The sequence below is a fragment of the Musa acuminata genome, chromosome BXJ2-8 (assembly GCF_036884655.1).
Source record: "Musa acuminata AAA Group cultivar baxijiao chromosome BXJ2-8, Cavendish_Baxijiao_AAA, whole genome shotgun sequence".
NCBI lineage: Eukaryota > Viridiplantae > Streptophyta > Magnoliopsida > Zingiberales > Musaceae > Musa > Musa acuminata.
Genome location: NC_088345.1, coordinates 31,895,645 through 31,967,733, shown reverse-complemented (window position 1 = coordinate 31,967,733; position 72,089 = coordinate 31,895,645). Strand labels below are relative to the sequence as shown.

At 38.9% G+C, this 72,089-nt stretch overlaps 1 protein-coding gene across 2 annotated transcripts; it reads left to right on the top strand.

Annotated features, from left to right (window-relative positions):
- The first annotated feature begins 45,221 nt into the window (after positions 1 to 45,221).
- LOC135619372 (UBP1-associated protein 2B-like) lies at positions 45,222 to 50,049 on the top strand. 2 transcript variants are annotated; one of them, XM_065121313.1, is made up of 2 exons: positions 45,222 to 46,599; positions 49,671 to 50,049. In XM_065121313.1, exon 1 carries the CDS (start codon positions 45,293 to 45,295, stop codon positions 46,589 to 46,591), a length of 1,299 nt encoding a protein of 432 aa, XP_064977385.1. In that variant the 5' UTR covers positions 45,222 to 45,292; the 3' UTR covers positions 46,592 to 46,599; positions 49,671 to 50,049. The 2 variants fall into 2 exon arrangements, with proteins under 2 accessions (XP_064977385.1, XP_064977384.1); XM_065121312.1 differs by having other exon boundaries at positions 45,223 to 46,599; positions 49,763 to 50,049.
- Positions 50,050 to 72,089: the final 22,040 nt, after the last annotated feature.

Sequence of the window (72,089 nt, the reverse complement as noted above, 5' to 3'; positions counted from 1 at the left end):
ATTAGAGAATACCTTAAGTGAGATCCTTAAGAGAAGAAGAGATTGCTGATCTTTGGCTTTGAAATGAGGAGTATTTGGGATGCTAAGATGGGAGAAATGGAGGTGGAGAAGCTTTGGTGGTGTAAAGAGGGGAAGGGAGTGAGTTGGCGTCGATTCCACTGCCGGCCCTAGCTCAGTTTAAAAGGGGGTAAGATTACGGGTGGTTGCACCACTAGCTGGGGTGGTATTGGAAAGTCGTTTCATACAGATAATAACTTTGAAAGCTTATGGAAACGTATTTGAAGTAACGTAAGAAAGGCTATTTGCAGTTAAAATAGAAATCAGAATGTAAACGCAAACTGAAATATGATGTTCGTACGATAAAATTGATTTCCATCTTAATGCCGATTTGGAAAATACTTAACTATGAAACACATTTATAAATGAGCAGAAGGCAGTAAGCTATTGGGGAGGTTTGTAGTAAAGATAAGATGCTCAAAGTAAATGCAAACCGAGATTTAGAGTGGTTCAGTCAATCTTGACCTACATCCGCTTTTGGCTTCCTCCACCAACGAGGTCACCGACATCCACTAGAGGCCTTCCTTCAATAGGCGAAGGCCAACCACCCTTTTATAGTTTCACTCCTTTTGACGGGCTTAGGAGACAACCCTTACAAACTTTTCTCTCCTCTCTTGAAAGATCATAACTTGGAAAAAGAGGGAGGAGAACTTCTAACCATTACAACACTTTTGAGCTCTAAAACTCACAGAGTAAGATTGTATTTCAGTGCCCTTTCATGCAGGAATGGGTGGGGTATATATAGGCCCCAAACTGGTTTGAATTTAGAGCTCAAAAATTTCATCTCCCAGATTTCCGGGGTCCTGGCAGTACTACCGCCTGATTGGGGCGGTACAACCGCCTGGCAGCTCGGAGACTGAGCCTCTGGGCGGTGCCACCGCTTGACTGGGGCGGTTGCACCACCCAGTCTCGCTCGGAGACTGAGCCCTGGCGGTGCCACCGCTTGATTGGGGCGGTTCACCACCTGGTAGAGCTTGGAGATCGATCTCAAGCGGTTCCATCGCTTGTTAGGGGTGGTTGCACCGCCCAGTCTTGCTCCCATTCCTAACTTAATCTACATACTAACTATGACATTTCTTAACATATTTACTATAGCTTGCTCCGGTGCGTCAATCGCTTCTTCCGGCGAGCTTCCAGCGAACTTCCGTTGAACCTCCGGCGATGCTCTGACGGACTTCTGGACTTGCGACGATCCACTTGGCGAGTTCCGACGAGCTTCTTTTGAAAAGCTCTTGGACTTCTCGGATTTGTTCCTGCAAAACCTCCGACGACCGTCCGGACTTCCATCGAACTCTTGAACTCCCAACGTGATCATAGTCTTGACTCCGACGCAACTCCTGCTGCATGTCTTACTTTCATCATAGTTAATCCTGCACACTTATCTTAACATATGAATTAGATAACAAATGACAATTGACTTCATCATCAAAATCCGAGATTCAACTATCTCCCCCTTTTTGATGATGACAATCAATTGATAACGGAGTTAACCTTAACTCCCCCTATCTATATGCCATACTTGAGATAAGTCAATCTTGAATTCAAGGCCTTTGAATTCAATAGACTTATTGATAATTTAATAACTCTTAACCTTATCAATTACTCCCTTCATGATTCCTATCATGATGTATCTTACTAAAAATGATGTCAAGACTTGACATCCATTCTCAAGTTTTACATTTCAAATATGAATGATGGTAGCAGTTCAACATAAGATATCAACATGTAAATTTACAATTGAAGCTTTTGATATCTCAAACGTAAAGCAAACATTTCAAGTGTTTAACAATCGTAGCATTTCATCACATGGTAAGATATCAACACATAAAATTATGATGCAAGTTCTTGATATGCAAACATGGCATAATGCAAATATGGCAATCATAGTTATCATCAATTCATATATTTTCGATGATGCAAGCATGACATAATGCAAATATGGCAATCATAGTTATCATCAATTCAAATATTTTCGATGATTCAAGTATGGCATAATCATAGCATCAATTCATATATCTCTCCCCCTTTGTCATCAACAAAAAGGAGAACGATATAAGCAAATTTTAAGCATAAGTGTGGTATTTATTCATGCCATAACTAGGTTCATGTCATTTTCTAACAGTGAGTGATAGGATACCAATTATGCAAATATCTCAAGGAAAACATGACATGGAGATAGCTTTTAATACTGCTTCCTTTTCATTTGTTATTATCTTTTTGCATGAAGATGGAACGCTATTTGTGATACCAGCTATTTGTGAGTTTACTTTGAATGAAGTTAAAATCGATGAGAGATTAAATCATACTCCATTTTTACAAGGATCAAGATATGTATGTGAAACAAATCCTTGCAAGTAAAAACACTAACATCCATATTTCAAGAAGGAATTTACAAGCAGGAATCATTTTATCAAATCCATTTCTCAAAAAAAAAAATTTCACATGATAAGTATATGAGAGATGTTTTTGCTAGTTGATTCCCTATGTTAAAAATCAATGATGAGAATCAAACTTGATATAACATATACTTATTAAGTTTGAAAAAGGATAATGTATCGACAAAATCCGATTGTTAGGATACCACTAGTTAATAGAATCCGAAAATGAAATTAACACTTTCATGCATTCGGACAAGACTAAACTATAGATTTTCAAATACAATCATGAAGACAAAACATGCCCATCGTTATGGAAATTTTTATGTACATAATTTCTAACATGTAATTTTAGGCATGTAATGACAATCAAGTGATTTGATCATTCAATCAATAAAGTCCGAAAAATAAGTTTATGTATTCGGACATATTAGCATTCCTAATTCTCTTCTAATAAAATCAAATTGTTCTTCACTTAGAGGTTTTATAAAAATATCAGCTAGTTGATGTTTAGTATTATGGTAATATAATGACACATTAACATCATGGCAATACATCAACATCATGGCAATACATCAACATCATGGTAATATCATGACACATTAACATCATGGAAATGACACATCAATTTAATGGCTATATTACTTTCTCAAATCATATTTATCATGGAAACCCAGACACAAGGTTTTCAAAGTAGGCATTATAGAAATATTTAATTTCAACGTGAAATCCGACAATGAGTAACGAGATTAAGCAACGTAACCCTGCATATTGTCACCAATTAATACATCAAGTAACCATATCAAAGATTAGTAGTCATAAAGGCATTGTGATCAAGGTGAGTAACATAAAGAGTTTACAACAACGTAATTGTTACAACAAGAGATGATTGTGTCCATATATACAAGCTTATTCAGGAGGTGAAAAATTAAAATGCCTAAATAAAGAATCAAGTTGTCAATGAATTTGCTGTAGCTCAGATAGGATTTGATCTTGTCGATGTTCAAGCCGATCTTGTCTTTGTTCAAATCGGTCCATCCGAATCCCAATGTCTTCGATAGATGATGCAGGAGCTTGCTTAAATGGATGTGTTTCCTCAAAGATATAGATCGGAGGAGATTGAGTATCCCTAAAGACTGGTGTTTCGGGTTCTGGTTCAGGTTGAGGGGGATCGGTTCTTCTAGGCATTCTAACCCAATTATCGTTTCTATAAAAATATCTCAATCGGTGAAGTAGATTTTTTTTTATTATGCTAAATCTATCTACTTTCATCACTTCTTCGTCAGGTGGTATTGGAATATCGTAGGCTTTAAGTATTCTAGTGATTATACCACCATATGGAAGCATGATGTCTTTCTTAGATAGTTCTATCATGTTTTTTTGGATAAGGTAACCAAAGCAGATGTTATATTCTTTCATGATCCAATACATGGTTCCTAATTCCATTTGACTTGCTACATCATAATGGTATTGTTTAGAGAGAATGATGCTAGTTATGATATGATGAAGTACCTTAGTGTTTAGTGGTAGTAGATGTTCACAGCTTTTAGGAACTATCACTAAGTTGGGATTACTGAAAATTGTTCCTAAGGCTTCAATATATGTTGTCCCAACTGTTTCATTGTCCCTTAATCCTCTAAAATAAAGACCTCTATTTTTTATGGGAATGCCTATCATGTCACAAATGAATCTATCCGTAATGGAGATATGTTGTCCTAAGAGATAGGTAGACACTCTTTCTTCTTTATCTACTTGTAGATTATTGTAAAACAATCTAACAAGTCTTGGATAGATGGGTTCACTAATTTATAAAATTGGAAGTAGATCTAAGTTTGCAAACCATTGGATTGTCTCTAAGTCTCTTAGTTCATCTAGATCTACATGTTTTCCCTTATTGACACTTCTAAATTTGAAGGAAGAAAATTTTTCAGCATGATATTTTGAATCGAAAAGGGTAAGATCAAATTCTTCTTCTAATCTCCTCTTCCCTTTGTCCCTAGAGGATCTTCTGGAACCCATAACTATTGCTATTTAAGAAGATAGTAATGAGCAAGAATAAATGACTCAAAAATAGAATTTAAAGGCTTCTTAGAGAATACCTTAAGTGAGATCCTTAAGAGAAGGAGAGATTGCTGATCTTTGGCTTTGAAATGAGGAGTATTTGGGATGCTAAGATGGGAAAAATGGAGGTGGAGAAGCTTTGGTGGTGTAAAGAGGGGAAGGGAGTGAGTTGGGGCCGGTTCCATCGCTGGCTCTAGCTCGGTTTAAAAGGGGGCAAGATTGCGGGCAGTTGCACCGCTGGCTGGGGCAGTGCAACCGCTTGCAACCCGTGACAGCCAGCGGTGCTACCGCCAGCTGGTTGGTGCCATCGCCTACAGGTAGTGAGCACTTGTTTGGGGGCTGTATGGGCTAATTTGGATGTTTTCAACTTGAGGAGAGTTTTCATTTGTGGAGCAATCAACTTTACATTCGTAATTATGTAAGAGTTTCCATTTCAAGATGAGAAATTTCGTATGTTCAAGATAGATCTTGTGACGCGCATATTCTACTTTAAATGTCGTACGCAATTTTAGACATGTTCATGACTTATTATCTAAGTTGGTAAGCTTCACAAGTTTATGACAAACTTTGCTTGCAAGACGTAAGTTCATGATATAGTTGGATACAAAGATAAAGAAGAAATCAATTCAATGAGTTCAGAAATCCGGAGGGTATACGAAGGGAGAATTATGAGTTTCAAAATTTGAGGGATTAAATAGGATTGTATTAGTATCACTCTGTAATATTAATTTTTTAATCCTCTTTTTACTATTTAGGCTAGAGAGCATTACATGTTCTTTTGGATCTCGAGTCATGAATATCAAGTACCCAAAAAGCAAGATAATATCTCTTGCTCCTAGCTTTTGATGGTGTTTGTTTCTACAAGAAGGGGAGATTTTTAGGTACCCATTTACTTTTGGGTGCCTCAAAAACTGATTTACATTGTTTATCATGTTGCATAGAGTTTATCAAGGTTCCTTTAGGAATCCAAATTAATTTGTTCAGACTAATTTTCTTGAATGGACACTGATGCGTTTTGTGTCCATATTTGTAACAAATGTTGCATTTGTTTTGGTGTCGAACATGTAAGATAGGGCCTTTTATGAAGGTGGTTGGATTTTGGTGAGGATTTCTCACAAATCCGATTCCACATCTTTTGAGAACGTGACCCTTGTTTGCAAGGATCATGTTCAAAGACTTGCTACCAACCTCGAATTTCTTCAATGTGTCCTTAAGTAGCAAGTTTTTCTTTTGGAGAGTTTCTAGATCATAGCATTTTTCACATTGAGCTAAACTATCATGATATTCAGTTTTTAATTTATCAAAATTGCTAACAAGACTATCATGCTTATTTTTCAGCAATTTATATTTTCTACTAATTGTTTTATATTCATTAAATAAGTCATGGAAGGTATTTAATAATTCATCAAATGATAAATCTACATCAATTAAATTTGTTACCTCTTCTCCGATGGCCATTAAGGCATAATGAGCAACTTGCTCGGTGTTGGACTCCTCTTCTTCGGACGCACTCGAGTCATCCCACGTTGCTTTGAGTGCATTCTTCTTTGATGTTCTCTTCTTGGCTTGGGGACAATTACTTTTGTAGTATCCTGGCTTTTTGCATTCGTAACAAATAACTTGGTCCTTTTTGGGTTCAAGTTTATTTTTTGTGTCACTTTTATACTTGTTTCTCTTAATGAATTTTTTGAATTTCCTTGTTAGAAGTGACAAGTCATCATCACAGTCCTCATCACTTGAGTTTTCTCTCAAGTGGTCATCTAAAGTTCTAAGTGTCATATCCTTCCTGTTCTTTGGAAGGATGTCTTCTTGCTCTTCATGAGCCTTACAAGTCATTTCATAGGTCATTAATGACCCGATTAGTTCTTCAAGATGGAAGTTGTTTAAATCTTTAGCCTCTTGAATAGCAGTGACTTTAGAGTCCCAACTCTTAGGAAGGGGGATCTTAGAATCTTATTTACGAGCTCAAAATCCAAAAAACTTTTGTCGAGTCCTTTTAGACCATTAACGATATCCATAAAATGGGTGTATATGTCGCCAATAGTCTCGCTCGGTTTCATTTGGAAAAGTTCAAAAGAATGTATCAAAAGATTGATTTTTGGCTCTTTCACTCTACTTATGCCTTCGTGAGTCACTTCGAGTATATGCCAAATATCAAACGTGGTTTCACAAACCGAAACACGATTGAACTCATTTTTATCAAGCGCACAAAATAAGGCATTCATAGCCTTTGCATTAAGAGCGAAAGTCTACTTCTCCAATTCATTCCAATCGATCATTGGAAGAGAAGACTTCGAAAATCCATTTTCGACAAGATTCCAAAGTTCAAAATCCATTGAAATAAGGAAGATCCTCATTCGGGTCTTCCAATAGGTGTAATCAGTACCATTGAACATGGGTGGACGTGTAATAGAGTGGCCCTCTTGGTTTCCGGCGTATGCCATCTCTCTTAGATTTTAATCCATTTGAGAGTTAACCCCACTCTGATACCAATAGTTACGATCAAGAGCACTAGGGGGGGGGGGGGGGGGGGGGTGAATTAGTGCGGCGGAAAACTTTCGATGATTAAAACTGCATTCGTACGTTGAAAGTTGTTTCGTGTAGATAATAACTTTGAAAGCTTATGGAAATGTATTTGAAGTAAAGTAAGGAAGGCAGTTTGCAGTTAAGATAGAAATTAGAATGTAAGCTCAAACTGAAATATGATGTTTGTACGATAAAACCAATTTCCGTCTTAACGCCGATTCAGAAAATACTTAACTATGAAACACGTTCGTAAATGAGCAAAAGGCAGTTTGCTATTGAGGAGGTTTGCAGTGAAGATAAGATACTTAAAGTAAATGCCCGAGATTTAGAGTGGTTCGGTCAATCTTGACCTACATCTACTTTTGGCTTCCTCCACCAACGAGGTCACCGACGTCTACTAGAGGCCTTCCTTCAATAGGCGAAGGCCAACCACCCTTTTATAGCTTCACTCCTTTTGACGGGCTTAGGAGACAACCCTTAGAAACTTTTCTCTCCTCTCTTTAAAGATCAAAACTTAAAAAAAGAGGAAGGAGAACTTCTAGCCTTTATAACACTTTTGAGCTCTAAAAATCACAGAGTAAGATTGGATTTTCGATGCCCTTTCATGCAGGAAAGGGTGGGGTATATATAGGCCACAAACTGGTTTGAATTTGGAGCTCAAAAATGTCATCTCCCGGAGTTCCGGAGTCCTAGCGGTACCACCACCTGACTGGGGTGGTACAACCGCCTAGCAGCTCAGAGACTGAGCCTCTGGGCAGTGCCACCGCCTGACAGGGGTGGTTGCACCGCCTAGTCTCACTCGGAGACTGAGCCCTGACGGTGCCACCACCTGACTAAGGTGGTTGCACCGCCTGGCAGAGCTCAGAGACCAAGCTCAGGCGGTTCCACCGCTTGTTAGGGGCGGTTGTACCGCCTAGTCTCGCTCGGAGACTGAGCCCAAGCAGTGCCACCGCTTGCCTAGGGCGGTTGCACCGCCCAGCTTTCCTAGGACACCCTCTCTTGGGCGGTGCCACCTCCGACCCTAGCGGTGCCACCGCCTAGCAAGAATTCTGGTCCGAATGGGTTGATCCATTCTGCCCAATTTGGGTCTGTCAAGGGTCCAATTGCCTCCAGATTAAGTTAATGAGATCACCTCTCATTCCTAACTTAATCTACATGCTAACTACGATATTTCTTAAGACATTTACTACAGCTTGCTCCAGTGCGTCAATCGCTTCTTCCGGCAAACATCCGACGAACCTCCGGCGATGCTCCGACGGACTTCCGGCAAACTCTTGGACTTGTGACGATCCACTTGGCCAGTTCCGACGAGCTTCTTTTGGCAAGCTCCTAGACTTCTCGGATTTGTTCCCGTAGAACCTCCGATGACCGTCCAAACTTCCGTCGAACTCTTGAACTCCCAACGTGATCATAGTCTTGACTCCGACGCAACTCGTACTACATGTCTTACTTTCATCGTAGTTAATCCTGCACACTTATCTCAACATATGAATTAGATAACAAATGACAATTGACTTCATCATCAAAATCCGAGATTCAACAACCCCTGCAAGATGGTGCTCCAATCAAGGACACCAATCTTGGATCGATGTAATGCAAAAAGGTTTACGAGCGAGAGGCTTCGTGAGTAGGGCAAGAGCAAATCGCTGCTATTGCAGTGGCAGCTACAGTTGCTGCGGCTATGGCTACTATGAAAGCTGCAGCAGAGGAGAAAGCTGCAGCAATGCTACAATGATGCTACAGTAGAGGAGAAGTTACAGTATAGGAGGTAGCTGCAACAGAGGTGCAGTAGAGGAGGTAGCGTTAGGTCCAGCCTATATGTGGGCTTTGGACAAATTGGATCGTTTGAGCCCAAATCAAACAAATCAATAATTAAGAGAGAAAGGGCAAAATTAGAGAGGGCAGCGTGCGTGTGTGGAAGTGAACGTGTGCGGCGGTGTGCAGAGAAAAGAGGAGAGAGAAATAGAGAGAGAAAGTAAGGTTTTTTAGATTTCTATTTGACGATCGGTGGCCAAACATTGTCAGTTTTGGTCCAAATTTTATATAAAGAATCCTTGTAGTAAGCTCTACAATCTTAATGGTGTTGATCTATATTTTACCCTCTCTGAGGTACTTTCCTGCTATACTCACTTTGTGAGACCTAGAATTCTCTTTTGAGGAGATCCATCCTATATGATGATATGCTAGAGCCAAGATCTATGTTCTTGATATTATTATGATCCTCAAGTTATTCTAGAGAAGACCTATTAGAAACCTATTATCATTACTATTGATAGTGGAAGTTTGAGGCGAACTACGGTCCCGTGGTTTTTCCCACATTGGGTTTTCCACGTTAAAAGATTTGGTCTCATTATGTGATTGATTTTTTGCTCTATTGTTTATGCTGTACTGGTTGATATTTCATTTGGATATCAAGTTAGTATTTTGATGAGGAACCCATTTTGATACATAAAGAGGGAAAAGAATATTCCACTTTAACAGGTTTTTTCCCAACAGGTAGTTGCAGTAGAGGAGAAAGCATAAGAGAAAGCTGCAGCAAAGGAGGTAGCTGCAGTAGAGGAGGAAGCTGCAGCGATGCTACAACAAAGGAGGAAGCTGCAGTAATGCTACAGTAGAGGAGGAAGCTGTAGTAGAGGAGGAAGCTGCAGTAGAGCAGAAGCTACAGCAGAGGAGAAGGTACAACAAAGGAGGTAGTTGTAGCAGAGGAAAAGCTGCAGTAGAGGAGAAAGCTACAACAAAGGAGGAAGCTGCAGCAGCAAGAGGAAGCTATAGCAAAGGAGGAAGTTGTAACGATGCTACAGTAGAGGAGGAAGCTGCAGTAGAGGAGAAGGTACAACAAAGGAGGTAGTTGCAATAGAGGAGAAAGCTATAGTAGAGGAGGAAGCTGCAGTAGGAGGAATCTGTAGTGATTTGGTGGAGAAATTTGCAACGATTTGGTATAGAAATCTGTAGCGATTAGTAGAGAAATCTACAGCGATTAGCTCTTAGTAGGAGCTGAGGATCGACAGTTGATAGTGAGGCAGCGGGTTACGATTGATGTAGATTACAGCCTGATGAAGGCGATGCTACGATGACGGACAACCCGAACCTGGGGTCGGTACAACGGACTGTCACGACCTTAGCTGGAATTGCCTAAGGCGTGAGGCACCCTTGCGGCCAAAGACTCGAAGCTAGCGTGCGTTGCCAAAGTCGCGGGTCACCCGTGCGGCAAAGACGCGAACTTAGCTTGCGTTGCCTAAGTCGCGCTTCGCCCTTGCGATCTTGCTCCGCAAGGATCAGCCACTTTGTAACCTCTCGCAGGTCCCGAAGGACCTGTAAAAGAGAAAGAAAGTTAGATCGAAAGAACGAGCAACGGACAAGTCCCGAAGTCTCGCGAAAAGGGAAGCTTTACAAGCAAATCGTCGAACACCTTGTGTGCACAAGAGAAAAGAGGGAGAGGGAGGAAAACAAGGCTTTCAAGGATGAACGAACAGCTGCAAGCCCACAAACAGCCGCTCACCTGGTCCCAGGCGCAACACCAAGTTCCCGTAAAGGTCACGTGCGAACTTGCGAAAGAGTGTTCAACGCCCGGTATATAACCGAAGCCCCATCCAGCCATGTGCCACCCGGGGGGTTCCTGGGTGCTGAGATGGCTGACATTTTGGTGAGCGGAGGCAGCACTCCGCTCACCTCCCGCGGCACGCGAAAACGGAGCCGTTTTGGGCTGTTTTGGGGCTGTTTTGCTCGGTTCGGTGAGCGATCGCTTTTGCAACGCTGCAGCTAGTTCGAACTTACATATTTACAGCAAAATGACCCAAAACCATAAGAAAACATGCTGTCAAGCAGCTATACATGCGGGTGTGAGCGACGAACGGTTCGTTGAACGGAATTGTTGCGGGTGCGCGACGACCGTTCGTGACATTCTCCCCCACTTAAACTGTCGACGCCCTCGTCGACGCTTGTTGATAGTTGTTGATGACTTCTTCTTCATGTCGCAGGGCGTCTTCAGGCTCCCAACTGGCTTCAGTTCGGGGAAGCTTTCGCCACTTCACCAAGTACTCTGTCTGTTCCGCTCCGCTGGGTAACTTTATCTTACGATCCGCCAGAATGGTTTCCACTCGCTTCTCGTAGGAGGCTGTGATGGGAGGAAGCCGAGTTGGAACACTTCGAGAAGCGTCTTGCGGATCCGAATGGTAGGCCTTCAGGTTGGTGGCGTGAAGAACGTTGTGAATTTTGAACCACGCCGGCAGCTGCAACTTGTAAGAAACATTGCCTACTCTGCTGATAATTGGGAAGGGCCCTTCATACTTACGCACCAATCCTTTGTGAACTCTGTTCCTGAAGAATTGGAGTGATGCTGGTTGGAGCTTTACCAACACCAAATCGCCAACTTTGAACTCTTGTGGTCGCCTTCCCAAGTCTGCCCACTTCTTCATCCGTTTTGCCGCCTTCTCCAAGTAAGCTCGCGTAATATCGGCATTTCGATGCCACTCCTTTGCGAAATGATAGGCTGATGGACTACTCCCAGTATACCCAATTGCCATAGTGTGCGGAGTCGACGGTTGTTGTCCTGTGATAATTTCGAAGGGGCTCTTGTTGGATGCAGAGCTCCGCTGCAAGTTGTAGGAGAATTGGGCGATGTCCAACAGCTTCACCCAATCTCGTTGATTGGCACTCACGTAGTGCCGGAGATACTGCTCCAAGAGCGAATTTATTCTTTCAGTCTGACCATCCGTCTGGGGGTGGAGGCTTGTAGAGAAGTATAACTTTGACCCCAACAATTTGAATAGCTCGGTCCAGAATCGTCCCAAGAACCGAGCATCCCGATCACTAATGATATTGTGTGGGACTCCCCAATACTTCACTACACCCTTCATCATCAGTCTAGCCGCCTCTTCAGCTGAACAATGTAGGGGGGCAGCAATGAAAGTTGCATACTTTGAAAACTGATCGACCACCACGAGTATCGATCCAAGTCCCCCTACAGGTGGCACACTTGATATGAAGTCTAAGGAAATGCTCTCCCATGGCCTTTCTGGTACGGGCAACGGCTCCAAAAGTCCCACCGGCTTCCGCTGCTCCGCCTTGTCTTGTTGGCAAGTAAGGCATGTTCGAACATACTCCTCCACATCAATCCCCATCTTTGGCCAGTAGAAGGCCCTCTCCACGAGAGCCAACGTTCTGTGAATGCCGGGGTGTCCAGCCCAAAGGGAATCGTGACACTCTTTTAAGAGTTCACGCCTCAAATTGTCCACTCGGGGAACATAAACCCTATTCCCTTTTGTGTAAACAAGTCCCTCCTGGACCCAAAATCGTCGTGCCTTGCCTTCTTTGATGAGCTGCATCAGGATAACTGCTTGGGGATCACTATACAGTCCATCTCTGATTCGGGAAAGGAAGTTGGAGTGTAACTGACTTGCTTGGCCTCTGCCCTCCAGTTGTGCAGCATTCACGCATTCCACTTTCCGACTCAGCGCATCGGCCACGACATTCGCCTTCCCGGGCTTGTATTCCATTGCCATATCAAATTCAGCCAGGAAGTCCTGCCACCGTGCTTGCTTTGGGGAGAGCTTCTTCTGAGTTTGGAAATAACTCAGGGCGATGTTGTCTGTCCTCAGCACAAATCGAGACCCGAGAAGGTAGTGTCGCCAAACTCGTAGACAGTGAATCACTGCTGTCATCTCCTTCTCATGCACTGGATACCGCCTCTCGGTCTCGTTGAGTTTGCGGCTCTCGTAGGCCACCGGATGACCTTCCTGCATGAGTACTCCTCCAATAGCGAAGTCCGAAGCATCTGTGTGGACTTCAAAGGGCTCTCCATAGTTTGGCAATTTGAGCACTGGTTCTTCTAGGACAGCAGCTTTCAGGTCTTGGAATGCTATCTCACATTTGTCCGACCACTTCCAAGGCTGCTCCTTCTTCAGCAACTCCGTCAGTGGGGTTGCCCGCTTCGAATACCCGACAATGAAGCGTCGATAGTAGTTGACGAAACCAAGGAAGGATCTCAACTCTGGCACCTTCTTTGGAGTTCGCCATTCCGCAACTGCTTGCACCTTCGACTTGTCCATCCGAATGGAGCCATCACCGATTCGATGCCCCAAGAATAGGATCTCAGTTTGAGCAAAGTAGCATTTCTCCCTTTTTACGAACAACGTGTTCTCCCTGAGAACCTTGAAAATCGTCCGAAGGTGCTTGACATGCTCCTCGAGCGTTTGGCTGTAGACGACGATATCGTCCAAGTAGACGACCACGAACTTATCCAAATACTCCTTGAATAGCTGGTTCATGAGAGTACAGAATGTGGCCGGAGCGTTGGTTAAGCCAAAAGGCATCACCAAGAACTCAAACGCTCCGTATCTGGTCACACAAGTAGTCTTTGCTTCGTCGCCTTCAGCAATGCGCACCTGCTAATATCCCGACCGAAGGTCGAGTTTCGAGAAATACTTCGCCTTGCCCAATTGATCGAACAAGTCCGCAATGAGCGGGATGGGATACTTGTTCTTCACTGTTACTTTGTTGAGGGCTCTGTAGTCGACGCATAATCGGAGACTCCCATCTTGTTTCTTCTGGAAGAGAACTGGAGCTCCGAAAGGTGCTTTTGAGCTGCGGATGAGACCACCGCTTAGCAGTTCACCTAACTGCTTTCTGAGTTCTGCCAACTCTGGCGGGGGCATGCGGTAGGGTGGTCTCGCTGGAGGCTTCACTCCTGGCTCCAGCTCGATACTATGATCCACGCCTCTGCGTGGTGGAAGAGTCTTCGGCAACTCGGGTGGCATAACGTCTTTGAACTCCTTCAGGACGTTTGCCACCACAGCAGGTTCTTGAATGGCCTCTTCGTTGAGTGGCTCTAGCTTCATAGCAGCCACGAATGTCAGTTCGCCCTTTCGCACCCCTTTCTTCAATTGTAACGCCGAAATATGTTGGGGCTCCTTGGTTCTTCTCCGAGAGATGGGAACCACGCAGGGGTCGTCGCCTCCCATCATACATAAGGAGTTCAAGAACGGCATCGGCACCAACTTCGCCGCGTGCATAAATTCCATTCCAAGAATCACTTGGAAGTCGTCCAGTGGCACGGCCATCATGTTGGTGTTTCCGCTCCAAGTCCCAATTTTGATAGGAACACCCTTCGCCAACCCGGAGATTCGCCTGGCCTCCGAGTTCACCGCTTTCATTCGGCTTGGGCTCTTCTCCAAGATCAACCCAAGTCGTTGTGCTTCACGATCGGCTATGAAGTTGTGGGTAGCGCCCGTGTCCACCATTGCACGGGTCATTTGGCCATTCAGCTTGATGTCTACGTACATCAACTCACCACTTCCTGCTTTCTGTTGCTTTGTCTTGTTGTTCTCCCCCACTTGACCTCGCATAGCGTTCAACAAACGCATTGCTCCCATTCGGGGTCCTTGCGACTCTTCGTCATCGCTGCTGGATTCTGAACTGCTCGAGCTAAGAGCAACAGCTTTGCCCTTGTCCGATCAGGGAGGGTGGATGGAAGCCGTCAAAGCATTGAGTGCATGTTTCTATGGGCACTCCCTTACCATGTGCGGTCCTCCGCACAAGAAGCATCCTCTAGGTTTTGAGGCCTTGCCTTTAGGGTTCGGCCCTTTGTGGGAGCTCTTCTTCTTTTGTTCGCCCCCGAGCTCCTTCCCTCGAGAATGTTTTAGAGGGCAATTGCTTGAAGATTGTTTCCTTCTCGCCGGGTCTTCAGAGGAAACAAAGTCGGTGAGCCTTTCTGCAGCTGCAATTGCCCCGACCACATCGGTAACATTCCTTCGATTCAGCTCTTGTTGGGCCCATGGTTTCAAACCATCAAGGAAGCTGAACAACTTGTCCTTCTCGGACATGTCCTGTATGTCCAGCATTAGTGCAGAAAATTGCTTCACGTAGTCTCGGATGGTGGTACTTTGGCGGAGTTGTCTCAACTTCCTTCTTGCGACGAACTCTGTGTTCTCCGGTAGGAACTGAGTTCTCAACTCCCGCTTCAAGTCTTCCCATGTGTCGACTCGACACCAACCTTGTTGGATCTCCTCCCAACGAGTTCGCCACCAAAGTTTCGCATCTCCGTTCAGATACATTGTTGCTATAGAAACTTTGGTATCTTCAGAATCGGGCCTCGTAGCTCGGAAGTATTGCTCCATGTCGAACAAAAAGTTCTCGAGCTCTTTGGCATCTCTAGCCCCTCCGTATCCATGGGGCTCAGGTGCCCTCAAGTTTTGTGGCGGTGCAACGCGGGTGTTGCCTCCTCCCGCATTTAGCGTTCTTGTGAGCATAGCCACCTTTGCCGTGAGTTCCGCCACAACATCCTGTAAGTGTAGCACGGAGTCCTTGGTGTCATCAGACAGTCGGTCGACTAGGGCCTCGACCTTGTCGATCCTGGACTCCGCTTCCTCTTGCGAGCTCTCTACCCCAACAAGCCTTTGTTGGCCATGGTAGAGTTCCTCCATGCTCGCTTCCAGAACATCCAGGCGGGTTTCCGCCGTCGTGAGTCTCTCTTTATGACTCTTTTTCCCCGTTAGCGCACCAGATTGCGCTTCCTCCGCTCGCGGAGAGTTGCCAACTTCTCGCTCATCCTGTTCGCTGCCGCGATCCTCGTGAGCGGCTCCAACAGCATGAGAGCGAGTGTGCACATGCAGCCCACCTGCGGCTGCTTGGGGCAAGGTTCCGGCTTGCCCCGTCTTGCTTGATTCGCCACGATGCTTTGCCATGGCGAAGTTGCGAAGTTCGTTCGCTGTTCGATCGAAGAGCTTGCCCGCTCTGATACCACAATGTCACGACCTTAGCTGGAATTGCCTAAGGCGTGAGGCACCCTTGCGGCCAAAGACTCGAAGCTAGCGTGCGTTGCCAAAGTCGCGGGTCACCCGTGCGGCAAAGACGCGAACTTAGCTTGCGTTGCCTAAGTCGCGCTTCGCCCTTGCGATCTTGCTCCGCAAGGATCAGCCACTTTGTAACCTCTCGCAGGTCCCGAAGGACCTGTAAAAGAGAAAGAAAGTTAGATCGAAAGAACGAGCAACGGACAAGTCCCGAAGTCTCGCGAAAAGGGAAGCTTTACAAGCAAATCGTCGAACACCTTGTGTGCACAAGAGAAAAGAGGGAGAGGGAGGAAAACAAGGCTTTCAAGGATGAACGAACAGCTGCAAGCCCACAAACAGCCGCTCACCTGGTCCCAGGCGCAACACCAAGTTCCCGTAAAGGTCACGTGCGAACTTGCGAAAGAGTGTTCAACGCCCGGTATATAACCGAAGCCCCATCCAGCCATGTGCCACCCGGGGGGTTCCTGGGTGCTGAGATGGCTGACATTTTGGTGAGCGGAGGCAGCACTCCGCTCACCTCCCGCGGCACGCGAAAACGGAGCCGTTTTGGGCTGTTTTGGGGCTGTTTTGCTCGGTTCGGTGAGCGATCGCTTTTGCAACGCTGCAGCTGGTTCGAACTTACATATTTACAGCAAAATGACCCAAAACCATAAGAAAACATGCTGTCAAGTAGCTGTACATGCGGGTGTGAGCGACGAACGGTTCGTTGAACGGAATTGTTGCGGGTGCGCGACGACCGTTCGTGACAGGACGGCCGTATAGCGGACGGAGAGGGGAGTCCAATAGGGAAGCGAGTCCGACAAAAAAGAGTTCCCCCCTTCTCTGCTCTACAAAGGCAAGGGATGTGGTGAATGATAGGCTTCGATGGCCGTGGAGCCTTGCTTGTCTCACGTGCTCTGATACAATATTGAAAAGAATAGAAGAAAAGAAAAATTATTGAAGAAGCTTAATTGTATTCACATGTCCCTCTCCTATTGAGGATTTTCCTAATATTAAAGAATTTTTCTCAACAGATTTCCTCATACAATTGGGAAAATCTTATCTTTCCGCTATCACTCACAATCGCAATCCCTTCTACTGTACTACTTACTTCCTCTACTGCTTTTGAAGACGCAGCCACCACTATCGCAGCCCCTTTCTTTCTCTTTCCCAAACGCAGCTGCGGCAACTACCGTCGCTGCCGCAGCCACCTTCCCCTCTTCCTCTTCATCCCTCTCTTCTCCCTCTTCTTCTTCCTTTCCTTCTCTTCTTTCCCAGTTGCAACTGCTGCAGTCGCAGCCGCAGCCACCACAGCTGCAGCCTCTTCTTCCTCCCCTACTCTTCTTCCTCTCCTTCTTCTCTTCCAGCTGCAACTGCCACCGCCGCAGCCGCAGCCACCTTCTCCCTCCTCTTCATCTTCTCCTCTTCCCCTCTTCTTCTTCTTCTTCCTCTTCTTTTTCTCTTCTTCTCCTCCCCAACCCCCCCCCCCCACACACATCCTCTCCTCTGTTTCCTCCTATGGGAAATAGAGGTGCCGCAGCCCTAGCTGCTGCCACCTCTCTCTCCTCTCCCTCTTCCCTCTCTTCTCCTTCTTCTTCTTCTTTTCTTCTCTTCTACTCCTTCTTCTTCTTCTCTTCTTCTCCTCTTCTTCTCTTCTCCTCCCCGACGCCCCACACATCCTCGCTGTAGCCATTGCCGCAGCCACCCTCCTTTCTTCTCTTCTTCTTCTTCTTCTTCTTCTTCTTCTTCTTCCTCCTGATGACCCACACATCCTCTCCTCTATTTCCTCCCTAGAGGAAACAGAGGTGCTGCAGCCACCTCTCTCTCCTCTCCCTCTTCCCTATCTTCTCCTTCTTCTTCTTTTCTTCTCTTCGTCCTCTTCTTCTCTTCTTCTCTTCCCCGACACCCCACACCTCCTCCTCTGTTTCCTAAACAGAGAGACTGTGGGATAAAAATCCCAATTTTCAATTTTTTTTATAACTTAATAGTTTAATCACTAAAATTTTATATTTACATATAGGTCCTTTTGATTTACAAATAAATCTTTATTAATAATTTTTCAAAGGTGAGAGCTATTACAGTGTAGTCCCTCCGATGCTTAAGTTAGCGAATGAGAGAAGATAGTAGCATAAAATGTATGACTGATTTAGTATGTAGAGAGCCCCTTTTCAAGGTGAGATGATGAGTTCCTTTTTATACCTGATCTCTAGGTCTTCTTACTGATTAGCCTAGTATAAGATCAGGTTAATCACCTTATCATTCTGGTGTCTGATCTTGATAAGATAGGATAATTATTGATCTGATAGAACGATTATTATCAATCATTGATGCGGGATATATCGAGATGCACTATGGTGTCTTTTTAGGGCTGATGACTTAGTGCCCTAGATATCGACCTCTGTGACAGATGAGATGGCATGAGGTAAAATCATCTTTATCAGTTTCCATCTCAATTCAGTCCACTCCTTGCTCATCGAGAAGCCCTTGCCTAATGGCAAGAAGCTCATTATTTCCTTCGGTGGCCTTTCCTCCTACAAAAATATAAGTTTCATCAGAATTGTGTCTTTTTACGAAAAGAACCATCCATATATGCTTTATCAACTCTCTTGTGACGTTGTTGCCCCTCAATTATGGAGGAGGGAGGAGGAAAAATATGTGTTATAATTTGTTAATATTTTAAGAGTTCTAATGTTCTAATTATGTTAGAGGAGTTCTGATTAAATAAAAACTCTTCATCGAGAAGGATTAGAATTTATATTAGGAATTCAAGTATGAAGAGTCTTGTTAAAGAATTAGGATTCGTTCCTATAGATATATTTTAAGTTTCAAGATTTTGGTGAAAGAAAGAAATCAAATTTTATGAGAGATTTACAAGAGGTTTGAAGCTTGAGTTTGATTAACTTACGAGAAAACGATTCCTTATAATGATTTTTCTTAAATAGTAAATAATTTGATTTTGTTCGTTCATATAGACATACCACGTTACATGTTATATTTATGTTTTAATATATTTATTATTTATTGATCTTTGGGTTTCTTTTTTTGTTCTTGATTTTCTTCTCTTGTTAAATCTCGGATTTTGATGATAAAATCAATTGATGTGTTTATCATCTAATGTGCATTTAAGTGACGCAAGACTAGCTTCGATCAGAAAAGGCAAATTGATTAAACCAAGAGGAATCGGACATTGGGGCGAAACAAACATGTCAGAAGATTGGACATCAGGTTGGAGGATCGGTCGACGTATCAGCAGAAGGCTTTTATCTATGAATTCGGACATCAGGCCATGAAAATCAGACATTATACCAAGGAAATCAGATGTTACGAGAAGATAACATGTTGATTATGTAATACGCCGAAGGAGAGGACGATGCGCCGAAAGATCGGACGAAGCGTCGAAAGTACCAATGACATGCCGAACAACATAGGATTCGCTTGTAATCTATTATGTCTAGATCGAGTTAGTTTAGAGTCTAATTGAGTTAGTTTAGAATGTAATTAGGTAAACTCAATTAGGGGCCAACTGGGCCTAAGTTTGGATAGTGTTGGGCCAAGTAGAAGGCTTAAATAGTGACCCAACAGGTGGAACCATCGTGGCACAGTCTCCGAGACTATGCCAGGTGATGGTACCGCCTAGACACAGTCTCCAAGAGACTGTCAAGCGGTGGTACTGCCCTTGTCAAGCGGTGGTACCGCTAGAGCTCAGTCTCCGAGCTTTGTCAAGCACTGGTACTACTAGACTGGGCAGTGGTACCGCCATACTAGATGGTAGTACCGTCCAATGTCAGGCTGTAGACGGTGGTACCGCCTAGTGTCAAGCGATGGTACCGTCCGTACCCCGAAATCTCAGGGATTTGAATTTTGGCTCCAAGTTTCGAAGTCATTTAGGGTCTATAAATACTCCAACTATTCTTGCATAGAGTAGCAAGTAAAATGAGCAAAACTCTATGATGCTAAAATTGTAAACCCTACTAGAAAGTTAAGTTCCCTTCTCCTAAAGCTTAGAGAGAGTTCTAAGTGAGGTGTGTGAGGGAAACCTTATAAAAAAGGGGTGTAAAGGTTATCTCCTAAACCTATGAAAAGGAGGTGTAAAAGGGTAGTTGATCTTCACCCATTGAAAGAAGATCGTTAGTATGCCAATGGCCTCGACAAAAGGGGAATCAGTGGAGTGGATGTAGATCACGACGACTGAACCACTATAAAATCTGATTTGCATTTCTTTTGTTGTAAACCACTTTACTTTCACTATGCTTTCAAGTTAAACATATTACCTATACAGGCTTTATCATAAATCAGTTTTTATCGTATGAAGATTTTTGAAAACAGGTGATTTTATCGCTGTACTAATTCACCCCCGCCTCTTAGTGTCAACTCGATCCTAACAGTTGGTATCAGAGTCATGTTTTTCTCCTTTAGTTTAACACCCAAGAGAAATAGCTCTTTTCGACTTTCAAGAGAGTTTTTCTATCGTTCATCCTCCCATGTTCAATGGGACATACTATACTTATTGGAAAACTCGAATGAGAGTTTTCTTGCTTTTTATAGATTTAAATTTATGAAATATTATCAAAAATGATTTTAAAAAGTCTTCTACTCCAATAAAAGAATGGAATGATTTTGAGAAGAAAATTTTTTCTTTAAATGCTAGAGCTATGAACACTCTATTTTGCGTTTTAGACAAAAATAAATTCAATCGGGTTTCTACTTGCGAAACAGCTTTTGACATTTGATACACACTCAAAATCACACACGAAGGCACTAGTAAAGTTAAAGACTCTAAAATAAATATTTTGATGCATGATTTTCAATTATTTCGTATAGAACCAAGTGAGACTATTGGAGACATGTACACCCATTTTACGGATATCATCAATAGTCTAAAAGCTCTTGGTAAATATTTTTTGAATCTTGAACTTATTAATAAAGTTTTATGATCACTTTCTAAAAATTGGGATCTTAAAATAGTGACTATTCAAGAGGCCAAGAATTTGAATACTTTCCCTCTCGAAGAACTTATCAGGTCTTTGATGACCTATGAAATGATGTGCAATGCACATGAAGAACCCGAGAACAACCTTCCAAAGAATAGGAGGATTTGACACTTAGAACTCAAGGTGACCACTCGAGCGAAAGCTCAAGTGATGATGACTTTGAACTTCTCATAATAAAACTTAAAATGTATGTAAAACAAGAATCAAAATGTAAAAATAAATTTAAAAAGAAAAGCTGCCAAAGAAGAAGAAAGTATTCAAGGCGGCTTGAGACGAATCAAGTGTTGAATCTCGGATTTTGATGATGAAGTCAATTGTCATTTGTTTATCTAATCTATATGTTGAGAAAAGTGTGCAGGATTAACTATGATGGTAGTAAGACATACAGTAGTGTTATACCAGAGTCAAGATCAAAATCATGTTGGGAGTCCGAGAGTTCGTCGAAAGTCCGAACATTCGTCGAAAGTTCTACGGGAACCAGCCAAGAAGTCCAGGAGCTTGCCATAGAAGCTCATCAGAACTCACCAAGAAGATCGTCGCAAAATCCAGGAGCTTGCTAGGAGTCCGCTGGAGCATCGTCGAGGGTTCGTCGGATGTTCACTGGAAATTCGCCGGAAGAAGCGATTGACGCACTGGAACACAAAATTATAGTAATCATGTCGTAATTATTGTAGTTAGAGTATAGATTAAGTTAGGGTTGGGAGGTAATCCCACTAACTTAATTAGGGGCCAATTGGGCCCTTAATAGACCCAAATTGGGCCGAATAGAATAGCCCATTTGGACCTAGAATTCCTGGCCGGCGGTGGCACCACCCAAGAGACTCGGTCTCCTAGGGATTCTGGGCGGTAGTACCGCCCTTGTCAGGCTGTGTTACCGCCTAAGCTCGGTCTTCGAGTGCTATCAAGCGGTAGTATCGCCCAGACTGAGCGATAATACTGCTCAGTGTCCGATGACAAGTGGTAGTACCGCCCAGTAATGGCGGTGGTACCGCCAGGATCCTGAAAATCCATGAATGGATACTTTTAGGCTCCATTTTCAAACTCATTGTGGCCTATATAAACCCCACCCTTTCCTAAATGAAAGGGCAATGAAAACTTGCTTTAATCTTAAGTCTTTGAGGCCTTAAAGTATTGTAAAAACTAGAGTTCTCCTCCTTCTTTCCTCTAAGTTTTGAGATCATCCAAGAGAGGAGTGAAAACTTGTAAGGGTTGTCTCCTAAGCCCATCAAAAAGAGAAAAGCTGTAAAAGGGTGGTTGGCCTTCGCCTATTAAAGGAAGGCCTCTAGTGGACGCTGGTGTCCTTGTCGGAGGTGGAAGCTAATAGTGGATATAGGTCATGTTGACCAGACCACTCTAAGATCTCATTTACTTTGAGCATCTTTCCTTTATAAGCAAACTGCCTCTCCTCTTTACTGTGCTTAACTACGTCTACTTACGCTTTGACGTAAACATTTTCCGAAATCTATTTTACTTATACGAAAGCTTTACGAAACTAATGTTTTTTAGTTGTGTGATTTGCATTGCTACAAATCACCTTAGTCTTCTCTTGGTATTTCCCGAAAGATTTCAAGTTCAATGTTCATCCAAAAGGATTAAGTTGAAACTACTTTTGTTAAATCGGCCTTAATCGTAATAAGTCCTTTAAATCATAAAAGTTTTCCACTGCACTAATTCACCCCCCTTCTTAGTGTGCTCTTGATCCTAACAATTGGTATTAGAACGATGTTCACTCTCAGTTGGATTAAAACCCAAGATTGATGGCATTTGGCGGAAACTAAGAGGGTCACTCTATTACATGTCCGCCCATGTTCAATGGGACGGATTACACCTATTGAAAGACTCAAATGAGGATCTTCCATATTTCCATGGATTTTGAGCTTTGGAATATTGTAGAAAATGGATTTCAAAAATCTTCTCTTCCAATGATTGATTGGAATGAATTGGAGAAGAAAACTTTCTCTCTAAATGTAAAGGCTATGAATGCCTTATTTTGTACACTAGATAAGAATGAGTTCAATCATGTTTCGATTTGTGAAACTGATTTTGATATTTGGCACACACTCGAAGTGACTCACGAAGGTATAAGTAGAGTGAAAGAGTCAAAAATCAACCTTTTGGTACATTCTTATAAACAATTTCGAATGAAACCGAGTAAGACCATAGAAGACATGTATACCCATTTTACAGATGTCGTTAATGGTCTGAAAGGACTCAGTAAAATTTTTTCAGATTTTGAGCTCGTTAATAAAATTTTAAGATCCCTTCCAAAGAGTTGGGACCCTAAAGTCACGGTCATTCAAGAGGCCAAAGATTTAAACAACTTTCCTCTTGAAGAATTAATCGGGTCACTAATGACCTACGAAATGACATGCAAAGCTCATGAAGAGTATGAGGACACCCTTTTAAAGAATATGAATGATATGACACTTAGAACTCAAGAAGACCACTTGAGAGAAAACTCAAGTAATGAGGACTTTGATGATAACTTAGCACTTTTAACAAGAAAATTCAAAAAAAATTATTAAAAGAAATAAATTTAAAAATGACACTAAAAATAAATTTGAATCCAAGAAAGATCAAGTAATTTGCTATGAATGCAAGAAGCCAGAATACTATAAAAGTGAATGTCCCCAAGCCAAGAAGAGAACACCAAAGAAGAAGGCGCTCAAAGTAACATGCGCTAACTCAAGCGCATCCGAAGAAGAGGAGCCCAACATCGAGCAAGTTGCTCATTATGCACTAATGGCCATTGGAGAGGAGGTATCAAGTCCAATTGATACAAATTTATCATTTGATGAATTATTAAATGCTTTCCATGATTTATTTGATGAATGTAAAATAATTAGTAGAAAATATAAATTGTTAAAAAAGGAGCACGATTCTCTTGTTAGTAATTTTGATAAATTAAAAATTGAGCATAATAATAGTTTAGCTCCATGTACGAAATGTCATGATTTAAAAATAATTCAAAAGGAGAACTTGCTACTCAATGATACCTTTAAGAAATTTGAGGTTTGTAGCAAGTCCTTGAACATGATCCTTACCAATAAGGGTCACGTTCATAAAAAAAAGTGAAATCGGATTTGTGATAAGCTCTCACCAAAATCTAACCACCTTCATTAAAGGCCCTATCTTGCATATTTCGCACCAAAATAAATGCAACTTTTGTTGTAAACATAGACATAGAGGTTATCATTGTCCATTCAAAAAGGTTAGTCCAAACAAATTAATTTGAGTTCCTAAAAGAACCATAAAGAACTCCATGCAATATGATAAGCAATTTAGATCGATTTTTGAGGCACCCAAGGTCAAATGGGTACCTAAAAAATTATCCTCTTTTATAGAAACATATACCATCACAAGATAGGAGCAAGAGATGATATCTTACTTTTTGGGTGCTCAAGGTTTATGACCAGAGATCTAAAATGACTCATATTGCTCTCTAGCTAAAATGACAAAAAGAGGATCAGTAGAATTAAAACTATCAATCACAAAATGATACTTATATTACATACGTTAATGATAGAATCTTGTGTGATAAACACTTAAGTTTGATCCTTCAAAATTTTGAAACTTGTAAACTCTTATCCTTCGGATTTTCGAATTTATCGGATATATTCCTCCTTCAATTTTTTCGGATCCAACTATATCTTACAAGATCATGAACTTATGGCTTGCGATGCTTGCATGATGAGTCATAAATATATTGAAAACATATAAGCTCTATATGACATTTGAGTAGAGTATGTATTTCACAAGATCGATCATGAACGTATGAATTTTCTCATCTTGTGATGTGAATTTTTATATGATTATGTAATTAGGGTTGTGTGTTCTATAAAAAAACACTCCCTTCAAATTGAAATCACCCACATCAGCCCACACACCTTTATGAGCAGTGCTCACTGCCTGTAGGCGGTTGCACCGCCAGCTGTCACGGGTGGCAGGCGGTTGCACCGCCCAACCAATGGTGCCACCGCCCGCAATCTGCCCCCTTTTAAAACCGAGCTAGGGTCGGCGGTAGAACCAACCCCAACTCTTTTTCCACTCCCCCTTGAAGCTCTAAACCCTCATTCAACTCCATTCTCTCTCTCTAGTTGCCCAAAACTCTTTATTTCTTACAAGATCAAGGATCAATCCTACATCTTCTTGAAGATCTCAACTAAGGTATTTTCTAAAAGGCCCTGATTTCTCTTTTATATCATCTACTCTTGCTCATTATTTATCTTCATAATAGCAGTATTTATGGGTTCTAGAAGATCCTCTAGGGACAAAGGGAAGAGAAGATTAGAAGAAAACTATGATTCCACACTTTTGATTCAAATCAACATGCCCTAAAATTTGCATCCATAGAATTTAGAAATGTTCATAAGGGAAAATATATTGATTTAGATGAACTAAGTGATTTAGAACCTATTCAATGGTTTGCAAATCTAGACCTTCTCTCAATCCTATAAATAAGTGAACCTATCTACCCTAGACTTGTTAGGTTGTTTTATAACAATCTACATGTAGATGAAGAAGAAAGGGTGTCTACCTATCTTTTAAGACGTCATATATCCATTACAGATAGATCCTTTTATGACATCATAGGCATCCCTATAAAAGAAAGATGTTATTATTTTAGAGGACAATGGAATGATGAAACAGTTGGGACCACGTATGTTGATGCCTTAGGAACAATTTTTGACGATCTCAACTTAATGATACTCCCAAAAAGCTATGAACATTTATTACCATTAAGCACCAAAATACTTCATCACATTTTGATTAATATCATTCTCCCAAAATAATACTATCATGATGAAGTAAGTCAAATGGAACTAGGTACCATGTATTGGATCATGAAAGGATATAACAACTGGTTTGGTTACCTTATCCAACAAAACATGATAGAAATATCTAAAAAGGACATGATACTTCCATATAGTGGCATAATCACTAGAATACTCCATGCCTATGATATTGTAATACCACCCAACGAAGAAGTTATAAAGCTAGATAGATTTAGCATCAAAAATAAAAATCTACTTCGACGGATGAGATGTATATTTAGAAATGGTATGTGGGTTAGAATGCCTAGAAGAACCGATCCCTCCCCCTCAACCTGAACCAGAATCGAAAACACTAATCTTTAGGGGTAATCTATCTCCTCCAACTGGTCCCTTTGAGGAAGCACCTCCAGTAGAATAAGTACTTTCTTCATCTATCAAAGACATAGGGATTCGGATAGATCGCTTTGAATAAAGACAAGATTGACTTAAACATCGCCAAGATCAAATCCTATCTGAGCTGCAGCAGATTCACCAATAATTTGACATATTATTTAGACATTTTGACTTTCCACTACCTAAACGAGCATATGTAAGTATTTAGAAAAAGTGGACACAATTCCTTCTTGTCATGTTGTAAAACTATGTTATTGTAAACTTTTTATGCTATTCACTTTGATCGCAATGCCACTTACTTTGATGATCGCAAGTCCTTGATATGTTTAACTATTGGTATCTACGACTTGATGTATTATTTGGTGAGCATTTACTGAGTTAGGAATATTAATGTTGATTGAACTTTATTTTCGGATCACTCACTTAAATTCGGTACTGAAAATTTTATAAGAATTTGACATGATTGTATGCTTTAATAACTTGTTTACTTTAAAATTGAAAATTCTGTACCTTTGTGCTAAAAGTTTCCGTGATGAGCATGTTATACTCTCGTGATTGTGATTTGAGAAGTTTCAATTATACATTGCATTCTTAATCTTTGAGTACTACAAAGCACTAATAATTTTGCTTCATAATTATGATTGAAAAGCTATGACAAAACATTGTTCAAATGCATGAATTCGTTAAATTTTATTTTCGAACTTTCTTGATTCTTTAGTCAATCACTTAAATTCGATGCTGAAAATTTTATGATACAAATTTTACATGATGATAAGATTGTGTGCCTCAATAACATGTCTACTTTAATGTTGGAAATTTTGCACCTTGGTGCTAAAAGTTTCCATGATGATGAGCATGTTTTACCTTCAATAATTATGATTGAAAAGCTATGACAAAACATTGTACAAATGCATGAATTTGTTAAATTTCATTTTTGGACTTTCTTGATTCTTACATGATGATAAGATTGTGTGCTTCAATAACATGTTTACTTTGATGTTGGAAATTTTGTGCCTTGATGCAAAAAATTTCCATGATGATGAACATGTTTACCTTCATGATTGTAATTGAAAAGCTAAAATAAAACATTGTCCAAATGCATGATTGTGTTGTATTTCTCTTCCGGATTTAATGTATTTCTTGAATGGAGCTTTCATGAGCCTATGCCATATCGAATTTATTTTATATCAATGCTCCATCACTTAATGATTTTTTATACATGAAATTAATTGACAAATGCATCTCTCATGGACTTATCTTTTATGAATTTTTATTGAGAAATGGATTTGATATAATCATTCTTTCACATGAATTCCTTCTTGATGAAGGAAGACTTTTTTGAGATGAACACTTGCAAGGATTTAATTTCGCATGTATATCTTGATCCTTGTGAAAAATGAAGCATGATTTTATCATTTTGAATAAAAAATGAAATAAAACTCTCTTATCATTTTTAACTTCATTCAAAGTTGGTTCTCAATGGATTTTCCTCCTTACTTTCCTCCTTCATGCAAAGTTTTGATGATAAAGAAAAGGGAAGAAGTAATGAAAGCTATCTCTTTAATGTGAGAACTTTTGAACGATGACATGTCATGAATGCTTGAAAAATAATTTGTATGAATTTCTTTACAAGTTGAAAAATGACATGAATTTTTACCATACTTGCATTTATTGTTAAATCGTTCTCCTTTTTGTTGATGACAAAGGGGGAGAAATATATGATAAGTTGATGTATGCAATTTTACACTTGAAATGTTTGCATTATGATAAGATATCTAAAGCTTATCTTGCAATATTACAAATTAATATCTTGTTATAGAATGAATTGCTATGATTGTTATCCTTCATATTTGAAATATAAGACTTGAAAATGGATATCATGCCATAACATCATTTTCAGAAAGTTACATCATGATGGGTGTATTGATAAATTTAAATGAACTTAACTTATTAATATGTCTCTTGAATTCAAAGGCTTTGAATTCAAGAATAACTTTTCTCAAGTATGGCATATAGATAGGGGGAGTTAATTCAAACCTCACCCCCCCCCCCCCCCCCCCCCCCCCCCGCCCTCCCCTCTTAGTGCGCTCTTGATCCTAACATCAAGTTCATCCAAAGATGAAGAAAAAACAAACAAAGGCGAGGTGGCAAACTACGCCTTAACTGCTTTTGACGATAAGGTAATCAAAACCTCTTTGCTTTATTTTGAAATTACTTGATGCATTTCATATTTTGTTTTTAAATTAGTATATAAAATATAAATAAATAAATAAATAAAAGAGGATCATGTTTTTCTTTTTCTAGCTAATTTTGAAAATGATAAAAAAAATTACATGTTTATGATAACAGAATAAAATGTTATATATAAAGCTTGTACATCTAATAAGATTAATCTTATTTATGTTTTTAAGAAGCAATAATGTGTATCTTAAAGATTTTCATATTGCTTTTCGATTTTGATTAAAAACACTCTATGTTTAATGAAATCAGATGAAATAATATAATGATGATTTGAAGTCATGCTTAATGAGTTTATATTTCGAAATTATGCATAATGATTTTTGTGATTTATGACTTATTGATTTTTGTCATAATGAAAGTTACTTTTTTGATTTTAAATGATGATGCTTGTTTTTGTTTGGTATAAATGATAAAGGCATACTTGTATGAAATCAAATCACTTAAATTGAAACAACCAAAAAGAGAAAAGTATTTTTTTTCTTAAAATTTTTTTTCTCTATCTTATCAATTTTTCAAAAAGAGATTAATGAATCTAATCTTGAACTATTAAAATGACTTTGTTGATATGACAAATTGAATGAGTTGAAAATGAATTATGATTTTTCTCTTGATTCCTCGGAATTATAACTTATGATTTTTTTTTATATGAATCATGATCTTGATATTCTCGATATTTGATATATGAGATTTTTCTATGAATCAAGATCTTGTTTTTGAACTCCCATGTTTCTTTTTTCTAATTACTAAAAAGGAGAATTATTTAGATGAATAATACACAATTGATCTTTCTTGATCTTTCATCTTTTATGTCATGATTTTTATATGACACCTTTGTATTTATGTGATGCTTAGAGTATTGATGTAAGAAGGAAATGAATTGCACCGTTATAAAATTCTCCTCTTCTTCTTTCTTGTTTACAATGAAAAAGGATAGAAATAAGATTTTGATGAATCAATTTATGTCATTTTGAATCTCTTGAAAATGATTTTGATGATTTGATGATTTAAATCTAAATAAGATTTTTTTTCCAATCGAATCATGAACCTTCTATTGATTTCTTAACTTGATATTTTCTTTTATGAATCAAGATCTCTTGTTCTTTATTCTTGTATATTCTTGCATTTTATTTAAGAGAAAATTTTCTATATGAATCATATCTCTTAGTATTCAAATAATCTTTGATATTATATCTTTCATGCCATGCTATGATTTATTTTTGATACTCCCTAATATTCATAAATTGTATATCTCATCACATTTGATTTAAATTTATCTTTGTCATGATGTAAAAATTGATGTAAATGGAAAAGAATTATAAAATTATATTCTTCTCTTCTTTTTGACAATGATAAAGGGGGAGAAAGAACTTACTAGCTTGCACATCTCAAGTAGAAACAAAATTGCTCGCTTGCACTTCTCAAAAGAGAAGAGAAAAATTTACTATCTTGAACATCACAAAAAATTGCTAGCTTGCCTATCTTAAGAAGCAAAAATACAAACTTGCAAAATTTGCAATCTTGCATATCTTTAAAATTAAATGATGATTTGGTGATTATGAATGTTGTAAAGTGATAAAAAAATTTAGCTAGCTTGTATGTTGTCAAACTTGCATATCAAAAACTTGATAAAAATACTTTTCCTTTTTATTAATGACAAAGGGGGAGAATATATGATGATGAGTTGAATCATACATGGTAAGATATAATATACTTTGATATTTTGATACCATGATGATTTGAAATATTTATGATGATACATGCAAAACATATGATAATGATGCATGCAATGCATTGATATACATATAATGTGTTGCATATATTCATGATGAAATATTGCTTTAACTTGAATTCAAGGTTCTTTTAATATTGTATATTGATAGGGGGAGTTAAGGTTAACTTTGTCATCAATTGGTTGTCATCATCAAAAAGGGGGAGATTGTTGAATCTTGAATTTTGATGATGAAATCAATTGATGTGTTTGTCATCTAATGTGAGTTTAAGTGATGCAGGAGTAGCTTCAATCAGAAAAGGCAAATCGATTAAAGCAGGAGGAATCAAACGTTGGGCCGAAGCAAACATGTTAGTAGATTGGACGTCGGGTCAGAGGATCGGTCGACGCATCGGCAGAAGGCTTCTATTTATGAATTCGGGCATCGAGCCAAGAAAATATAACATTGCGCTAAGGGAGATCGAATGTTGCAAGAAGACAACATGTTGATTAGGCAATACGTCGAAGGAGAGGATGATGCGCCAAAAGATCGGACGATGTACCGGAAGATCAGACGAAGCACCAAAAGAACCAATGACATACCAAAAAATATAGGATTCGCTTATAATCGATTATATCTAGATCAAGTTTGTTTAGAGTCTAATTGAGTCGGTTTAGAATATAATTAAACTAACTTAATTAGGGGCCAACTGGGTCCAAGTTTGGGTTGTGTTAAGTTGAAGGCCCAAACAATGACCCAACTAGTGGAACCATTATGGCACAGTCTCCGAGACTGTGTCAGGCAATGGTACCACCAGTCTGGGTGGTGGTACCGCCTGGACATAGTCTCCGTGAAACTGTCAAGTGGTGGTACCGCCAGACTGGGCAGTGGTATCACCTAGTAGTAGGGTACCAGGCAGTGGTATCACCCAATGCAGGTGATGGTACCACCTAGTGCAAGCGGTGGCACTGCCCAGTGCAGGCGGTGATACCGCCCGTACTCCGAAATCTCTAAGATTTGAATTTTGGCTCCAAGTTTTGAAGTCATTTGTGGTCTATAAATACCCCAGCTATTCCTGCATGGAGTAACAAGTAAAATAAGCAAAACTCTATGATGCTAAAATTGTAAACCATACTAGAAAGTTGAGTTCCTTCCTCCTAAAGTTTAGAGAGAGTTTTTAGTGAGATATATGAGGGAAACCTTATAAAAGAGGGGTGTAAAGGTTGTCTCCTAAATATATGAAAAGGAGAAGTTGTATAAGGGTAGTTGATCTTCGTCCGTTAAAAGAAGATCGTTAGTGGATGCCGGTGGCCTTGACAGAAGGGGAATCGGTGGAGTGAATGTAGGTCATGACGATCGAACTACTATAATATGTGGTTTGTATTTCTTTTATGCAATTTACCTTTACTTATAATCACTTTACTTTCACTATGCTTTCAAGTTAAACATATTACTTATACGGCTTTATCCGAGATCGATTTTTATCATATGAAGATTTTTCAAAACCGATGATTTTACCGTTGCACTAATTCACCCCCCCCCCCCCCCCTCCTCCCTCCCTCTTAGTGCTGACTCGATCCTAACAATTGGTATCAGAGCCACGTTTTTCTCCTTTGGTTTAACACCTAAGAGAAATTACCCTTTTCGGCTTTCAAGAGGGCTTTTCTATCATTCGTCTTTTCATGTTCAATGGGATAGACTACACTTATTGGAAAACTCGAATAAGAGTTATCTTGCTTTCTATGAATTTGAATTTGTGAAATATTATCGAAAACGATTTTAAAAAGTCTTCTACTCCAATGAAAGAATGGAATGATTTGGAGAAGAAAATTTTTTCTTTAAATGCTAGAGCTATAAAAGCTCTATTTTGTGCTTTAGACAAAAATGAATTCAATCGGGTTTCTACTTGCGAAACGGCTTTTGACAATTGACACACACTCAAAATCACACACGAAGGCACTAGTAGAGTTAAAGACTCTAAAATAAATATTTTGATGTATAATTTTGAATTATTTCATATGGAACCAAGCGAGACTATTGGAGACATATACACCCGATTTACGAATGTCGTTAATAGTCTAAAAGCTCTTGGTAAATGTATTTCAAATCTTGAACTTGTTAATAAAGTTTTACGATCTTTTTCTAAAAATTGGGATCCTAAAGTAACGGTCATTCAAGAGACTAAGAATTTGAATACCTTCCCTCTCGAAGAACATATCGGGTCATTATTACATATTAAATGACGTATAATGCATATGAAGAACTCGAGAACAAGCTTCCAAAGAACAGGAATGATTTGATACTTAGAACTCAAGATGACCACTCAAGCGAAAGCTCAAGTGATGATGACTTTGAACTTCTCAAAATAAAACTCAAAAAAGTACTAAAAACAAGAATCAAAAAGTAAAAATAAACTTAAAAAGAAGAAGCTACCGAAGAAAAAAAAAGTATTCAAGGCGGCTTGGGACGAATTAAGTTTTTCCAAAGATGAAGAATAAACTGACAAAGGCAAAGTGGCAAACTACGCCTTAACGGCTTTTGATGACAAAGTAACCAAAACCACTTTGCTTTATTTTGAAATTACTTGATGCATTTCATATATTATTTTTAAATTAGTATATGAAATATAAATAAATAAATAAATAAATAAAAGGGGATCATGCTTTTTTTTTCTAGATAATTTTGAAAATGATAATGAAAATTGCATGTTTTATGATAAAGGAACAAAATGTTAGATCTAAAGCTTATACATTTAAAAAGATTAATCTTCTTATAAAATGTTAGATCTAAAGCTTGTACACCATTATAAAATTTTCCTCTTCTTCTTTCTTTTTTTACAACGAAAATGGGGAGAAAGAAAATCGCTAGCATCTCGATAGATTGATAAATCAATTTGTCATTTTAAATCTCTTGAAAATGATTTTGATGATTTGATGATTTGAATCTAAATGAGATTTTTTTCCAATCGAATCATGAATCTTCTCTTGATTTCTTAACTTGAGATTTTCTTTTATGAATCAAGATCACTTGCTCTTTATTCTCATATGATTCTTATATAGAAAATTTTCTATATAAATCATGTCTTTTGGTATTCAAATAATCTTTGATATTATATCTTTCATGCCATGATTTATTTATGATACTCCCTTATATTAATAAATTGTATACCTCATCACATTTGATTTAAATTTATCTTTGTCATGATGTGAAAATTGATGTAAAGGGAAAATAATTACCAAATTATATTCTTCTCTTCTTTTTGATAATGACAAAGGGGGAGAAATAACTTACTAGCTTGCACATCTCAAGTAGAAGCAAAATCGCTAGCTTGCACTTTTCAAAAGAGAAGAAAAAAACATGCTATCTTAAACATCACCAAAAAAATGCAAGCTTGCCTATCTTAAGAAGAAAAAATACAAACTTATAAAATTTGCAATCTTACACATCTTTAAAATTAAATGATGATTTGGTGATTATGCATGTTGTAAAGTGATAAAAAAATTTTGCTAACTTGTATATTGTCAAACTTGTATATCTAAAACTTAATAGAAGCACTTCTCTTTTTTTGTTGATAACAAAGGGGGAAAAGATGTGATGATGAGTTGAATCATGCATCGTAGGATGTAATATAATTTGATATTTTGATACCATGATGATTTGAAATATTTATGATAATGCATGCAAAACTTGTGATAATGATGCATGCAATGCAATGATATACATATAATGTGTTGCATATATTAATGATGAAATATTGCTTTAACTTGAATTCAAGGTTCTATCAATATTGCATATTGATATGTGGAGTTAAGGTTAACTCCATCATCAATTGGTTGTCATCATAAAAAATAGAGAGATTATTGAATCTCAGATTTTGATAATGAAATCAATTGATGTGTTTGCCATCTAATATGTGTTTAAGTGATACAGGACTAGCTTTGATCAGAAAAGGCAAATTGATTAAAGTAGGAGGAATTGAACGTTGGGCCAGAGCAAACATGTCAAAAGATTGGATGTCGGGCCGGAGGAAATCAGTCCACATGATGGCAGAAGGCTTCCGTCCATGAAATCAGGCATTGGGCCAAGAAAATCGGATATTATGTCAAGGAGATCGGATGTTACAAGAAGACAACATGCTGATTAGGCAATACACCGAAGGAGAGGACGATGCGCTGAAAGATTAGATGAAGCGCTGGAAGAACGAACGAAGCGCCGGAAGAACCAATGACATGTCGGATAACATAAGATTTGCTTGTAATCGATTATGTCTCGATCAAGTTAGTTTAGAATCTAATTAAGTCAGTTTAGAATGTAATTAGACCAACTCAATTAGGGGCCAACTGGGCCCAAGTTGGAGCTGTATTAGGCCAAGTAGAAGGCCCAAATAGTGACCCAACAGGTGGAACCATCATGGCAGTCTCCGAGACTGTATCAAGCGGTGGTACCACCCAGATAGAGTCTCCAAGAGACTGTCAAGCGGTGGTACCACCAGAGATCGAAGACTGTCAAGCGATGGTACCGTCAGAGTTCAGTCTCCGAGCTCTATTAGGTAGTGGTACAATCCAGTGTCAGGCTACAAGTGGTAGTACCACCTAGTGCAGGCAGTGGTACTGCCCATACCTCAAAATCTCGGGGATTTGAATTTTGGCTCAAAGTTTTGAAGTCATTTTGGGTCTATAAATACCCTAGCTATTCCTGCATAGAGTAGCAAGTAAAATGAGCAAAACTCTGAGATGCTGAAATTGTGAACCCTACTAGAAAGTTGAGTTCTCTCCTCCAAAAGCTTAGAGAGAGTTCTAAGGGAGGTGTGTGAGGGAAATCTTGTAAAAGAGGGGTGTAAAGGTTGTCTCCTAAACTTGTGAAAAAGAGAATGTATAAAAGGATAGCTGATCTTCGCCTATTGAAAGAAGATCATTAGTGGATGCCGGTGGCCTTGACGGAAGAGGAATCGACGGAGTGGATGCAGGTAACGACAACCGAACCACTATAAAATCTAGTTTGCATTTCCTTTGTGAAATTTACCTTTACTGCAAACCACTTTACTTTCACTATGCTTCTATATGCTTTTAAGTTAAACATATTACATATACAGGCTTTATCCGAGATCGATTTTGTTAGGATCGGAGCGGCACTAAGAGGGGGGGGGGTGAATTAGTGCAGCGGATTAACACGTCGGTTTTGACAAATCTTTCGTACGATAAAAATCGAACTTGGAAGTGCTTAACTTGAAAGCGTATTCGCAAAGTTGTGCAGCAAAGGTAATGAGGAAATAAAGCACGTAAGAAGGTTTGCAGTAATGTAAATAGTAGTAATGAAATGCAAACCAGAGATTATGCTAATTTTAAAGTGGTTTGGTCAAATGACCTACATCCACTTGCGAGGCCCTCTTCGATGAGGCTCCCACCTTCCACTAGCAAATCTCTTGAAGGGGAAGGGCAAATACCCCTCTTACAACTTTTTACAAGCGGTTCACACTCTTACAAATTTTCAGTAAGAAAGAAGGAGGTGAACACTCTAGCAAGTTGAAAACAAGACTAGCTAAGACTTTTCTAAGACCTTTCTCTCAATCAATTGCTTCTCAAAAAGTTGTAATCTCAGTTGAGATTTGAGGGGCATTTATAGGCCTCAAGAGGATTCAAATTTGGGCTCCAAAATTTGAATTCTCTTTGGTTCCCAATGCTGGCGGTGCCACCGCCTGTCAGTGTCTGACACTGATAGTGGACTGGCGGTGCCACCGCCCAGCTCTCGGGTGCTAGGCGATGCAACCGCCCAGTCTGGCGGTGCCACCGCCAGACCCTCCGGTTCACTGGTTGGGCTTTAAATTTAGCCCAAACTAAGTCTAATTTTGGGCCCAATTGGCCCCTAACCAGGATATAGGATTATCTCTTAATCCTAATCCTAATTACATGTGAACTACACAACTAAAAACATCCTAAGCAAGTTTTCAACCGCGAATGTCGAGTCTTGTTTCGGCGAGCTTTCCGACGAACTTCTTCCGACGGACTCCCAACAAGCTCCCGATCTTGTGATGACTTTAACGAGTAACCGAGCCTTCTCGGTGATCTCCGCGAACCTCCGGCGATCTCTTCGGCGAACTTTCGAAAATTCCGACAAGTTCCCGATTTCTTCTCGGTTAGTTCCGGCAGCATCTCCGACGATTCTTCGTTCTCTTAAACGTCCATCGAACTTGACTCCAGTATTCTTGCTTTATGTTTTCTGGTTATCGTAGTTAATCCTGTAACTTAACTCAATAATATGGGTTAGATCAATTAACCCATCAATTGATTTTATCATCAAAATCCAAGATTCAACAATCTCCCCCTTTTTGATGATGACAATCAATTGATGACGGAGTTAAACATAACTCCCCCTATCTATATGCCATATTATGAGAAGATAGAACACTTGAATTTCATCCCATTGAATTCAAGCATAAACCGATAAGTTCTAACCGTTGAACTTATCATTATTCTGAACTTATGGTTATTCTCATTAAGCATAAGTAAATATGAAACTTCGATGAAAATCATTTTCAAGTCGAATGATAAGAGGCAATCTTTACTACGATAGGAGATAAAGATTTTCAACATGAATTTCATGATATAAATATAAGGCATGCTTTTAATATGATCAATCAATCTTGCGATATTCTCAAAGATTTTGTAAGGCATATAAGACATTCATATCACACAAGCTTTTGTAATTCATATAAGACATGTTATCGATGCGCATAAGACAATTTTATTAAGTCATGCTATCGAAATAGTATAAGTCATCACTTAGTCATCACTTCTCCCCCTTTGTCATCAGCAAAAAGAGAATGAGACTTGAAGAACATAATTTGTGATTATAACATCAGTAATTCAGCATTGATCATACAAAAATTCATCATTCAAAATTAAGTATGCTAAAATATTTACGCAGAGTTCATCTTAAAGGAAAATTCAGCATTCATCCATTTTATCAAATCTCTTCTTTCTATAAATAACAAAAATTATAGGTGTACAAAGAAGAGATTGAGATTAAAAAAAATTTCAAGTAGTAACTCCAATAAGTCAAGATCATAATTCGAATACAAACTCATTCAAATTCAAATCGTCAACTTGAAACTTATAATCAAGCCATCAAAATCAATTTTGATATTCACAAAATATCATAAAATTATTAATCTTGATCAGATGGGAGCGGTGTTTGACTCAAGATAGGATAAGGTAATTTAACGTGTCATTTAGAATCGAAAGAGAAGGATCAAATTCACCGAGGAATGGAGAGAGGATGAAAAACTTTACGAAAAATCCATTCAAACAAGTTTTTTCTTAGGGACAATTTAACATACCTAATTCCCTTCTAATGAATTCAAATTGGTCTTCATTCAAAGCTTTTGTAAATACATCTGCTAATTGATGCTTTGTGTCAATGAATTCTAGGACAACATTATTGTTAAGGACATGATCGCGTATGAAATGATGCCTAACGTCGATGTGCTTAGTTCTAGAGTGCTGAATTGGATTTTTAGTAAGACATATGGCACTAGTATTATCACATTTTATAGGAACATTTTTGAAGCGAATTCCATAGTCTTCTAATGTATTTTTCATCCAAACAACTTGTGCACAGTATGCACTTGCAGCAATGTATTCGGCTTCCGTCGTAGATAGTGCAATTGAATTTTGTTTCTTAGAAGTCCAAGAAACAAGTGCATGTCCTATAAATTGGCATGTTCTGGATGTACTTTTTCTATCTATCCTGCATCTACCAAAATTGGCATCTGCATAAGCTATTAAATCGAATTTTTCAGATTTTGGATACCACAATCCTAAATTTGGAGTTCCTTTATACCTAAATATTCTTTTAACACTCTTAAGATGAGATAATTTAGGATTAGATTGAAACCTAGCGTAAAGTCCTACACTAAACATAATATCCGGTCTAGTCGCGATGAGGTAGAGTAGACTACCTATCATTCCCCTATATATCTTTTGATCGAAATTTTCACTATTTTCATCCATATCTAACTTAGTCGTAGTACTCATAGGGGTGTTTATTGCTTTTGAATTATCCATGTTAAATCGTTTTAACAATTCTAATGTATATTTAGATTGGTTAAGAAATATACCATCACTAAGTTATTTGATTTGTAATCCTAAAAAGAAAGTTAATTCACCCATTAAACTCATCTCAAATTCATGACTCATACATTTGGCAAATGATTCATATAGTGATTCATCCGAAGAGATAAAAATAATATCGTCAACATAAATTTGCACAATAAAAAAATTATTTTCAAAATGTTTGATAAACAATGTAGTATCAACCTTGCCTTTGGTAAAATTATTTAAAATAAGAAAGGAACTAAGCCTTTCATACCAAGCTTTAGGAGCTTGTTTCAAGCTATAGAGAGCCTTAATCAATTTGAATACATGATTAGGAAGAAGAGAATTTTCAAATCCGAAAGGTTGTTCAACATATACTTCTTCCGAAATAAAACCATTTAAGAAGGCACTTTTGACGTCCATTTGAAATAGTTTAAAGTTATTACTACTAGCATAGGCAAGGAGCATCCTTATGGCTTCTAATCGAGCTATGGGTGCGAAGATTTCTTCATAATTGATACCTTCTTTTTGGTTAAAATCTTTGGCCACTAATCTAGCCTTGTTTCTACCCACAATACCATTTTCATCTTGCTTGTTTCTAAAGACCCATTTAGTACCAATGACTAAATGGTCACTAGGTCTAGGAACAAGCTTCCATACCTTATTCATCTCAAATTGATTCAATTCCTCTTGCATTGCAATAACCCAAAATTCATCTTTTATGACCTCATCAATGCATTTAGGTTCGATTTGAGAAAGGATGGTGGCGTTAGCACAAAAATTCTTGAAAGAGGAACGAGTTTGAACCCCTTTTGATGTATCACCTATAATTAGCTCCTTTGGATGAGCATCTATATACTTCCATTCCTTGGGTAAGGAAATTTCGAAAGAATGTGCATCCAAGTTGCTATTTTGAGGAGGGGGTTCATTTAAATTCAAATTATCAAAACCAAGATCATCATCAAAATCATTTTTCTTTAAATTAGAAATTTCATTAAAAACTACATGAATAGACTCTTCTATTACTAAGGTTCTTTTGTTAAAAACCCAAAAAGCCTTAAAAACGGAAGAGTAACCAAGAAAGATGCCTTCATCGGATTTAGCATCAAATTTTCCTAAGGCATCCCTTTTATTCAAAATAAAGCATTTACAACCCAAAACTTTAAAATAAGAAATATTTGGTTTTTTGTTATTCCATAATTCATAGAGAGTTTTTGATAGGGATGGTCTTATTAGGACCCTATTCATGATGTAGCAAGTCGTATTTACGGCTTCGACCCAAAAATACTTGGGTAGACTATGTTCATTTAATATCGTTCTTGCCATTTCTTGTAGGTTTCTATTTTTTCTTTCAACTACTCCTTTTTATTGGGGATTCCTCGGAGTAGAGAAGTTGCGATTGTATCCATTAACTTCACAAAAATTTTGAAAGTCATGGTTTTGAAATTCGCCACCGTGATCACTCCGAATTGATGAAATTATGAAACCTTTTTCGTTTTGAGTGAGTTTACGAAATTTAGAGAAACACTTGAAACAATCACTTTTGTGAGCTAAGAAATAGGTCAAAGTGTATCTAGTATAGTCATCCACAATTACAAACGCATATTTGCTTCCTCCTAGACTTGTCGTGTCAATTGGTCCAAATAAGTCCAAATGAATCAATTGTAATGGTCTAGTGGTGCTAATTTAAGTTTTTGGTTTGAAACTAGTTTTTATTTGTTTACCTAGTTGACATGCATCGTATACTTTGTCCTTAATAAACTTTATATTTGGAATTCCTCGCACTAATTCTCTAGATGAGATCTTAAATATTAGTTTCATGCTTGCATGGCCTAGTCTCCTATGCCAAAGCCAAGCATCATCATTTAAAGCGGAGAAGCACATTTTATTACTTAGTTCATCAAGGTTGATGGTGTAGACATTATTTTGTTTTAATGCAATCATAGTTATGTTATGGTTTGGTTTTTCAATAATACACACATTTGATTCAAATCTAATGATATAATCTTTATCGAATAATTGACTAACACTCAAAAGATTATGTTTCAATCCATCAACTAGTAAGACATCATCAATAGAAAATTTTAATTTGTTACCTATGGTTCCCTTGCCAATGATTTTGCCTTGGTTGTTGTCTCTGAAGGTGACGTACCCTTCTTCTTTGCTAGTGAGCATAGAGAAATGAGATGGATCTCCAGTCATATGTCTTGAGCATCCACTATCTAGATACCATCTCTTGCTCCTAGCTTGTGATGGTGTATGTTTCTATAAGAAGGGATTATTTTTAGTTACCTATTTTCTTTTGGGTGCCTTAAAAACTGATTTAACTTGTTCATCATATTGCATAGAATTGATCATGGTTCCTTTAGGAACCCAAATTAGTTTGTTCGGACTAATTTTCTTGAATGAACATTTATAAGTTTTATGTCCATATTTGCAACAAAAGTTGCAATTGCTTTGGTGCCGAACATGTAAGACCTTTAATGAAGGTGGTTGGATTTTGGTGAGGACTTCTCACAAATCCGATTCCACTTCTTTTAGGAACGTGACCCTTATTTGTAAGGATCATGTTCAAAGACTTACTACCAACCTCGAATTTCTTCAAGGTATCCTTAAGTAGCAAGTTCTCCTTTTGGAGAGATTCTAGATCATGGCATTTTATACATGGAGCTAAACTATCATGATATTCAGTTTTTAATTTATCTAGATCATACTCCTTTTTTAGTAATTTATATTTTCTACTAATTGTCTTACATTCATCAAATAACTCATGGAAGGCATTTAATAATTTATGATAAGGTAAATCTGCATCAATTAAATCTGTTACCTCTTCTCCGATGGCCATTAGGGCGTAATGAGCAACTTGCTTGGTGTTGGACTCCTCTTCTTCGGACGCGCTTGAATCATCCCACGTTGCCTTGAGCGCCTTCTTCTTTGATGTTCTCTTTTTGGCTTGAGGATAATCGTTCTTGTAGTGTCCCAGTTTTTTGCACTCATAGCAAATCACTTGGTCCTTCTTGTGTTCGAATTTATTTTTTGTATTATTTTTAAATTTATTCTTTCTTAAATATTTTTTAAATTTTTGAGTCAAAAGTGCAATGTCATTGTCATTGTCCTCATCACTTGATGTTCTTTTCAAGTGGTCTTCTTGTGATGTAAGTGTCATATCCTTCCTATTCTTTGGAAGGGGGTTCTCGAGCTCGTCATGAGCTTGACATATCATTTCGTAGGTCATTAGAGACCCAATAAGTTCTTCAAGAGGGAATATTTTAAGGTCTTTGGCCTCTTGAATGGCCGTAACTTTTGGATCCCAACTTTTAGGGAGGGATCTTAAAATTTTAGTTACTAGTTCAAAGTTAGTAAAATCTTTACCAAGAGCTTTGAGTCCATTGATGACATCCGTGAACCGGGTGTACATGTCTCCGATGGACTCACTTGGTTTCATTCGGAAAAGTTCGTAAGAGTGCACAAGGATGTTGATTTTGGACTCTTTCACTTAGTTAGTGCCTTCATGAGTGACCTCAAGAGTTCTCCAAATATCAAAAGCCGAATCACAAATTGAAATACAATTAAATTTATTTTTGTCTAGTGCACAAAACAAGGCATTCATAGCCTTTGCGTTTAAAGCAAAAACCTTCTTCTCCAATTCATTCCATTCGCTTATCGGAAGAGAAGATTTTTGAAATCCGTTTTCAATAATAGTCCAAAGCTCGAAATCCATGGAAATGAGGAAAATCCTCATACGAGTCTTCCAATAAGTATAATCCGACCTATTAAACAAGGGTGGACGTGTGATAGAATGACCCTCATGTATGCCGGAGTAAGTCATCTCTCTTGGGTATCAAATCAAATATGAGAGTGAGCCTTGCTCTGATACCAATTGTTAGGATCGGAGCGGCACTAAGAGAGGGTGAATTAGTGCAACGGATTAAAATGTCGGTTTTGACAAATCTTTCGTACGATAAAAATCGAACTTGGAAGTGCTTAACTTGAAAGCGTATTCGCAAAGTTGTGCAGCAAAGGTAATGAGGAAATAAAGCACATAAGAAGGTTTGCAATAATGTAAATAGCAGTAATGAAATGCAAACCAGAGATTATGCCGAGTTTAAAGTGGTTCGGTCAAATGACCTACATCCACTTGCGAGGCCCTCTTCGATGAGGCTCCCACCTTCCACTAGTAAATCTCTTGAAGGGGAAGGGCAAATACTCCTCTTACAACTTTTTACAAGCGGTTCACACTCTTACAAATTTTCAGCAAAAAAAAAGGAGGTGAACACTCTAGCAAGTTGAAAACAAGACTAGCTAAGACTTTTCTAAGACCTTTCTCTCAATCAATTGCTTCTCAAAAAGTTATAATCTCAATTGAGATTTGAGGGGTATTTATAGGCCTCAAGAGGATTCAAATTTGGGCTCCAAAATTTGAATCTTCTTGTCAATGGTGCCACCGCCTGTCAGTGGCACCAAATTTGGAGCCCAAATTTGGGGCTCCAAAATTTGGGCTCCAAATTTTCAGCAAGAAAGAAGGAGGTGCCACCGCCTGTCAGTGTTTGACATTGACAGTGGACTGGCGGTGCCACCGCCCAGCCAAGCGGTGCCACCGCCAGACCCTCCGGTTCACTGGTTGGGCTTTAAATTTAGCCTAAACCAAGTCTAATTTTGGGCCCAGTTGGCCCCTAACCAGGATATAGGATTATCTCTTAATCCTAATCCTAATTACATGTGAACTATATAACTAAAAACATCTTAAGCAAGTTTTCAACCGCGAACGTCGAGTCTTGTTCCGGCGAGCTTTCCGACGGACTCCCAGCAAGCTCCCGATCTTGTGATGACTTTAACGAGTAGTCGAGCCTTCTCGGTGATCTCCGCGAACCTCCGACGATCTCTTCGGCGAACTTCCGAAAATTCCGACAAGTTCCCGATTTCTTCTCGGTTGGTTCCGACAACATCTCCGACGATTCTTTGGTCTCTTAAACGTCCATCGAACTTGACTCCGGTATTCTTGCTTTATGTTTTCTGATTATCGTAGTTAATCCTGTAACTTAACTCAATAATATGGATTAGATCAATTAACCCATCAATTGATTTTATCATCAAAATCCGAGATTCAACAGAATTTTATCGTACGAAGATTTTTCAAAACCGATGATTTTATCGCTGCACTAATTCATCCCCCACCCTTAGTGCCAACTCAATCCTAACATCTCTTTCTCACCAACAACTTGGAAGAATATGGATTTTGAAGATTTTTTACGGTCATGGAACACTACCTCATTCTGAGCCTTCTGAGTTAACCAAAATGTATAAGTAATGTTGGGAAGGGAAAAAAACTCAAAAAAAAAAAAACTTTTATATTAAAAAAATAATATATCAAAAAGTCAATATAATATTTAATGTGATTCGATAACTTTCGCTTACATTCATCGAGTAAATAAAATTTTTTATTATGTGAGATCAATTACAAGACCCTTGAGTTATCCCCACTCAAGTACAATCCTCTTGTACACCCTCTCATAGAAATATCAATGAATTTATACATTATCTTTTATCTTCTTTAGAAATCATATAAAGTAATCTCTTAGACACTCTAAATAGATGATAACATTAGAAATATTACTTTGCTTTTCCTTATTAAAACTTAAAAATACATATGATATTAATAATAAAAGAATCAAATCATAATTATTAATATTTATTTTATTCACGGGGATTCCTTTGGTATTGAGATTTTTTATCCTCCTACAATACTAGTTCTAAAAATTTAAAAATATTTAAGGATCCTAATATATAATTAGAGATCTTAAAGTCATAGTGGCTTTTAAAGTTATTCTCCTTTCTTAAGCTAGTGCCTATTGCGTCAAGGAAAATAAAACACACTTAGAAATGAATATCTAATTTAGCCTAGCAAGGGACCACCGAAGTGATTAGCACTATAAAAGTGCATTGAAAAAAGAAAAGATATGAGTCGCTTGTTAAAGTGAACACTATAGAGATAGTGTGCAACTCGGGCACAAATACCGAAACTAATCAACTATTCTGTCATGGTAATTTTATAAAGAGGAGTTTTCAGAAAAATAGAAAGCCCGAGAGATAAATGGTATCTTTAAAAATAGTTTTCAATTAACAGAAGATTCAAGAGAAAAAACAATAGAGTTGCACAAAAAAATCAAAAGCCAAGTTGATCAATGATTGCCGAGAGGGATCAGATCTCCGGATCCATTTATGATGATCGGGGATGTAAAGTAACTGACCCTAAACAGTATATCAATAATCAATACTAAAAAATTAACAAATATGCATATTAAGAGGGGTTACAGAGAAATAGCAATTTCAAAGAGCCACCTATCATTAGTGACATTAATAGAATTGCCATTTCCAATTTGGAAGGAGTAACCCAACTTGAGTTGCTCTAAAGCTTTTTAGAAAGATCTCCAATGTTAGCTTATATTATTATTGTTTGCAATGTTTCATACACACACACACACACATATATATATATATATATATATATATATATATATATATATATATATATATATTATCATATTTGTTATGTGCAATTTTGGACTATATAGTATCAGCTTGATATTGGAAAATCCATCCGTTTCTGAAGAACAAATTTAGTGATTGGAAGATTGTGGATCCCCAAATCCCCTATTATCTTATTCCAATTAATGAGGTATAGACCCTTTACTATCCTAATTCTTTTATCATAAGAAATCTCTAATAATTTTTTTCAATGAAATTAAAAATCCGTCTAGGCGTCCACGTAATTGCCAGCAGAAATAGCGAAAAAGAACAAAGTGATTCGACCATCTTGAAATAGGAGAATTGTCAACCATCCTTGAAGCATTGAGAATGGCTAAATAGTATTCTCTTGACGAGGTGCAATCTACCTGCGTATGACATTCTTATTTATGTCCAATCCGATGGGTAATTTTAGCTTCGGAGCATTACTGTCCCTCCGCGGACAAGCATCTTCCTCGGTCCCCCTTGTCGTCATAACGTGGTTCTATCTGGAAACACAAAAACACAATGTTTTATGATTCTATCTTTTCTTACCCATGTAATCTACCGCTTGTCTCAGTCGGCCTTCCAGCGGGGCTCACATTAGACCTTCCAATTAAGTGTATGTGAGTGGCCAGCGGGAAGAACTAGTTTTCCAAACTCCAAAAACCCAACCCGGTCGAGTCAACTCGGAATCGAATATCTTGCACAAATAAAAACCCGAGTCGCCCGTCGTCTGGTGCCCCTCTCTCGATTGCTCCTCATAAACCCTAAGCCTAATCCTTCTCTTCTCCCCTTCTCCATGGGGAAGTCGAGAGCGGCGAAGGATCGCAACAACAAGCGCAACAACAAGAAGCGCAAGCTCGGCCTCAAGCCCCAGAAGAAGCAGCAGCCAAAGCCGCAGCGGCAGACGCAACGACAGTCGCAGCGGCAGCGGCAGCGGCAGCCGCAGCGTTCCCACGATAACCTCGCACAGGAATACGAGGATCCCGTCCTCTTTGGAGGTGGCGTCGGCGGCGACGACGACGATCCCGCCGCCGCTCTCTCCTCCCCTGATCGGATCCACCGCCTCCTCGAGCCGTACACCAAGGATCAGCTCATCAGCTTCCTCCTTGACGCTGCGGCCTCCGATGCGTCCCTTCTCGCCCACATCCGCACCATGGCCGACCGCGACGTTTCCCACCGCAAGGTCTTCGTCCACGGCCTCGGCTGGGACGCCACTCGCGAGACCCTAATCCAGGCCTTCGAGCCCTACGGCCCCATCGAGGAATGCAACGTCGTCGTCGACAAGGCCACCGGTCGTGCCAAGGGCTACGGCTTTGTCCTCTTCTGCTCTCGCGCTGGCGCTGTCAAGGCCCTGAAGCAGCCCCAGAAGAAGATCAAGAATCGCATCGCCTACTGCCAGCTCGCGTCCGTTGGCCCCGTCCCCGCTTCCAGCAGCACGGACACCCCCGGGAGGAAGGTGTATGTCAGCAATGTCCACGCCGATGCTGCCCCTAACAAGCTCAAGGCATTCTTCTCCCAATTTGGGGAAATCGAGACCGGACCCTTTGGGTTCGACATGCTCACGGGGAAGTCGAGGGGGTTTGCGATCTTCATCTATAAGACGCAAGATGGGGCGCGAAGGGCGCTCGAGGAACCATACAAGATGTTTGAGGGCCACCAGCTGCACTGTCAGCTGGCCACTGAGCATGGGCAGAAGGGAAAGGCACCGGTTTTTGCTCCCAATACGATGTCTAACGCTGCTCTTCTTGCGGCGCCACCGCAGCCTGTGCTGGCGGTTATGGCTGCTGCACAGAACCTAGCTTTGTACAACCAGAATCCAGCAGCTTTCGGTGCTCTGCTTGGGCAGAACCCACTATTTGCCGCAGCTGCACTTAATCCTGCAGCTGCAGCTGCACTTAATCCTACAGGGTTGCTTGCATCGCAGGGCCAGACTCTAGGAGGAGGAATGGGTGTGGGAACTGGAGCTCCCTCATTGCTGGGTGCTTATGGATCTCAGGCATTGGCAGGTCTGCAAGGATTACAGTCATATCAGGGTTTGCAACTTGGTCAATCATCATCTATGAGGCCTACCGGGTCCTATGGAGGGTTTCCTTGACATATATGGTATATTATTAATTTTGATGATTTATACCTTTTAAGGATTTTCCCTTCTTTTTCAATGCTTAATGTTATGTTTCTCTAACTCTTTTTCATATTCAACCACTTGTTCAGTCATTTTGATTTTAAGTAATTTACATTTTTATTTCCTTATAAAATTTTCATGCTTATACCTTTGATTCTTGATATTAGGATCACTCTTAACCAGTATAATTTTTATTAAATTCTGCTTTTACTTATACAGTGGATAAGCTACTTTCTCTATGAAATTTTATTTTCTGACTTTGTTTTGGATGTATATTATTTCTTTATTGGATGGCCTTCTGAGCTTCTGCGAGTCAATAGGTTATGTCATCTCCAGTCAATCTAGACATGGAACACGAAAACTCGTAATTCTTAAATGTGTGAAAAAATGACCCTAACCAAGCTACCAAAAAATTTCAGGTTGATATGCCATGATTGGTTTAATTAGATCAGCCTATTGACACTACATGTTTAACAAGTTATGACCTGTTTGGTTGTTGACGTTGTATCATAATATCCTAAAATCAAATTTGTGTTGACATGACATGATGGCTAAACTGGTTATCATGTGTTGTTTATGTCAACCTACCCAACTTGATCCATATATTTGGTGCTTCTCGGTTCAGGAGTTAAGTTTTATTTTTTTTAAGAATTTTTATTTGTTGTATTAATTGGTCTTATGTTTGATAAACCTAAATTTTACTTTATATTTTAGCTTTTGTCTACTAAAATAGATGATAAGATAGGTGGAATTCTATTCTTTAGGGATTTTTAGATTAGAAGATATTAGTATTTAGGCCTGTGTTATTCCCACAATAATTATCTTTTTCAGCTTATGTTCTTCCATCTTTCATCAGCTTCTACCTGTCACCTTTTCATTCTAAATATCTAAAACTTAGTTATCTTGATTATTTATTCCATTAGTTTGTTATCTCAGATATGTGAAGGCTGTGATATCAGATTAGACTGCATGTTTGGACTACCATGCTTTCTATTTTATATCAATTTAAAGGTGGTTAGTTGAGTTAATTTCATAACACAAGTTTAATAGGCTAATGGCAAACCTGCCACCTTTTGTCAAGGTCATACGAGTCATGTTTTAAGCTAGTGTACTTTAGATTATAATTCAAAAGTTGATGTTTGGAAAAATTCAATTATAGCAGCAAAGTTGGAAGGGGACATTTTAATGATGAAGGTAACAAGATAATATCAGAATAGTGGGTAGAATGTTGCTATAGATTTTTCTCACCTTCTTGATGTTATTAGTTTTTATCCTTTTCACTTTAATGAATGGGAGTTACTTGGAATTAATACTAAACTTGATTTATGGGGTAAAAAACATAAAACTGAAGGTTCTAGGCAAATTATAATTAAGGCCAAACATATGAAGTACAGTATAATTATATCAAGAAAAGAATTGCAAGTGCAGTTAAAGCAGATGAAAGAAAATACCTAGTGATTTATTTATATTCATTATGAAGGAGAGGATGATGAATATACGCCTCATAGAGTTGAAGCAAGATGATTTAAGTAATTATGAAATCAGGAGTTTTACATAATTATTATGTGTTCTTTTGAAAGAAATAAAAAAGAAATTATAAGACAGTTATGTAGCTTATAAAACAAAATATTTGGCAATTAGGAAATGACATATACAAAAAGTTAGTAATCAATTATGAGAAAACATATATAAAAAGTTAGTATTGCTAATATGAGGATATTTAGATAGATGTTGATATGAGTATGCTGAGATGCCTGTGTGAGGTTACTAGAAAACACGTAATAAAGAATATGTATATTCACCAACTATTATATGTTGTTTAAATTAAGGATAAAACAAGAGAAAATTGTTTTTAGTTAGTAACAAGATGTTTAAAGGAAGTGCATCCTTTATATGTGGTGAGTCAATTAAGACTAAAGATGCAAGGAGTGATAGAGAAAGACCTGCGAAATCTTAATTAGAAATCATGTAAAAAATTTGGTTACTCTTAGCTTCACTGATATTATTCTCAATAAAGCTTATTGATGGAAAAAAAAAACAATCCATGTCATTGACCTTAAATTGGATCATTATTGTTGTCATTGTTGTGGCAGATGGGTGATTCATTTGAAGCTTATACAGAAAAAAAAATCATGAGTTGTTGATGCAAAAATGATTTTTTAACAAGTACGCATTTGCTGTTAGATATAAGGTTAACAAAGAAACCTAGGATTAGTTACTTAGGATCTGTTATTAGATCGTAAAAGTGTCATCTTAATACACGGCAAATTGAAGCAGTATTTCATAGGTGCATTGGTGGAATAAAAAGATGAATCAAGGCTCTGCAGTATCAAAGTCACATCTGGTTGAGGCCTGTACAGTTATATGTAGACTTTTGTGTATGTTTTAGACCCTGACTGAATTCTTCTTGATCATTGTCTATTCTTGGTAGATAAGAACTCTTAATAAAATGGCTGCCAATTGCATGTTCAGATGTTATGTTCTCTTGGTTGGGCTTTAATCTTATGAATCTCAGTCTTGGGCAAGAGCTCCTGAATTCTCATGTCACTTGAACATTTTGTCTGGCCCAGTAGCTGGTGGGATTATGGTAGATGGGCATATACAGCTTGCTGTCTGGCCTGATGGTTATGGTTCCACAGTCACAGTATAGTTTGTATAAAAAGAAAATGCAGGTTGACTTTGGTTCCCAAAGAGATGTCCCAACTTGGAAATGGTTTTAGATGCCTAAAACATGTGATCTCTGAGAATTTAGGAATATTTTCTTTCGGATAATTGGTTCCCATAAGATTTTCATTGAATTTATGTATAAGATGGATGTGGTTGAAGATTAAGATTTGCAAAATGCAAATTGTAATGCATATTTGTTGTTTGCTTTCTTTATTCCTTTCTTCCCGCATTTCCAAATTTTACCTCTATAATTTTTCTATTTTTGATGTCTTCTATTTTTAACTCTTGTCATCATCATTAAAGCTTTCTTTATTTGGTTTTCATAATTTAGTCTTAAATTCTTAATATTGCTGTTATGTTCTGTGATTAAACTAAAGTATTTCAGCTTATTCTGTATCTGTGACTGAAATATATGACCATCCGGGAACTTGTTGGCTTGAAAAAGTTGTGTTAATATACCGGAGACCTTTATCGCAGATGTGAGGAAGCTAGTACAAGAAGAAAGCATGGGGCCTTGGAGGGTGTTTGTTAAAGGCTTCTCTATCTATTCAGGCTAATATGGAAGGACTTGTGTAAAAGCGTTTTGAGTGTGTTCATCTCCAGTTCCACTAAGCTCAGTAACTCAAGTGGAACTCTTGGGGAAAGAACTTTTTTCACTTGGCATGCTGCTCCATTACTGTGAAACATGTGTGTGTTTACATTTGTATTTAAGCATTTTGGTGGCAGTTGCTAATATTATTAATTTTGTTCTTTTTGTTTTGTTATCTTCTTTTCTTATGTTTACTATTCTTTCTAATTCCTTATGCTTTTAGATTTTTGACTTTTTTGGTCTTTCTGAGAAAATATTTTTGGTATTTGAAATTTGATAATTTTTGTAAGGCTAATGCAAGTGGTCTCACGTGCATATTGTAGTTCCTGGCTTAGGACATGGAGTTTCTTCTTTTTCTTTTTCTTTTTTTAAATTCTTGTTATTTTATGTTTCTTTTAATGACTTGATGTTAATGTGGTGCCACTGAACGTTTTAGATCCCATGCTTCATACTTCTGAGAAAATATTTTGGATGCACCACTTATAATTTGATTACCATGTGGATTCCTGAATGACTGTATTGAAGAGAGTTGTTCTCTTTTGGAACGTTAATAGGTCAGGTTTTTTCTTTTAATTATCAGATTTTTTTAATCGGTTTTGGGCAACTATTTGAGTTAGATTTTGAATGGGTTCTGATTGAAAAATAGGTGACTCGAATCTGGAATTCAGAATGGAATCCGAATGCCTCAATAATTAGCCAGATTTTGATAAGGTGATTTATAGTTGTTACATTACTGATTATTGTTCCTAATTGAACTGGATTCTTTTCTTTAACCTTCACTTTGTTTGGTCAATGTTGTATCAAAATGAATTTGTATCGGACTATCAGAGAATTATTAGTTTTTGTATTGATTTGGTAGCTTTGTGCTCATGTTATGATGTTTTTGGGGTCCTCTTTAACGTATAAGCAAGGGATGTTAAGAAAAAGAAAAGTATTATGAATATGTTTTATATTCTCAACGTAACGTATAATTATATTGCCTTTATAAACATAATTTTTAACTCGTGGTTTGATCCTTTGAACTATAAATCACTAGATTTAATCGGATTGATGTTCTGTTGGACGGTGCGTAAGATCGTTCAGAACACCTCGATCGGGTTCGGTTCGGTCACCGTGGGTGCAAATAAGAGAGCGATCTAATGAAACTGTAGCTGGAATTAAGATCTCATTCAAAGAGAAAGATAGCGAATATCTGGAGTTTCTTTTTTTATCCTATACGGATGATCCGATCCGCAAGGACCATGATTGGTTATCCTATACGGATGATCCGATCCGCAAGGACCATGATTGGGAATTGTTTGATCGTCTTTCTCCGAGGAAGAAGCGAAACATAATCAACTTGAATTTGGGACAGCTATTCGAAATCTTAGGGAAAGACTTGATTTGTTATCTCATGTCTGCTTTTCCTTTTATGCAAGCTGCTTTATTTGTTCGATGGTCAGACCTACGCAAACCAATGGACCGGCGAACCTTCCCGACTTAGGTTAGTAGACTTGTACCGAAACTTAATTTTGGGAAACCAACCGAACACCTATTCACTTTGGATGGAGAGGGTTTGCTTTGGCGACTCCGTCGTCTCTCCGTCACCCAGGACCTCCGCCATTCGAAATCTCTAAATCCTGTGGTTCCCCTGTTGCCATTCCCGTGGGGAATCATCAGATCCCTCTTCCTCTGTCAAGTCTGATGGTGAGAAAGCTTCCTGGGCGTCAATTCCGGTCAGCGAGTCGTCTGCTGCTGTTCCATTAGGTTCCTTCCTCCTCCACCCCTCTTTAGATAAGATCAAAGTTTCCTTCTCCAATTGTGTTATATTTGATGAGGCAAGACTTTTCTGGCACCGGCCTTGGGCCGCCTGCCTTGTTAGCAAGTTCGTCCGACGACCTCCTCCCCTAGCTGTCCTCCAAACGTTCCTTCCTGAACTTTGGTTTTTGTCCTCCTCCCCTAGCTGGCCATTCTTGACCTGAAGGCGCTTCATGTCCTCTTGAACTTGTTGACCCTGGTCAATCACACGCCACTCCTCACGCCTCGGCCTTTCCTACTCCCAGCCACGCGCCTGTTAGGATTGTTGACCCTCGTCAACTGAACCTTAGCCCAGATCTTCTAGCTGGTGGTGGGGTTCCTCCCCCAAAAATGCCTTGTTAGGGGATGATGTGTGATACTGTGACCTCGAAAGCGACGACGAATTTGTTCGACAGGCCGATCGCGAGGACGATTTGTTGTCCACAGATAAATTATTATCTGGCCAACCCACCTCTCGGAAAAAGAATAGCCATGGTGCTCCCTCGCAGTCGTTCTGACTCTTTTGTCTCCAACTAAATCTACTTGGAGATGTCTTCCTCCTTGGTCGAACATTGCTATCGAGGATTCTCCCTCTGATTCCATCGCAGTAGCCGATGGAACGCTAGAGGCTGCGATGCTGGTGGCCAAAGTGGTTGTTGCATCGATCGGTAGTTTGGAGCTTGTCTTGGATGAGCCGGAGGTCGAGAATATTGATTCAGACTGCTATCTAGCTATTGATAAGAGTTGCTTCAGGGTGTTAGCAAACTACCTCTTTACACCATCTGACTAAACTCATGCCTTCTCCTTCGGAGTTGATGGGATGCATGATATTGTGACCTCTTTTTTTTAATCGAGTTCACGAGACAGATCGGGAGGACGATTCGAAAGGTACCCTTTTTATCTCTCGAACGCTGTTGATTAAAGAACCATGAGTCTCCTTCCTCGAAGCTCTCTTGTGATCGTTTTGATTCTTCCCGCAAGTATTCATAATTTTGAGAAATTTCTATGGACCGTCTAAATTTTAAAAAAATTTCATGAAAATTTTAAAATTTTAAAATAATAAAAATAACCCTCCAACAACCTTGAACTTCAAAAAAAAAAAAAAAAAAAATTGCTATCTTATCTCTCCCCTTAAAAGCTTATATATATATATATATATATATATATATATATATATATATATATATATATTCTTTCTTCATCTTTTTAATAAACTAACCCATATTTCAATTAATCTAAAACTTGAACCGATTAAAAAATTTACTGATATATCAATTTATATTATCAAAATATTAAATAAACATAAAAAATATATTAAATTACTAAAGAATTAATTATTAATAATTAAGACATGGTACCTTCCAACAACTTAAAGAAGGAATCATTCCATTAAAAAAAAAAATTGTTGTCTCTTACAATTCACACATGAGGTAGGATAAGTACTGAATGCATTGATTCAGTACAAGAATATTCGAATTTCTTTTTATAGAATCAAGTTACAAGAATAAAAAAAGAAAAATACAAAAATGAGAAAGATTATAGCTGCATTGAATCAATTATATGATGTGTCTTTAAAGAAGCTAATAATTCTGACTTAATTAAAAAAATTATCTTCATCTCTTGATAATATAAGAGGATTAATATTTTTTTTTAATCTTTGTAGATATATTTTTTTAAAATCTTCAATCAAGATTTATAATCATCAAACATGATAGAGTATGATTTACTTTACTTTTTTCTACATTTGTTTTATTTTTTTTCTAATTTAGTAAACGTTGACATGTGATAGCTTATTACATATATAAAATATCCTAAGCTAATAATGTTTATTTATATAAAAAAATGAAATAAATTGGTTTCACATCATATGTTTCTAGGAACCCATCCTATGTTTATATTGTTAGGAACAAGTCGGTACTAAGAGGAGTGGGGGGGGGTGAATTAGTGTAGCGGTAAAATCACGTTGGTTCTGAAAATTTCTTTCGTATCGTACGATAAAACCAATTTTAGAAACTTGCTCAACTTGAAAGCGTATTCGTAAATGTATTGAAAGTAGTAAGCAAGTAAGGAGGTTTGCAGTAAGATAAATTGCACAAACGAAAAGGCAAACCGGATTTTTATAATGGTTCGATCGTCGTGACCTACATCCACTCCGTCGATTCCTCTTCCGTCGAGGCCACCGGCATCTACTAAGGCGTAAAATAGAGCATTCATAACTCTAGCATTTAAAGAAAAGTCCTCTTCTCCAAATCATTCCAATAGTTCGTTGGAAGAGAAGACATTCGAAAACCGTTTTCCACAATACTCTATAAATTTAAATACAAAGAAAGTAAGAAAACTCTCATTCGAGTTTTCTAATATGTGTAATCCATCTCATTGAATAAGGGAGGACGAATGAGAGAAAGTCCCTCTTGAAAGCCGAAAAGAGCCATTTCTCTTAGTGTTAAACCAAATTAATGAGGCTCTAATACTAATTGTTAGGAAAAGAGTCGGCACTAAGAGGGGTGAATTAGTGTAGCGATAAAAATTATGTCGATTCAAAACTTCGTTGCGATTAAATCCATTTTCGATGAAAAATCGTTTCGTAAAGGTAATGACTTTGAAAGTGCATAGAAGATCATAGTGGATGTAAAGCAAGTAAAGTGGTTTGCAGTTAAAGTAAATTGCTCAAGAGAAACGCAAACGGGATTTTTATAATGATTCGATCGTTGTGACCTACATCCACTCCGCCGATTCCTCTTCCGTCGAAGCCACCGGCATCTATTATCGGTCTTCCTTCAATAGGCGAAGACTAACCACCTTTTACACCCCTCTTCTCCTTTTCACAGGTTTTGGAGACAACCTTTTGCAACCTTCTTTTATAAGGTATCCCTCTCATACCTCCCTTAGAACTCTCTCTAAGCTTTGGGAGGAGGGAACTAAACTTTCTAAGGTTTACAACTTTAGAATCATAAAGTTTTGCTCAATATTTCTTGCTTATCCATGTAGGAATAGCTAGGGTATTTATAGGCACCAAATGGATTCAAATTTGGAGCCTAAAATTCAAACCCCTAAAATTTTAGGGTACGGGCGGTACTACCGCCCAAACAATCTCTAAGATTGTGTCTGGGTGATACCATCGCCTGACATAGTCTCAGAGACTGTGCCATGATAGTTTCACCTGTTTAGTCATTATTTAGGTTTTTCTCTTGGTCCAACACAGCCCAAACTTGGCCAAACTATCCCCTAATTGGGTTGGCCCAATTCTAATCCCTATTATGTGTTAACTATGAATTTTAAGACATTTATTAAGCAAAACAAAGTCTGTAAGTCTAGGTTTCTTTCGGTGAGCTTCCAGCGATCTTTTGGTGAACTTCCGATGATCTCTTGGCAATGTCCCAATAGACTCCTAGCAAGCTCCTGGACTTCATGATGATCTTCTTGGCAAGTTTCGACAAGCTTCTTTGGCAATCTCTGGGACTTCTCGGTCAATTCTGACAGAACTTCCAACGAACTGTCACGACCTTAGCTGGTTTTGCCTAAGGCGTGCGGCACCCTCGCGCGTCCGTCCGCAAAGGTCAGCCAAGTTTGTCCGTTACAGAACGTCCAGACTTCCGACGAACTCTCGAACTCCCAACAAAATCACGTTTTTGATTTCGAGATTTCATTTTGCTTTATGCCTTGCTATCATAGTTAATCCTGCACATATAAAAACACACTTCGATCTAGACAATTATTACTAAGCATGAATCATGTTCTCCGACATGTCATTGGTCTATCAACGCTTCATCCGATTCATCGACGCTTCATCCGATTCTTCGACGCATCATCCTCTCTTGCGGCTTATTGCCCAATCGGCCAGTTGACCTCCGCAACTCCGATATCCTTGGCGTAATTTATGCTCTTTTTAGCTCGATGCCCGAATCCATGGCCCGAAGCCTTCTATCGATACGTCATCCAATCCTCCGACTAGACGTCCAATCTTCTAACATGTTCCACCGGCCCAACATGATTCTTCTTGCTTAATTGTCTCATCCTAATTGAAGTATCCTGCATCACTCAAAACACAGATCAATTCATAAAAACTTATAAATTAGTTTCATCATCAAAATCCAAGATTCAACAATCTTCCCCTTTTTTATAATGACAACTAATTGATGACGGAGTTTAAACAAACTTTCGGAGTTTAAACAAACTCCCCATATCAATATGCCATGTTGATAGAGACTCTTGGATTCAAAAATCCAAGCAACATATTATCATAAACTTATGCATAACATCGTACTTCTCCCCCTATCAATATGCCATGTTGATAGAGACTCTTGGATTCAAAAATCCAAGCAACATATTATCATAAACTTATACATAACATCATACTTCTCCCCCTTTGTCATCAACAAAAAGGAGAAGTGTAACTAGTAAGTATTTTTAGACATCTAAGTTCAAATCATTGCATAATAAATCTCAAGTTTTATCACCATTGTAAGCTAGCAAAAATTTTGAGTTTTACATCATGTAAGCTATCAATATTTTATTCAAGATGGCAACTTTTGATTCTAGAAATATGCAAGTTAGTAATCTTTGCTTCTCTTTTGAGATGAGCTAGCGAACATGTTTTTACATCTTCTTGACTTGTGGAAGCTAACAAGTTTGCCTCTTTTCATGATGTGTATGCTAGAAATTCTTTCTCCCCTTTTGTTATTGGCAAAAAGAGAGGAATAACAAAACAATGGTGTAATTAATCAATTATCAAATTATGACAAAAATAAAGTGTCATTCTTAATTCAATAAACCTTGAATTTAAATTTAATTCAAGTCAATGCAATTTTAATCATGATTCTCATACATGATATGCATTACAACAAATATATCATCATATTAAAATTATAAGTATTGTATGCATCAATTTTAAATCAACTAGCAACTTTGCTTCCTAGAAAGTTTTTCTCCTTGCAATTTGTAAGCTAGCAAATTTTACACATGAAAGTTGGCAAAATTTTTTACATCTTTTGGGATAAACAAGCTTTTAACTTCTTCTTGATGTATGCAAACTAGCAAAATTTCTCCCCCTTGGTCATTGTCCAAAAAGAAGGGAAGAAAATAATTTTATAATTCTTTTTCCCTTTACAATAATTTTTAAATTATGACAAAGGTAAATAACAAAGATGAAAAATCAAGTCATGAATGTCAAAACAATTTTTTTATCATGAATATTTTATCATTGCATGCATCAATATCATAAGTTGAAGTATTGCATGCATAATACCAAATCACCATTCATAATTACATCAATATTCTAGTCATTATTTCAATCATCAAAAAATCAAGTCATGAATGTCAAAATCATATTATTGCATACATTCATATCATCACATGAAGAATATCAAGAAGAACTTGGTGATGAGATATAATTCATGAATATAAAGAATTTTACATAATAAAATTCAAGTTATAAACCTTAAAAGATGTCAAGTATAGTAGGAGAACAAGTCTTCTTTTTGGTGAATAGTAAAAAGAATAGTAGGAGAACAAGATCTCAATTTATGCATATCAATAGATATGATTCACTTTGACAAATCTCATTTTTAGTAAATAACAAAAAAAACATGGGAGTTCAAAAATAAGATCTTGATTCATATCGAGAATTCAAGATCATAGATGAAGACATTCTTATAGCAAAAACATATAATGAGAGAACACATAAATGATCTTAATTTATGTATAATATCTCTCAATTTATTATGAATTATAAAAATTATAATTCTGAAAAATTATGATTCATTTAGAAAATCTCCTCTTAAGAAAATACCAAGTAGAATCATAGGTGAATGATTAAAAAAAATCTTGATTCATAATAAATCTTAATTTGTAAATATCAAGAAATTGAGATCATGATTTGGATAAAAAAATTTATTCAAATTTAAATCATGAAATCATCAAAATCACTTTCATAGTTCAAGATATTCAAAATAATATAAAATATATATTTCAATCTCTTATTTAAAACTCGATAAGATAGAGATGTTTCATTTTAAGTTATTAGTTTTATACAAGTATGCTTTTTGTCTTTTTATACCGAATAAGAACATGCATCAATCGTTTAGGATCGAAAAATAAATTTCATCATATAAACCATCAAGATCAATAAATCATAAATTACCCAAAAATCATCATGCATAGATTCATATTAAGCATGATATCAAACTTCTTAACATTTTCATTAAGACATCAAGCATGGTTTTAATCAAAATTAAGAAACAATATGATTAATCAACATAATACACATTAATACTTCTTAAAAACATACATAGAATTATCATTAGATTTAAGTCTAACATTTTTATTCATTTATCATAAAACATATAATTTTCATGATCATTTTCAAAATTACTAGAAAGATAAGCTTGATCCCATTTTTTTAACATTTTTATTATATTATTAAATATATAATTTTCAAGAAAAATAATTTTTTTTAACTAAAATAACTCATGAAAAGCATTATGTAATTTCGAAATAAGGTAAAGGGGTTTTGGTTACCTCATTGTAGAAAGCCGTTAAGGCGTAGTTTGCCATCTCGCCTTTGTTAATTTTCTTCTTATCTTCGGATGCGCTAAATTCATCCAAAGTCGCCTTCTTCTTTTTAAGTTTATTTTTAATTTTTGATTCTTATTTTAAAAATTTCATGAGGAGTTCAAGTTCACCATCACTTAAGCTTATGCTCGAGTGGTCTTCAATTGTTCTAAGTCTGAAATCCTTCCTGTTCTTTGGAAGGTGGTTCTCAAGTTCTTTATGTGCATTGCACGTCATTTCATAGGCCATCAAAGACCCTATAAGTTCTTCAATTGGTAAATGGTTCAAGTTTTTTTATTCTTGAATAGCCATTACTTTTGAATCCCAACTCTTATTAAGAGAATGTAAAATCTTGTTTACAAGTTCAAAGTCTGAAAAACTTTGACCAAGTGCTTTTAAACCATTGAAGACATCCGTAAAACGAGTGTACATGTCTCCAATGGTTTCACTTGTTTCATATGAAAACGTTTAAAATCATGCATCAAAAAGTTGATTTTTGAATCTTTAACTTTGTTACTGTTTTCATGTGTGATTTCAAGAGTATGTCAAATGTCAAAATCCATTTCGCAAGTAGAAACCTGATTAAATTCGATTTTATCTAAGGCGTAAAATAGAGCATTCATAACTCTAGCATTTAAAGAAAAAGTCCTCTTCTCCAAATCAATCCAATAGTTCGTTGGAAGAGAAGACATTCGAAAACCATTTTCCACAATACTCCATAAATTTAAATACAAAGAAAGTAAGAAAACTCTCATTCGAGTTTTCCAATATTTGTAATCCATCTCATTGAACAAGGGAGGACGAATGAGAGAAAGTCCCTCTTGAAAGCCGAAAAGAGCCATTTCTCTTAAGTGTTAAACCAAATTAATGAGGCTCTGATACTAATTGTTAGGAAAAGAGTCGGCACTAAGAGGGGTGAATTAGTGTAGTGGTAAAAATTACGTCGGTTTAAAACTTCATTGCGATTAAATCCATTTCCGACAAAAAATCGTTTCATAAAGGTAATAACTTGGAAAGTGCATAGAAGAGTATATTAGATGTAAAGCAAGTAAAGTGGTTTGTAGTTAAAGTAAATTACTCAAGAGAAACGTAAACCATATTTTTATAGTGGTTCGGTCATCATGACCTACATCCACTCCACTAATTCCTCTTCCGTCGAGACCACTAGCATATATTATCGGTCTTTCTTCAATGGTGAAGACCAACAACCTTTTACACCCCTCTTCTCTTTTTCACAGATTTAGGAGACAACCTTTTACAACCCTCTTTTACAAAGTATCCCTCTCACACCTCTCTTAGAACTCTCTCTAAGCTTTGGGAGGAGGGAACTAAACTTTCTAAGGTTTACAACTTGAGAATCATAGAGTTTTGCTCAATGTTTCTTACTTATCCATTCAGGAATAGCTGAGGTATTTATAGGCCCCAAATGGATTCAAATTTGGAGCCCAAAATTCAAACCCCTAAAATTTTAAGTTACGGGTGGTACCACTGCCTGAAGCTTGACACTAGGCGGTACCACTACCCAGATAGTCTCTGAGACAGAGTCTGGATGGTACCATTACCCAAACTGGTGGTACCACTACCTGACATAGTCTTAGAGATTGTGCCACGACGGTTTCACCTGTTTGGTCATTGTTTGGGCCTTTCTCTTGGCCCAACACAGCCCAAACTTGGCCCAACTGTCTTCTAATTGGGTTGGCCCAATTCTAATATTTATTATATGCTAAATATAAATTTTAAGATATTTATTAAGCTAAACAAAATCTGTAAGTCTAGGTTTCTTATGGCGAGCTTCCGACGATCTTCTGGCGAACTTCCGACAATCTCTTGGCAATGTTCCAACAGACTCCCGGTAAGCTCCTAGACTTCATGATGATCTTCTTGGTGAGTTCTAATGAGCTTCTTTGGCAAGCTCTGTGACTTCTTAGTCAATTCCGATAAAACTTTCGATGAACGTCCGGACTTTCGATAAACTCTCGAACTCCCAACGAAATTACGTTCTTGACTCCGGGACTTTATTTTGCTTTATGTCTTGCTATCATAGTTAATCCTACACATATAAAAACACACTTCGATCTAGACAATTATTACTAAGCATGAATTATATTGTCCGGCATATTATTGGTCCATCGACGTAAGGGATTTGAAAGCGACATTTTTTGAAAATAAATATGTAGTAGAAATAAATAACATGCAAACTTTACAAAAAGTAAACAACTAAGATATGGTCTTCTATCTTAATATACTCCTACTATTTTCTTATTAAGCACACAACTCTCTCCGGTATGTTCATTAAAGATCTTCGACAGATCTCTAGTGGGTATTGAGATCCAATCGATGTTTCAACGTAACCTCGAGGGACTCGACCAATTACGTTAAGCCCAAAAGATAGACAACTCTTACCGATCACAACTCTTTGTGATTCTCGTCCTATTCGGCCTCCTAACCATCATGGTCTTGAGGGACTCGACCAACCATGATGTCCAGTTAGTCATCATCATCGTTATAAGATGAGTTTGATTTGATGATATACCCTCGAAGAACTTGACCAAGTATACCATGTCCTTAGGTCACCGGTGACATCTCTATGTCATAGGTAAGATCTTGAATCATAATATAGGTGAGCCTCGAGGGACTCGACCAACTCAACCTACGTCGGGAATTGATTTCTTCATATAACGATGGAAGGCCACGTGGATCAATCTATTATCTCATAATTACCGACTTAATATTATCGAGAGAGGAGATTTTATTTTGGTCTCCTAATATGATATGTCAAACACATTCATATTTAATATATATCTACATTGCATGCAAATATATATACATATCTAGTAAGTATATAAACAATCACACATCACATGAGCAATCATACCAAATGATTATAGATCATAACCTAATATGATTAGGCCCAAGCTAGTGGGCTCAATCACTCACATCAAGATCTATATGTGTAACAGCGCATCTCCATGCTCTATGATCGTCCATCTCGTCCTTATCGATTTCATCGATATCTCGATGTATCTCCATGTATCGCGATCGTCCGTCGCAGCCTCATGGGTTCGCTATCGCCTCCATACTCCTATTGCGCCTTCTCATATGATTACAACTTTAATCATATACATGCAGGCCCAACAATAAACAAGAATAAAATTGGAGGCTCGCAGGCCTCAATAATAATAATAATCACATCATATGTATACACACATCACATGGTCCATGCTCATTTATCCATATCATACATGACATGTACACATCATCACCATGTAGGACTACTAGATAATAATTATAATAATTAATTAAATTATTTAATTAATTATTATGTAGTATTTTGGGAACCCTACCACATAGGGTGCCCCAAAATGGCACGTAGTTCCTTAAGTGGCTAGGAAATCTTAGCCACTAAGGACTCCCTTATGGCCAAGAATCCTAGGCCACAAGGTTGCCTTATGTGGCTAGGAAACCCTAGCCACCAAGGAGTCTCTTGTAACTAGGAAACCCTAGCTGTAGGGTAGCCTTGGGCGGCCATGAAAACTGGGCACTTGCTTGCCCCATGCGGCCAAGAGTCCTAGCTGCTAGGGGCACTTAGGTGGCTAGGAAACCCTAGCCGCCTGTGGTGCCCCTTGTAGCTAGGAAACCTGGCTGTAGGGGCTACCATGCAGAAGGTTAAGAGAAGTCTTACTGCTCTTATTCCTACTACTTTTGGCCAGGCTGGGTGTTAGGATCGAGAGCACTAAGAGGGGGGGGGGGGGTGAATTAGTGCAGCGAAAATCTTTCAGTGATTAAAAACGAAAGCTGCGTTCGTTCGATAAAAACTATTTTGATGCAAAAGCTGATTCTAAGATTACTTATGATTAAGTGTAGTTTACGTCTAAACACAGTTTGCGTCTAAGCGCAGTTTACGTAGTTTGCGTCTAAATGCAGTTTGCGTCTAAATGCAGATTGCATCTAAGCGCAGTTTGCATCTAAGCGCAGTTTGCGTCTAAGCTCAGATTACGTCTAAGCGCAGTTTGCGTCTAAGCGCAGTTTGCATCTAGGCGCAGATTGCGTCTAAGCACAGTTTGCGGTTATAAATGGAATCAAAACATAAACGTAAACTGCAAAGAAACTCGTTCGTAAAAGCGCAAAAGATAGTTTGCAATTATAAATAGAATCAAAACGTAAATGTAAACTGCAATGTAAAGATCGTACGAAAACACCGATTTACATCTGAATGCAGATTCGGAAAGATCAGAACTTAGAAACTTGTTCGTAAAAGCGCAGAGAGCAGTAGCTATGTAGGAGGTTTGCAGTAATGATAAAGTTCTCAAAATAAAAGCAAATCAAAGATTTAGAGTGGTTCGGTCAGTCTTGACCTACTCCACTTTTGGCTTCCTCCACCGACGAGGTCACCGACGTCAACTAGAGGCCTTCCTTTAATAGGCGAAGGCCAACTGCCCTTTTACAGTTTCACTCCTTTTAACGGGCTTAGGAGACAACCCTTATAGAACCTTTCTCTCCTCTCTTTACAACTCAAGACTTGAAGAACAGAAAGAGGAGAACATTTGGACTTTACACAAATTTGAGCTCTTAGAATCACAAAAAAGATCAAGAATTCGGTGTAGGTCTGTATCTTTTCAGTGTTGAATGGGTGGGGTATTTATAGGCCCCAACCCAGTTCAAATTTGGAGCTCAAAACGATCAAATCTCGGAATTCTGGGATCAGGTGGTTGCACCTCCTGATTGGAGAGGTTGCACCGCCTGGCAGAGCTCGAAGACTGAGCCTATGGGCGGTGCTACCTCTGTCAGGGGTGGTTGCACCTCTCTGCTAGAGCTCGAAGACCGAGCTCAGGCGGTTGCACCACCTGACTGGAGAGGTTGCACCGCCTGACAGAGCTCGAAACTTGAGCTCTGGCAGTGCTACCTCCTGACAAAGGAGGTTGCACCGCCCAGTCTCGCTCGGAGACTGAGCCCTGGGCGGTTGCACCTCTTGGCTGGGGCGGTTGCACCGCCTAGTCTCGCCGGGCGACATAGCCTGAGCGGTGCTACCTCCCTGTCTGGGCGGTTGCACCTCCCACAGCAACCTGGGTCCGAATGGGTTGAACCATTCGACCCAATTTGAGTTTTTCAGGGGCCCAATTGCCCTAGGATTAAGCTAATGGGATCACCTCCCATTTCTAACTTAATTAAAGTGCTAACTACGATTATTTCCTAAGACATATTCTGCAGCTTTCTTCGGTGCGTCACTTGCTTCTTCCGGCGAGTTTCCGGCGAACTTCCGTCGATCATCCGATGAACCCTTGGTGATGCTCCTGCGGACTTCCGGCAAACTCCTGGACTGCGACGATCCACTTGGCAAGTTCCGACGAGCTCCTTTGGCAAGCTTCTGGACTTCTCGGATTTGTTCCCGCAGAACCTCCGACGACTGTCCGAACTTCCGTCGAGCTCTCGAACTCCCAACGTGATCATTGTCATGACTCCGGCGCAACTCCTGCTGCATGTCTTACTTTCATCGTAGTTAATCCTGCACACTTAAAACAAAAACTTCGATCGAGACAATTAATCCTAAGCAATTAACCAAGTTGTCCGACATGTCATTGGTCCCTCGACGCTTCGTCCGATTCTTCGGCGCATCATCCTTTCCTGCAGCCTATTGCCCAATCGGCTAGTTGACTCCGCAACTCCGATATCCTTGGCACAATACCCACTCTTCTTGGCCCGATGCCCGAGTCCACGGCCCGAAGCCTTCTATCGATACGTTGACCGATCCACCGGCCCGACGTCCAATCTTCTGACATGTTCCTCCGGCACAACATGATTTTCCTGCTTTAATTGTCTCATCCTGATCGAAGCATCCTGCGTCACTCAAAACGTAGATTAAATCATAAACATATATCAAGTAGTTTCATCATCAAAATACGAGATTCAACACTGGGAGCTGCAAATTTGAGCTCTCGACCAAGGTTGCAAGCAGCCTTCGGCCAATCCAAGGAGCAGCAATAGTTGTTGCCCTTTCTTCTCCTTTTGTGTCAATAAATTTGACATCAAAAGCCCTATCTAAAACATATCTTAAAAACAACAAAAGGTGCTACAAAAATTTAAAAACTATGATTAAAAAATCATAGCTTCTACCATGTGGATCATTGCTAAAGAGGAGGACAGTTGACTTCCTTCATCCTTTCCCATAGATCTATAAGTTTTTAGGGATATACAATCTCCCTAAGTAACACATAAATTTGGGATTTTTATTTTTTATTCTTCCGCTGTACATATAATACTATCCCAGATTTCCCAAAAACAATTGGTGGTACTATCATCGTAACTTTTGATGTCACATTTTTGGACATTCGTTGATACCACCATTTGATGTCACATTTTTGGACATTCGTAACTTTTAATGTTGTATTTTGTCAGATTTCTCAAGGCCATTGTTTTAGCCTTATAACAGGCCCAATTTGGCCCAAGTCCAAGCCCATTAGCTTTCTCAACAAGTTGGTATGTTTTCGGCCTAATACCAACATAATTTGACCAAGAAAGACCTCGTTCAAGACTTAACAATCCAACCATATATTTGGTATACTTATGAAATTGATTAGCATGTTATATGCCATTTTGGCATATCATTTGATCTTTTGGCACTTCATCGAAACCTTCGACATTTCGCTTGATCTATCAGCATATCGACTTTCCCACGATATCTAATTTTTTGATGTAATACCTAATCCTTCCAACATGATACTTGAACTTATAGAACAAAGTCCAATCTTCAGCATGTCGACCAATCCTTCAGCTCGACATTCAATTTCTAACATGATACTTTTCTCGGCACAACGTTTGATTCTCCTAGATCAATAATTTGCCTTTGATGGTTCGAGTCCTTGATTAATATATTTCTTGCATCACCTATCTCAAAAGTATATATTAGTCTATAAACTCATCAATTGATTTCATCATTAAAATTCAGGATTTAATAATATATAATTACTATGGGAAAATCTTTGGGGGCGACATCACATGCGCAGCGGAAGAACAAGAAAACAAAATCCCCAATTCCCAAAGAGATGTCCGTTGTCGTGCGAAGATTGGTGCGCAAAATCCGTGAAACTGAAAAACTACGTATAGAATAGATTGTGTTACTTAAGGAGATCATATATCCCTGTTTCCTTGCAGATCCTTAGGAGAGGGTGAAGGAGGTCAAGCGTCCTCCTCTCTAGTAGTGATCCACACAGTAGGGCTTCTCTGAGGTGGAGAGGGGAAAGAGAATATGAGAGGCAAGCAAAGGCTCTAGCCTATGAAGCTCTGAATCCCTCCTATTTATAGAGGTCCCCTATCAAACCCTAATGGATCCTCGCCTAGTGGGTATTAGATCTGCATCCAATAACCCAAGCCTTTTAGATTAGTGGATCTCTATCCAATAATCTCTCATGGGCTCTTATTGGATCTTGTCCATGAGATCCAATAATTCAGGGGCTTATTGGATATCCAATAAGACAAGGGCTCCATCGGATATCTCATATTCGAACCTCTACTCATCGCAATGCCTACCATATGTGTGTGACCCTCTAGGCCCAATATCGAGCTGGCTGTGAGTCATACCTGTCAAAACTCCTTCTAACTCAGTGAATTATTATCTCTGTAATAATTCACTTGACTCATCAACTACGGACGTACTAGGCTACTACGTCGTAGTCCCCAAACGATATAGGGGAATCCAATCCATTGGACCAGTCTGTCCTCAGTTACCATGTACCTATAGTCCCTCATCCATCTAATATCCTAGAGACCGTATATCGAGCATGGTGCTGTCAGACCCATACGGTTTCTACTCGAGTCTCGCTCTAATCGGATTCTCCCGGAAAACTCTTTCTCTCTCAACCTGAATGACCTTGGCAAGGGATTTGTCTGAGCAAGAACATATAAGATATTCCTCTCAGGACGCCGAGAATGGATGATCCTCTATTAACACTCAATAGCCCTCGTAATGTCGACTACCACTCCCAATGACCAGTTGTACGAGATCTGGGACAACCAAACCTATAAGTCTGGTATCAAAAAGTGGAGCACTCATACAGGACATCCTTGGTGTCTCAAGTCTAAGGACCATATATACCATTAGGACTACGGAATCGCTGTTTGACAATAAGGCATTATCAACCATCCAGCATTCCGTAAGCGGATCAATCAGTGAACTCATTCTCCAATGAGTACATATATTGTATCCCTAGTATCCCTACACGAGCAGCTATGAGACCTACTGCATCCATCATATGAACGAGTATACAGCACACCAGTCTGTCTGGTATCCCTATCGAGTAACCTATGACCGGGATTATTTAGGATATGTGTTTAAAGGTGAATCGATCTCATTTTTGTAATCTCATCATGATCCAATTCCCATTGCACAAATCTAAGGACATCACAATATATATATATATATATATATATATATATATATATATATATATATATATATATATATATATATATATATATATATATATATATATATGCAATAGTTATAAAGTGATATATGTCAAAAATATAATAAGCAAAAAAATTCTGTATCAAGTCATACGTGCCATCACTCACGTGATTGGCTTGTTGGGCACACTAGCAATTACTCCATAAAATCTTTTGGAAAAATAAATTTCAAGGAGATATGAAAGTTATGACTATCAAACTTCAAACCCAAGAAAAAATTATAGATCATGAAAATGAAAGAGAATGAGACATTGAATGACTTCTATAGAAGGCTTATGGAGTTGACTAACCAAATGAAGACTTATGTGTTGAATCTCATATTTTGATGATAAAACTAATTGATAGTGTTTATGATTTAATTTATGTTTTGAGTGATATAGGATGCTTCGAAGAGGGAGAGACAATTAAAGCAGGAAGAATCATGTTGGGTCGGAGAAAAACATATCAAAAGATTGGACGTCGAGCCAAAGGATCGGTCAACGTATCGATAAAAGGCTTCGGGTCATGAGTTCGGGCATCGGGCCAAGAAGAGCAGATATTGCCCTAAGAAAATCAGAGTTATAGAAGTCAACTGGCTGATTAGGCAATAGGCTGTAAGAGAGGACGATGCGCCGAGCAATCGGACAAGGTGTCGATGAACCAATGACGTGCCGAACAACATTTGATTAGTTTAGTATTAATTATCTAGATCAAAGTAGGTTTTATGTGTGTAGGATTAACTATGATAGCAAGACATAAAGCAAAATGAAGTCTCGGAGTTAAGGACGCAATTTCGTTGGGAGTTCGAGAGTTCATCGGAAGTCCATACGTTTGTCAGAAGTTCTGCCGGAATTGATCGAGAAATCCAAGAGCTTGTCAAAGAAGCTCATCGAAACTGGCCAAGAATATCATCGTGAAGTCCAGGAGTTTGCCGGAAGTTCGTTGAAACATTATCGAGAGATCGTCGGAAGTTTGCTAGAAGATCGCCGGAAGAAACCTAGACTTATGGACTTGTTTAGCTTAGTAAATGTCTTAAATTTCGTAGTTAGCACATAATTGAGATTGAAAATGAGTCAACCCAATTAGGGGCTAATTGGGCCCATGTATGGACTATGTTAAGCCTAATGAAAGACCCAAACAGTGACCCAATAAGTGGCACTGTCTTTGAGACTGTGTCAAGCAGTGGTACCGCCAGTCTGGGTGGTGGTATCATGCAGTGGCAGTGTCAGGTGGTGGTACCGCCAGTCTAGGTGGTGGTACCGCCAATCTAGGCGGTGGTACCACCAGACTGGGTTGTGATACTACCTAGTGTCAGTGCTGTTGAATCTTGAATTTTGATGATGAAACCAATTGATAGTGTTTATGATTTGATCTACGTTTTGAGTAACGTAGGGTGCTTCGATCAGGGAGAGACAACTAAAGCAGGATTAATCATGTTGGGTTGGAGAAACATGTCAGAAAATTAGAAGTTGGGCTGGAGGATCGGTCGACATATCGATAGAAGGCTTTGGGCCATGGATTCGGGCATCGGGCCAAGAAGAGCGGATATTGTGCCAAGGATATCAGAGTTGTGAAGGTGAACTGACTGATTGGGCAATAGACCACAAGAGAGGACGATGCGCCGAAGAATCGGACGAAGCGTCGATGGACCAATGACATATCGAATGACATGATTCATACTTAGTAATAATTGTCTAGATCGAAGTATATTTTTATATGTGTAGGATTAACTACGATAGCAAGACATAAAGCAAAATGAAGTCTCGGAGTCAAGAACGTGATTTCGTTGGGGGTTTGAGAGTTCGTCGGATGTCCGGGCATTCATCGGAAGTTCTGCCAGAATTGATCGAGAAGTCCTGGTGCTTGCTAAAGAAGCTCGTCAGAACTCGCCAAGAAGATCATTGTGAAGTCCAGGAGCTTATCGGGAGTCCGCTGGAACATTGCCAAGAGATTATCGGAAGTTCGCTGGAAGATCGCCGGAGGAAACCAGACTTATCTTGTTTAGATTATGTCTTAGGAATCGTAGTTAGTACATAATTAGAATTGTGAGTGGGAGGTAATTCCATCAACTCATTTAGGGGTCAATTGGGCCTGAAGGTGGGCTGGTTTGGGCCAGATTCAAGGCCCAACCAGGGTGCTGAAACCCTGGCCGGCGGTGGCACTGTTAGGATCGAGAGCACTAAGAGGGGGGGGGGGTGAATTAGTGCAGCGGAAATCTTACATCGATTTTTAAAAACGAAAGCTGCGTTCGTCCGATAAAAAATGATTTCGATATAAAAGCAGAATCACAGTGCAGTTTGCGTCTAAGCGCAGTTTTGCGTCTAAGCGCAGTTTGCGTCTAAACACAGTTTGCGTCTAAGCGCAGTTTGCGTCTAAGCACAGTTTGCGTCTAAGCACAGTTTGCGTCTAAGCACAGTTTACGTCTAAGCGCAGTTTGCGTCTAAACTCAGTTTTACGTCCAAATGCAGTTTTACGTCTAAACGCAGTTTTACGTCTAAACGCAGTTTTGCGTCTAAACGCAGTTTTACGTCTAAACGCAGTTTTACGTCTAAACGCAGTTTTGCGTCTAAACGCAGTTTTACGTCTAAACGTAATTTTACGTCTAAATGTAGTTTTGCGTCTAAAAGCAGTTTTGAACCTTGAAAGCGTTTTACGTAGAAAGCAATTTGCAGTTATAAATGGAATCCGAATGTAAGCGTAAACTGCAATATGAAGATCGTACGAAAACACGATTTACGTTCGAATGCAGATTCTGAAAGATCAGAGCTTAGAAACTCGTTCGTAAAGGCGCAGAGGGCAGTAGCAATGTAGGAGGTTTGCAGTAATGATAAAGTGCTCAAGGTAAAAGCAAACCAGAGATTTAGAGTGGTTCGGTCAGTCTTGACCTACTCCACTTTTGGCTTCCTCCTCCGACGAGGTCACCGACGTCAACTAGCTGCCTTCCTTCAATGGGCGAAGGCTAACTGCCCTTTTACAGTTTCTCTCCTTTTGACAGGCTCAGGAGACAACCTTTACAGATCCTTTCTCTCCTCTCTTTACAACTCAAGACTTGAAGAACAGAAGGAGGAGAACTTTAGGACTTTACACAAATTTGAGCTCTTAGAATCACCGAAAAGATCAAGAATTCGGTGTGGATCTGTATCTTTTCAGTGCTGAATGGGTGGGGTATATATAGGCCCCATCCCAGTTCAAATTTGGAGCTCAAAACGATCAAATCGATCAAATCCCAGAATTCCGGGATCAGGCGGTTGCACCTCTTGACTGGAGAGGTTGCACCGCCTAGCAGAGCTCGGAGACTGAGCCCAGGCGGTTGCACCTCTCTGTCAGAGGCGGTTGCACCGCCTGAGTCTGGCTCGAAGACAGAGCCCCCGGCGGTGCCACCTCTTGACTGAGGCGGTTGCACCGCTCTGCCAGAGCTCGAAGACCGAGCTCAGGCGGTGCTACCTCTCTGTCAGGGCGGTTCCACCGCCCAGTCTAGCTCGAAGACCGAGCTCAGGCGGTGCTACCTCTCTGTCAGGGCGGTTCTACCGCCCAGTCTAGCTCGAAGACTGAGCTCTGGGCGGTTGCACCGCCTGGCTGGGGCGGTTGCACCGCCCAGTCTCGCAGCCCTGGCGGTTGCACCTCCTGGCCTAGGCGGTTGCACCGCCTGGTGCAATCAGGGTCCGAATGGTTCGCTCCATTCGGCCCAATTTGAATCTTTTCAGGGGCCCAATTGCCCCAAGATTAAGCTAATGGGATCACCTCCCATTTTCAAGCTTAATCATCGTGCTAACTACGATTAACTCTAAGACAACTTCTGCAGCTATGCTCCGATGCGTCAATCGCTTCTTCCGGCGAGTTTCCGACGAACTTCCGTCGATCATCTGATAAACCCTCGGTGATCCTTCTGCGGACATCCGGCATACTCCTGGACTTTGCGACGATCCACTTGGCGAGTTCCGACGAGCTTCGCTTGGCAAGCTTCCGGACTTCTCGGATCTGTTCTCGCAGAACCTCCGACGACCGTCTGAACTTCCGTCGAACTCTCGAACTCCCAACGTGATCATGATCTTGACTCCGGCGCAACTCCTGCTGCTTGTCTAACTTTCATCGTAGTTAATCCTGCACAACAAAACAAAACTTCGATCGAGACAATTAATCCTAAGCAATTAACCAAGTTGTCCGACATGTCATTGTTCCCTCGACGCTTCGTCCGATTCTTCGGCGCATCGTTCTCTCCTGCAGCCTATTGCCCAATCGGCCAGTTGACCCCGCAACTCCGATATCCTTGGCACAATACCCGCTCTTCTTGGCCCGATGCCCGAGTCCACGGCCCGAAGCCTTCTGTCGATACGTTGACCGATCCACCGGCCCGACGTCCAATCTTCTGACATGTTCCTTCGGCACAACATGATTTTCCTGCTTTAATTGTCTCATCCTGATCGAAGCATCCTGCGTCACTCAAAACGCAGATTAAATCATAAACATATATCAAGTAGTTTCATCATCAAAATACGAGATTCAACAATCTCCCCCTTTTTGATGATGACAGCCACTTGATGACGGAGTTAAACTTAACTCCCGGAGTTTAAACAAACTCCCCCTATCAATATGCCATATTGATAGAACCTTGAATTCAAACTGAATTCAAGTCATTGCAATATTCATCATGAATACTTGCAACACGTCAACATGAACATATGCATAAACTTATGCATCACATATCATGTCATCAACATACTTTCATCAACATACTTCTCCCCCTTTGTCATCAACAAAAAGGAGAAGTATCACAATCAATCGTTTGTGATATTGATTCAACTCATTGCATGAAAAACATAGTATCAAGTTTTATCATCATGCAATCTTGGAGCTAGAAGATTTAGCAAGTGTTACATCATGCTTAGAACATTCATGCTATCAAGTTTTAGATATGCAAGTTTTATAGCATATAAGATAGCACTTTTGGTAATGTTCAAGATAGCAAGTTCTACATCATGCAAGCTAGCAAATTAGAGATGTTCAAGAAGGCAACTCTTGCTTCTTGAAAATTTTGCTCTCTTTAGACCAACAAGCTAGCAGTCTTTATGATATACAAGTTTCACAATATATAAGCTAGCAAAAATTTCGAAAGCAAATGCAAGATAGCTTTCTTGTGTATGCTCATGATTCTTGTTTCGTATTGCAATGTGCAAATTGCAAGTTTTGCTTCTTGAGATATTCAAGATAGTGATGTTCAAGAAGACATTTTTTCTTCTTGAAATAAGCAAGTTAGCAATCTTTGCTACTTAAGATAGGCAAGCTAGCAATCAAGTTTTTGCATCTTCTTGACTTGTACAAGCTAGCTATCTCCCCCTTTGTCATTGTAAAAAGGAAAGAGAGAATACAGTTTTGTAGTTCTCTTTTCCTTTTACAACGATTTCAAAATCATGACAAATGATGAATAATCAAGTTATGAATGTCAAGACAATT

Excerpts from the sequence above, each read along its gene's own strand:
- LOC135619372 (XM_065121313.1), top strand. The coding sequence starts at position 45,293 with ATGGGGAAGTCGAGAGCGGCGAAGGATCGCAACAACAAGCGCAACAAC.